Raw genomic sequence first — 72,089 nt, forward strand, 5'->3', positions numbered from 1 at the left:
GGGTGGTGAAGAGTGAGGGGAGAGAGAATGAGGGGGAGGTGAGAGACAGAGGGATGTAGCCCGTTTTAACGGGCTTTACGGCTTGTATATAAATATATGACATTTATCTAAACTTGAATGGGAGGAGCAGCAACGCATTGAATGGATGGAAGAAGGACTGTAGCTCTGTTTGTTCAGGTCTAGTCTAGGGAATGCTTTAATTATTTAGGAAAAATGGTGAAATTTATGTTGGAGATATTTTGGCTCAATTTTGCTAGGCTCCAGGTCAAAGGATATACTTGTCAAAGATCAGCCTGGCCTGCATTTGGGAGCTGTTGATGCATATGCTGCACAGGTAGTGCACGAGGGAGTCAGGTAGTGTGTGGGCTGGTTTTGAAAAATTCCCCCGGGCTGATATTTTCCTACAATCCGCCCCTGGTACTGCACCACAGCATGCATACTGTTGTATTTTTGTGAGGCACTCCTAGGGAAATGGTTTGGATAGGATCAGGTAATAACATGCATAGATTGTACTTTTAGGCCTATCATGTTATTTTCTATAAAATATATACCCACACAAAAAGCAGGTACAAAAGTCTACAACCTTGCCATCTGTACCCACGGCAAGTTTCAAGGTGAAGGTATGCGAAAAATGTCTCTTTGAAAGCTGCCACAAAGTCTGCAGATAGAAAGGACCTACAGACTGTCCCAAAGGAGGCCGTCCAAAAATTGTCCCTATAATGGAAAATATGTTGCCCCCAAGGGGAGGAGTGATGACTAACTGAGGATTATTTGTTGAGGGTATTCATATCCCTTATAAAAACGACTGTGCCAGTTTGTTTTTGTTTTATGAAGCACAAGCTTATTTTTGGCTCTATCCTGAAAAGCGCAGGAAATATAAGTTTGATGATGCTGTCATGTCACCTACTGTCTGATTCATTCATTCATTAATTCATTCATCCTTCCTGTGCTCACTATGGTGCAGAGGGTGGAAATCAGTCTCTTGTACTACTTTCTGTCACTTGCTGCTTCTGCCTCCATCTGCTTCAGAGCACTGAGATTTACTACTCTGCTCTCACAGTTGTCTGGTAAATGAGCTATTTCCTTGTTAGATGGAAGCAGTTCAATTCATTTTCAGTTATATGTGATCTTCTATGAACCAGACATCTTGTTATATATCTAAAGTTTCACATAGATGCATAAGTCTTCTCTCTGACTACTATTAACCCATGGTCAGTGCACCCCATACAGAGTGATTGGAGCAGTCCTCTAAAGACATTACTGTCCCAGGTACTTTGAAAGCAAAGATGACTTTTGACAAACATTTAATAAGCTTATCAGTCAGAGCTTTGTGTGAACATAAACGCTCACTTTTGTGATTCTCTTTCTACATATACAAACCAAGGGATCCTTTATGCCTCATGTTATTAGAAACAGGCAGATTCTTTGTGCAAACTGCTTTCACACATGGATTTCATTTTCGTTCATTATGACCACACTACCAATCACAGCTGCTGCCAACTTGTATGGAAGAGGTATAATATATATAGCATGGGAATATAGACTTCTTCTATTGCCTTGCTAGTAGATATTCACATGAGATATGGCTGCCCACCTCAAAGAGATGATCAAGGGGTCTATGCTCTAAGTCACATTAAAATCAGCGCAGTTTCAGTGCTATATTATGCATCAAATAATATATTCATAGGTCAGAAAGATTGCACACCACATTTTTTTGTTTTCCTCATTTTTCAAAATTGCATTTAAAATGAAGTCCCCCAAAACACCACTTATCTCACTGGTGGAATAGCTCCAAAAAAGCAACCTGACACTGGACCAGGGTTTTGAGACCAAATTTTCTGCATCAGGGGTTCGGGACAGCTCGGCTCAATGCTGGTTTTATAAAATGAAACAAACCACCTTTTTAAAGGCTGGAGAAGGTACAAAATTGAGCATCCATTCAAAGAATGACAACCAAAGCACAGAGATGCAGGAAAGTCCCAGTCAAAAACAAAACAAAACAATAGGATCCCCACCTTAAAGAATAAAATAAAATTTATAATATTGTATTCCATAGTATATTTTCATTCAAGCGCAAAGGGGTGTTCCTGTCAGTTTAATACAGCTTGCAAATCACCCACTCAGAAAGGTCTACTCTGTCACTGACCACTTTAAATGAATTTGAGATGCAATGTTGTTCTGTGCTTGCATTTTATGGCTACAACTGCAATGCTCTATCACACGAATATGAATGGGCTATTTAGTCGTATTGAAATAAACAAGTGAATAATCACATTGTACTATTATATCACATTCCATGAAGTATTGTCTGTAAAACCTCTGCATTATCATTTTGAAGCTCATGGAAGAATATGTCCATTTTTGGCCCAATAATATATAATTAGGGTTCTGATTTTCAGTTAAAAACAAAAAACTCTGACTGAACACCCCTGATGGGGAAACTGGGTTTTTCAGTTTTAACTGGAAAACCCACAAAAATAGGCCTAACATAGGGGCGCTCTGATGACATAATTTGGCCACTGAAGTCAAGAAGGGGCATCCTGTAGCAGCCGATTGATGAAATTGAACTGGGTCTTAAGAGAGGCCCAGAGGGGCTGAGGTGGATTCCATCTTGTGGTGGCCCAAAGAAAGGCCTGGTGGGGCCGCAGTGAACCACATCCTGCCATGGCCTGAAGAGAGAAGGAGGCCTCTGAGAGTGTGTGTGTGTGTGGGTGAAAGTGAGAACCTGTGAATGTGCATATGTGAGAAAGAGCCTGTGTGCATGTGGCTGTGTGAGAGACTATGTGTGTGTGTGTGTGTGTGTGTGTGTGTGTGTGAGAGAGAGAGAGAGAGAAAGAAAGAGAGCCTGTGAAAGTGTGTGTGAGAGCATAAGTATGTGTTTGAGAGAGGGAATGTGTGAGAAAATGAACATGTATAAATGTGTAGGAGAGAGAATACATAGCCTGCCATCAGACCTGAAGCCACACACAGATAGCCTGCCATCCCCTACCCTCCATACCCCTTCCTCCCACATCTCCAGCCACACACAGCCTGCCAGTCCCTCTAGTCACACATATACATTCACCCCTATATCCTCACTCCTTACCCCCATTTCCCTCAGACACATTCACATCTCTTGCTACCACCACTCTGGCAACACACACACACACACCACACACACACACACACACACACACACACACACACACACACACACACAATGCAAATATTTTAGGATAAATTGAATCCACTTAAAATGTGCCAAAAATTTTAATTCATGCAGTAAAAATTCCAATAAACACCTATTTTTGTACCTGCCAAATACACCTAATTGCCTGAAAAATAACCCCCTAAATTTACAATTCATAAACCCCTAGGATCATTGCATAAATCACATTTGCTGCAATGATAATGTCCTTCTATTATACTTGCTGGTGTAGATGGTAGTCATGTAGTCATTGCCAGAACTACATGTTCCCTAATATTTCAGATCCTGTAAAAGTCTATACAGAATAACTCAGCAGAAACAAAATGCATTCCTAATATGTCCCAATGTCTGCTGCCACTTTGTGTGCCAGATTAATATAACTTTACTTAATATACAAGTTGCTCACTTCTCACCTTACAGCCTTTAAAAAAGTGATTTGTTTCATTTTAGAATACCAGCATTGAGAAGAGCTGTCCCAAACCCCTGATGCAGAGAATTTCCCCTCAAAAACCTGGTCCAGTGTCAGGTTGTTTTTTGAAGATATTTTAGCAATGAGATAAGTAGTGTTTTGGGGACTTTATTTCAAATGCAATTTTGAAAAATGAGAAAAACCAGAAGAGTGGGTGTACAATCTTTTAGACCTTTGATTATATTCCTTGACATGTAATATAGCACTGAAACTCATGCGTAATGGTACGTGGCTGATTTCTGAAGTTCAGTTCTTTTGATAATGATTATAATGCATCTCTGATTTGAGAAGAATTCTTTATGTTGTAAAATGAATAAAGCTTTTAGTGCATCCAGTATTAAAAGGATGTTTTATTGTGTATTGCCAGGGGTGGTAATGTCAGCCTTGATGTCCGGCTCTAATCTCTCCCTTCCCCAGTGCAAAAAAAGGACCATCTATTGCCTGAACAATACCCTTCCCCCCCCCCCTCCCAACAAGTTAATCATAGCCTGCTGTGGGCTGAATGCCCCCCCCCCCCCATCCTCTGCCTGATGACACCACTAGGATCTGTCAAAGGGGCTCTGATGTCCTAATCTGATCCCCCTCCCAGGGTAAAGAAATGACCCTTCACAGCCCAGGTTTATTGCATGTTAACACTTGCATTAGCATTAATGCACGTTAGATTATAGACTCCCAAGAGTTTCATACATATACATAACACATATGTTCCCTTTGGGAATTTAGTAGACTTTTCTTTTCTTTTTTTTACTTTTTCTAACATTTGAATATTCCTTTGGAGGATAAGTGCTCCAAATGTGACTTGTCAAAGTCTGTATGCAGTGGAAGCATGCCATTTTGGTTACTGAAGACACAGTATGGTTTCAAGCATAACAGATCATGTGGGCTATTGTGGAGAGGTCCACAAAAAGAAATAGAGAGAGAAAAAAAAAGAAGATGACAGTATTTACCTGCTTTAAGACTGATTGTAAAGGCAAGAGATTTATCCAGGGTTTCTGTTCAGTAAATTAGCAGCCCAGCAGGGAGGGAAGATAAGATAAAATTCCAGAGCAGAGAGGCTGCTATCATTTAAGAATGTCTTTTGAGTTGAAAATTCCCTTTGATCATAACTCCCTTGGATGCACTGGAGCATGCATGGGATTCTGGGATGGCCCAGCAGTACCTGGGACAGGCAAGTGAGAGACTGCTAGGGGAGACATGGAAAACCTGCAGTGGAGTAGCTCCTGGAAAGGTATTTAAAATTACATGTTTCAGGCAGGAATGGTAATGAGGCACTCTACACATGTCTCCTAATCCGTGCCAGGGTGGTTTTGTGTGTCCAGAAAAGTCACTGACACAGCAGTCCAGATTCAACAGTTTTGCCTTATAAAGCACTGTGATCAATTACAGCCTTTCCAAATAGCATGGGTTTTCCTCATGAGAGAGGCAGTGGAGGGTTAGGGTTACCATTAAGGAGGTAAAGTGACCAGCCCCTAGGATATCTGGAAAGCATTGTTATTTTGAAAAGCAATGTGAATTTAATACAGGTGGCTGCAGTGGCATAGCCTGAGTTGATTTTTTGGGTGGGTACAAGGTTAACATGGTGGGCTGTAGGCATGCAGGTCTGAGATCCACTAGCTGTATTCTTATTGATAAATAATACCTTATACTGCACCCTACACTGGCTTTCTAAGAAGTCTGCAATAGCCATTATGCATTAGAAACATAGAAATGACGGCAGACAAAGACCAATCGGCCCATCCAGTCTGCCCAGAAAGCTTTCACATTTATTTTCCCATTATCTGTTTCATCAACCACCAACTTCAGGGCTCTTGTTGGTAACTGTTTGATTCAAATTTCTTGCCATCCCCTGTCATTGATGCAAAGAGTAATGTTGGCGTTGCATCAAAGGTGAGCATAAGGCTTAATGGTTAAGGGTTGTAACTAACCACCGCATCAAGCAAGTTACCCCGATGCTTGTTTACCCAGATTGCACACATCGATGCCTTGTTGGATGATGTCTGAATGTAAATCCTGTTTTCCTCACTTCCCCTAGAGATGTGATTCGGCCGAACCTTTTGGTTCGGCCTTTGTTATTGGCCCACCGTGGGAAATTTAGTTTCCTGTGGTTTGGGCCGATTGGTTTCGGCACTGGCGCTCTCTCCTTCTTCAGCCGCCAGCAGGTTAGGTTCTGCCAGTGGCCCACGGCCTCTCCTGCTGTCACCATCCCACCGCCTCCCCAGGTGTGCCATGCAGCTTTGTCTCTCCTCTTTGCCATCGCGGAGATAGGATCCCGCGGCGTCCTTGCAGCTCTGGTGCTCCTCTTCGCCATCGCAGGGATGGGATCCCTCGACAGCATTGTTGCAACAGGCCTCTTTCTTTGGGTATGCTTGGGTCCAAATTGGGTGGGCAATTGCCCACCCAGGCCCACTTGTGGCTACACCACTGGGCACCTTTGTCATCCTATGGGGAAGCTGGACAGTGATACCATTGGAGAGGATGAACAGTTTTAAATCTGGGACTCTTTGCTATGATGTGAAAGGTGTGTGGATCCCTCCAGAAAGAAAAAATAGAGATCCTCATGAACACAATTCAGATGCAAAGAAGTGTTGAAGTTGCTGCTGGAGAAGCTGCTGCTTGCCAGGAGGAGTTTTCAGCCACAGAGAGATCACAGTTTTCACAGTGGAAAAAGATAAACAGTGGAGTGCTTCAGGGATCTGTACTTGGACTGGTGCCTTTTAATATATTTGTAAATGTTCTGGAAAGGTGTATGATGAGTGAGGTGATCAAATTTGCGGACGACACAAAATTATGCAGAGTAGTTAAATCTCAAGTGGATTGTGATAAATTGCAGGAGGACCTTGTAAGACTCGAAAACTTGGCTTCCAAATGGCAGATGAAGTTTAACGTCAACAAGTGCAAGGCGAAGCATATAGGGGAAAATAACCCTTGCTGTAGTTACACAATGTTAGGTTCTATCTTAGGAGTTACCAACCAGGAAAGAGATCTAGGCATCATTGAAATCATCGGCTCAGCGTGCTGTGACGATCAAAAAGACAAACAAAATGTTAGGAATTATTAGGAAGGGAATGGTTAATAAAAAGATGGATGTCATAATGCCTCTGTATTGCTCCATGGTGAGACCACAGCTTGAATACTGTTTGCAATTCTGGTTGCGCATCTCAAAAAAGATATATTTGCACTGGAGAAAGTCCAGTGAAGGGCCACCAAAATGATAAATGGCATGGAATGGCTGCCCTATGAGGAAAGGCTATGGACGTTAGGGCTGTTCAGTTTGGAGAAGTGATGACTGAGGAGGGATATGATAGAAGTCTACAAAATCATGAAATGATTTGAACAGGTTAATGTAAATTGGCTATTTACTCTCTTACAGATCGATACAGTAAAGTGTGGCCGCGGTTACCCTGCTCCTAACTCACCTTCTACTCACTTTCCGGCCGCGTTAGCCCTTCCTGCGATACACTATCCCCTTTAACTCATCCCTACCGCCTCTTAAAATCCCCGGGTAACCCCTTCCGCACGCGGCATGTATATTAAATGTAAACGAGCGAATTAGCTATTCCCTCCCATACAGTAACGTGCGCCCCGACTATTGCTTTTTTACCCTGCCGTTTTGCCACGTGTTTACCCTGCTAACTTACCGCCTACCCTTACCCCAGCATTAGAGGCAGGGGTAAGGGTAGACGGCAAACTTTCCCCCAGCCTCCGCTCACCTGCCCTGGCGCGTCCGGTCTCCGGTGCAGCCCCAGTCCTGTTCCCTCCTTCCAAAGAAAAAAAACCCCCGAAAAAAAAGTAGCAAGAGAGCGAGGGGAGAGACGGGCAATCCTAGGCTCGGGCCTGCTAGTCCCTTGTTCTCTCCTCCCGAAGCAGGGCGCGAAAAGCAGCCTTGCTCCGGGAGGAGGGGGCAGTTTAAAGCGACGAAGCGACTTACTTTTGCAGCCCCCCTCCGGACATCAGCGACGATGACCGGGCAATCCTAGGCTCGGGCCTGCTAGTCTCTTCTCCTCTCCTCCCGAAGCAGGGCGCGAAAAGCAGCCTTGCTCCGGGAGGAGGGGGGGGGGGGCAGTTTAAAGCGACGAAGCGACTTACTTTTGCAGCCCCCCCCCTCCGGACATTGGCGACGACCGCGGCTCCTGCCTCCAGCTGTCAGACAGACGCATCGCACGTGGGAAAGCGGCCCCTATGCGTGCAATTGGCTGCTCAAGACGTGACGTCACATGACGTGACGTCACATGCCGTGACGCCAAATGTCGTGATGTCACCTCTTGAGAAGCCAATTGCACGCATAGGGGCCGCTTTCCCATGTGCGATGCATCTGTCTGACAGCTGGAGGCTGGAGCCGCGGTCGTCGCCGATGTCCGGAGGGGGGGGGCTGCAAAAGTAAGTTGCTTCGTCGCTTTAAACTGCCCCCCCCTCCTCCCGGAGCAAGGCTGCTTTTCGCGCCCTGTTTCGGGAGGAGAGGAGAAGAGACTAGCAGGCCCGAGCCTAGGATTGCCCGGTCATCGTCGCTGATGTCCGGAGGGGGGCTGCAAAAGTAAGTCGCTTCGTCGCTTTAAACTGCCCCCTCCTCCCGGAGCAAGGCTGCTTTTCGCGCCCTGCTTCGGGAGGAGAGGACAAGGGACTAGCAGGCCCGAGCCTAGGATTGCCCGTCTCTCCCCTCGCTCTCTTGCTACTTTTTCGGTTTGTTTTTTTTTGCTTCGGGAGGAGGGGATAGGACTGGGGCTGCACCGGAGACCGGACGCGGCCAGGGCAGGTGAGCAGGGGCTGGGGGAAAGTTTGCCGAGCATCGGAGAACATAACTGTCCACTTCCTGGTACCTGACATTTCAAATGTCATTTGAAATGACATTTGAAATGACATTTCAAATGACATTTCAAATGACATTCTTAATGTCATTTGAAATGACATTTGAAATGACAGATACCAGCGTGGCCGTGAAGCATTAGGCCCGCGCACCCAGGATACTGTATAGGCGCTCTATACAGTAAAATGGGTTGCGTGGGCCTAACCTTCGCCTAACGCTTTGCAGACGCGGCATGCATTTGCATGCAAATTGAAGAGAGTATCGAGTGGTAGGTGAAGAGAACTGTGCGTGCGGGGAACGAGGGTGCACCTGGCACTGCCGCACTCTTTCTAACGCGGCATAACTGTATCGACCTGTTAGATAATAGAAGGGCTAGGGGGCACTCCATGAAGTTAGTAAGTAGCTCATTTAAAAAAATTGAAGAAAATTCTTTTTTACTCAGCACATAGTTAAGCTTTGGAATTCATTGCCAGAGGATGTGGTTACGGCAGTTAGTGTAATTGGGTTTAAAAAAAGGTCTGGATAAGTTCCTAGAGGAAAAATCCATAAACTGCTAATAATTAATAAGCAATAGTAGCTTGAGATCTATTTAATGTTTGGGACTTGCCAGATATTTGTGACTTGGATTGGCCATTGTTGGAAATAGGATGCTGGGCTTGATGGACACTTGATCTGACCCAGTATGGCATTTCTTATGTTCATTATGGGTCACTGATATGTTTTGGTGAGAGCCTGAAGAGAATGTTTTAAAAATTTGGCATAAGGTAAAGTGAAAATTAAGGTTAAAGCATTGAAGAGTGTTAATTTTAAAAGTAAGAACATAAGAAAATGCCATACTGGGTCAGACCAAGGGTCCATCAAGCCCAGCATCCTGTTTCCAACAGTGGCCAATCCAGGCCATAAGAACCTGGCAATTACCCAAACACTAAGTCTATTCCATGTTACCATTGCTAATGGCAGTGGCTATTCTCTAAGGGGTAGATTTTCAGACCGCGCAAATAGGCGTACTTTTGCTGGCGCATCAGGCGCAAGCAAAAGTATGCGGGATTTTAGTAGATACGCGCGTAGCCGCGCGTATCCGCTAAAATCCTGGATCGGCGCGCGCAAGGCTATCGATTCTGTATAGCCGTCGCGCGCCGAGCCGCGCAGCCTACCCCCGTTCCCTCCGAGGCCGCTCCGAAATCGGAGCGGCCTCGGAGGGAATCCTCTAACGCCCTCCCCTCACCTTCCCCTCCCTTCCTCTACCTAACCCACCCACTCGGCCCTGTCTAAACCCCCTTCTTACCTTTGTCGGGGGATTTACGCCTCCCTCTGGGAGGCGTAAATCCCCGCACGCCAGCGGGCCGCTAGCGCCCCGGGACGCGACCTGGGGGCAGGTCCGGAGGGCGCGGCCACGCCCCCGGACCGCCCCGGGCCGTAACCACGCCCCCGGGCCCGCCCCAAAACGCTGCCGACACGCCCCCTAAATGCCGCGCGGCTCGGGCCCGCCCCCCGACACGCCCCCCTCGCCAAACCCCGGGACTTACGCGAGTCCCGGGGTCTGCGCGCGCCGGTAGGCCTATTGAACATAGGCGCACCGGCGCGCAGGGCCCTGCTCGCCTAAATCCGCTCGGATTTGGGCGGATTTAGGTGAGCAGGGCTCTTAAAATCCGCCCCTAAGTGAACTTAATAGCAGGTAATGGACTTCTCCTCCAAGAACTTATCCAATCCTTTTTTAAACACAGCTATACTAACTGCACTAACCAAACAAACTGTTGGGAAGATGGATTTTTAGACCAGCATAGCCAAGCAAAAGAGGAAACTGTATATAGATGTGAATAATATCTACAAGCTATAAGAACTGGCAATGACAATTGATCTAATAATTTCTTGTCTGAAAGAGATTAACCAGTTTGCTGATCTGTATTACCAGGATCAAGTGAATGAGTGAGGGGGTACCAGACTGTGTATTGAGTCCAGGTAAAGTGAAGACATTTGGGACTCAGATACAATAACATTTCTCCTCAGAATCACTGCACAAACTGAGACATTGATACCCAGTGCTCTGAATTTAAGTCTTTATTCATTGTGTAAGCAGAGTAGCAGCTCTGGTGCTGAGAGACTGTTGCGAACCTGCCTGTCTTGCAGCTTCTCCACCTTCTATTCTCGCGGCCTGGAGCTGCCGTCACACTCCCCGCACAGCAGGATCCGCGCTACTGCAGTCCTCTGCTGTCCCTGCTTTCTGTTTGCGGCTGGAGCCACGCTGTGTCTTTCGGTGGGGCCCGGAGGCCGCTGGCACTTCTCCTCACGGCTGAGAACCGTGCTTCTGCTCCTCGAGTGGCCCGCTGGCCGCTGACATCGCCGCTGCCTTCCCTGGTGCCAGGGAGCCATCAGGGTGTGTCTGTATGCAGCAGGATGCCGCTGACTAGCATCTCCATGTGGCCTGGAGGCCACCAACCTTACCTTGAATGAAAGGCCTTCAGCCTCGGCCTTTCCTGCGGCAGGAAGCCGCCTTTGGTGCATCCTTCATGGCAGGGAAGCTGCCGTCCATCCTGGGGTCTGCCCTGAGGCATTTCTTCTGCCTTGGCTTCACCTCCGTGTCTTCCTGTGCAGCATGGGTGCTGTCCATGATTCTGCGCTCTCCTGCTTCCTCCTAAAGGGCAAAGCCACGCCTCTCTGCCCTTTTTAAATGGCCAGTGCAGGTGTGGTTCTTCCTGACTCCTCCCAGGGTGTTTCCTGCTTCAGCCTACAAAAGGCACCTCAGTTCATTCCTTCCTCGCCTTCGCAAGGAGCAACTTCCTTCCTGGAGCTGGTCTCCTATCTCTGTTTCCAGCTCCTGCCTGGCATCTTTTTCCAGGGATCCCATTCCTTGTTCCTGACTTCTTTGAGGCTCTTCGTTCCTTGTCTCTTGTCTTCATGATGTCTCCTGTATCCTGATGTTCTGTTCCAGCCCTGCTGTCTTCTGTATCTTGATGTTCTGTTCCAGTCCAGAGGTTCCTGAGGTTCCGTCTTTCCGTCCCTCATGGTCCGTGATCAGCTCAGCTGGGCTGGTAGGACATGTAGTGGCCCAGTGGTCCGCGATCACCCCGGTTGGGGTGCATAGGGCACTGGTGGGATTCCTCCATCTCACTGACTGAAGATCCTCATCATCTTCATCCTCATCCCATCTGAGTTTCGTCTCAGATCTTCAACCCATCTGAGTTTTGTCTCAGATCTTCATCCTCAACCCATCTGAGTTTCGTCTCGGATCTTCACCCTCACATCTTGAACTCTAATGTAATTGAGTCGATGTCAGCTTGCTGATTCGCCTCCATCGTGGTCTGCGACCACTCCGGCTAGGGTGTGTTGGGTGCGTGGTATTGCAGCCTTCCTTCCAAGTTAACCTCTGCTTTGAGTCTTCGTCATTCATCGTCTGAGTTCTTGTCCTCATTCGCCTTGTCCTCTATCTGACCTGCTGCTTCCCGCCGCTCCCTAACAGCAGTCCAAAAGGGCTTGGAACGGTCAGAGGACTATTCAGAGACCACCATTGCATTGGTGGTCTCAAGGAAGCTCACAGGTTTAGTCGAGGCTCAGGGTAAGGACGTTTCACCGCAAGGGCACACAATTTGTCCCGTGCTGGAGAGAGCCCCCTGGTGCTTTCGTCCATCACAGCGCAACAGAGACCTATGGTAGTGTCCATGATATTGGAGCTGGATTTGAAGCAATAAGAGAGTGATTTGTTTTCTTCCAAGATCCTCACTGATCCATTTGTGCTGATCTCTCTGTATCAAGTAGATAGGGCTTGCTGCAATTTTTTTTTATTTTCTCCCTAAAAGAAGCAAATTCAATTAGACTGGGAAGACACACATTGAGAAAGCACTTGCTGAAGATTGTGGTGATAGTGTAGACAGTTACACTCTGTTATTTTATTTAAAGCATAGGGAAGAATTTTCTTTCTTCAGGAGAGGAACAGTATCTGTGCCCAAGGCTACTGTCAAAAATGCAACTGATGATGGTTGTGTTGTTGCAGATGCTGGCGCATTAAAAGTGGCAATAGCAGATGCCCTGGTTAAGCACAAGTCCATTGTAAAGGGCAGAGCCCAGCTTGGAGACCAAGCATTTGCCGATGCTCTGCTCATCATTCCTGACCCTCAGGAGACATTAGTAAAAGTCCAGACAGAATATGCAGAATCAAATCATCTGATTGGTGTGGATTTGAACACTGGTGAACCAATGATGGCAGAAAAAGCTGAAATCTGGGATAACTATAGTATTAAAAAACAGCTCAGTCACTCTTGTACGGTGATTGCTAGCAATATTCCCCTGGTGGATGAGATCACAAGAGCTGAGATGTCTTCTCTCAAAGGATGAGCAGAATTTGCTGAATTGTGGTAAAAAGAGACCATCATTAATAGGAGTTTCCGAGTAACTTCCCAATATAACCAATATGCCACTAACTCCAGCTCAACTTAATTTACAAAGCATAAAAAAGAACTTTATACTTGCTGTTGCAGTAAATCCAGCCACTGAAATGTAAAACCTTTAGACCTATTGATATGGAATAAATTTAAAATGCTACAATCTGTTATTTATTTGAGGAAACAAGAGGCAGTAGAGACGCAAGTTGCCCTCAGTAGCACCTCAGCAGCACCAACTATCTGCTAGCCAATGGCATCCAAGTCATTGGAAGGAGAGGACCACTCTTCTGTCTGTATCAGATAAGTGGATGCAATCGCTGGGACACAAAAACAAAAAGCATAGAGAAAGAGGAAAAAGACAGACATTACAGAGAAAGCAAACTTAAAAGTAAACCTCAGAAAGAAAGAAGGATAGAGATAAAGGAGTACTTTCTTTTCATCAAGTGAACCTTGATAATACTGATTTCTTGTGGAGGCAAATGAGAAGGAAAATTTACAAGTTTCAAATCCTTGGGTTTATCTGATAGTTCATGAATGCTTGCACATACTGCAGTGAACTGTAAAAGGCGATTTTTGAGTGGATACTATAGATATTAGATACTTTTCTGAGTGAGTTTATTGACTGTTTTTGTTGAGGAGGAGTGGAGATCCTGAGATTTCATATATAACCTATACAATACCTAGATACTTATGGGCCGGATTTTAAGAGGTACGGGTGGGCATACATTTGTGCGTGCAACCCAGCACGCACAAATGTACGCCCGATTTTATAACATGTGCACGCAGCCGCACACATGTTATAAAATCAGGGGTCAGCGTGAGCAAGGGGGTGCACACTTATGCACCTTGCGCGCGCTGAGCCCTAGGGGAGCCCCGATGGCTTTCCCTGTTCCCCGTTCCCTTCCCTTCCCCTACCTAATCCACCCCCAGCCCTATCTAAAACCCCCGTCTCCTTTGTTTAATAAGTTGCGCCTGCCTCCGTGCAGGCGTAGGTTGTGCGCGCCTGCCAAGTGCCGGCGCATGATCCCCCGCCACGGCCGCTGTGCCGGAGGCCTCAGTCCCGCCCCGCCCCTTTCACAAAGTCCTGGGACATACGCGCGTCCCGGGGCTTGCGCGCATCGCCAGGCCTATGCAAAATAGGCTCAGCGCGCGAAACCCTTTGAAAATCTAGCCCTATATGAGCAGTATTGACAAAATTGTTACTGATAACTTATTTGTGTTCTTTCCTTCTATTTAACTTCATTTATTTTTATTTAATCATTTTAATCCATCAAACTGCAAATCTTGGCAGAGTACAATATACACAAACAATAGAATAATCCATATACAGACAGTGATACACATCACTTCTTTTATTTTAAACAATAATCTTGTTATTCACCAGCAGAAGGTATCCAACTATTTATTACTCCGTGTTTCCTCTCTCAACCTCTGGGAGCTTCATTGGTTGAATAGGTTTCCCAAACTCAAAAAATTACCTGGTCAGGAAGAGGGTAACATATACAAATCCTCTGGTTGCAATCGACTCCAGCACCACCCACATACCCCAACAACAGTCAGAACACTTTAACCATCATAGCGAGGAGAGTCATCATTACACCGGTTGCTGCTTGGGGGTGCTACAATACCTTTATTGAGTTTTCCCATGTCAGCAGTAAACCTGATAAATTAAAAGAATCCTATTTCTTATAATTAGAGTTTGCTACAATTTTTTAAATATTATGTCAAGAAAGGCTGATTTTCAAAGTACAGAAGGTGGGATTATAGATAACATTTTTGACTAGGTAAGGCACTAACTGAAGCTGAGACTCAAGATAATCATTAATTAATGAGATATATATATCTAGTATATTCTAATTGCAATGAAGTGGCAAGTAGGGTGTCAGAAAACCTTAGGCTATTAAATATTTTTAACACTGATCATGTGAAAAGAATAAGCAGCAATGATACTATTTTTTAAAAATATCAAAGTGTCCCATTGTAGGGGCTACACCATTCCCAGGACCAATCTCAATGTCCCAGACCTCTCACTCATCTCTCCAGTCATACACAGTTAGCCACTGGGGTACCGGGGATCCACTGGTGAGGAGAACAAGCCTCTGGGGCCCTACTTGTATAGATGGGAATCCACTCCATGACAGATTCTTAATTCTTTCAGTTTCTATAGTTCTTTGTCATTTTGAAGAGGAGCAATAGGACACATGGGTTGGTGTTCAAATAATACATTTACTGTAACTTAAAAAAAAAAATAGGATACAAGCAAAAATAGCAAAAATCATAAGACTACAAAGCAGAATGAACCCCCCCTCCCCCAAGTGCCACAAATTCTTTCTTCATCTTTGATCTCTGAGTTACTGTCCCTTCCCAATGATGGGTAAAATCTCTTCTCCAAAATAGGTAGGGAGGGTGGTGGTGGGAAAAACTCCCTCCTATTCATAATAAAGAAAAATCTTCCCAAAAGCCAATCCTCAGCCTTGGGCAACCACAGCCCCCACTGTTAACTGGACACAAGGCAAATGCATTCCCAGTCCCCTCAGGCAGGTGTGTTTGCTCTCCTGAGCTGGAAGTAGGTCAAGAAAACAACCAACACTTAAAAGACAAAAAAAATCCTATCTTCATCTCTTCTCAAACTGGACAGTCTCTCTTCTAGGTCTGTGAGGGCAACTGGTAATCAGGGCAAAGTCCTTCCTCTTTTTAGTACAGGCTGTGGGGCTTGAAGTAGGAGAACTAACAAAAACACTCCTCCTTTTCCAAAAAGAAACCTACATTCAACCACACCTTTGGTACTCCAACCAGTTTATACAATATATGGAGATCTTGACCAATTCCAGTACCCTGGGTGGAAAAAAATCTCATGGATGGTCTTAGAAAATGCAAAACCCTCTCCCCGTAGCTGGTAAAGGGCAGAACTATTGTCAAAGAAGTGAAGCAACCTTTACGTCCACAGTGATCCAGATATCTTAAGCAAATAGGAAAGTGACTGTTAAGATTTAATGTGCCCAGTTGCCGAATAATGTTAGAAAATTGCCAGATATAATATACTTTGAATGGGGCAGCACTTACTAATACATACTAGGAAAACAAGATGTGCTTAGTATTTGACAATAAACTGGGATGAATGTCCAAAGTCAAGCATTAGACGTCACAGCCAAGTACATATTATGGTGGGTGATTTCCAAGATATTTCTACAGGCACAACAATGCTTTATCCATCCATATGACCTATTTTATAATTGTACATAAACCATATGAGAGGTTACAAAACTTTATTATCAAAACGTTTTCATCAAATCACATAAAAAGTGTGTCACAAAACTCACTCACTCATTCACACATTCACACTATTAAAAGTGAAGCAACAGTGAAGTTATCAAACAGAATTTTCAAGATACAACTTTTCCAAAATGCAGATTTTTCAAAATGCAAAAAACATATGTATCCACATCCTGTGGCTTATAACAACTTAAAACTCTATAAATGTTTCAACCAGGTAACACAATTATTTCACTACCCTCTATACTTTAACCCTGGATTACCATGCTAATCTTTAGATCAATATCATCAATACATATGTGCATCTATGCTTAAAAATGCATTAAGATTTAAATTATCTTCATCTGATGCTCATCACTGTATGCTTCTTCCTTACTGCAAATTTAGAGACAGTGCTTCATCTTTCACCACGGTTATGCACATCAGAAGAAGATAATTTAAATCTTAATGCATTTTTAAGCATAGATGCACATATGTATTGATGATATTGATCTAAAGATTAGCATGGTAATCCAGGGATAAAGTATAGAGGGTAGTGAAATAATTGTGTTACCTGGTTGAAACATTTATAGAGTTTTAAGTTGTTATAAGCCACAGGATGTGGATACATATGTTTTTTGCATTTTGAAAAATCTGCATTTTGGAAAAGTTGTATCTTGAAAATTCTGTTTGACAACTTCACTGTTGCTTCACTTTTAATAGTGTGAATGTGTGAATGAGTGAGTTTTGTGACACACTTTTTATGTGATTTGATGAAAACGTTTTGATAATAAAGTTTTGTAATCTCTCATATGATTTATGTATAGTTTACATCAGTGTTGAGAGGGTGGTAAAATGCACCCATTGTGTCTATTTTATAATTGCCCATCCCATATGAGGGTAAACTTACATGAGTATGACACACCCAGAGTAGGTGGAGGTACTGCCAAGGCCAAGCTTGGGAAAGGGCTTGCATTTACCTGCGTACTTTTCCATTTTCAAAAATATGCAGGTAAAATTACCCCCCACCGCCAAATTTCTGCACACATTTTAGCTTGTATAATTAATTGTGTGCAGGTAGTTTTGATCTTGAATTTCAAAGTGACCCCCCACGTGCCTAATTTTTGCTCTGAGAATTGGCATAGTTTGTGTGTACGTTTCATCAAATTTGTTCAGGCTGTTATAAAATTACCTCTTAGGAGGGTCATTTTAAAAGCCAATTCTACGGGTAAAACAATGCCTTCCCCAGAGAAATGGCCTTTGGAAAAAAATGTCCGCCTTACATGTGGGCAAACTTATGCACGTAGGGCCTGTTTGTGCACATGTTTACCCCAGTGAGCAGAGACATTCCCAGAGCAGGATTGGGGAAGGGTCTCACCTCTTGCTCATCCTCCAAATGGATTTCCAAATGACAGGGAAAGAAGTACAAAAAGCAAAGTCCTACTGAATTACTAAAGGAGACACGAGGGGCCTGCACGTGCTGAAATACAGCTCAGACTATCTTCCTTAATTTAATTATATTGTACAGACATCTCAATAAACCTTACAAGAATCCTGTTTATAATCATTTTTTCTAGGAACTACAAAAGGAGCAAGGGAACATCTGCAAATGTTAAAGGGAAATAAATTGTACTGACTTCAGAGAAAAGGATTTTTTACTCCGAGAGAGAGGAAATTATGGAACATTTATTCAACTGAGACTGTAACTGTTACAATACAGAACACAAACTGAAAAGGGAAAAATGTGGAGCCAGGGATCTAACTTGATAACCATTTTTGGGTGTGAATTATATATATATATTTTTGTTGTGCTGCAGAATTAGAAACATATGTACAGTGTTTTCCCTTTCATCTGGTTTACAATCTAGAAATTGCATCTCGGTAATCATAAGAACGTTGGACTTGCTTCTTTTCAACCTAATCAAATATACAGTATAATTAATTAATACTACTAGCTGCTTTGCTTCCCTGCTTCCAAAGATAGGGGTAGATTTTAGAAACTTGCACGCGCGCGCACATGGACATGTGATTTTATAACATGTGCCCGCGCAGGTGCGCGCATGTTATAAAATTGGGGGTCAGCGCGCGCAAGGGGGTGCACATCTGTGCAACCTGCGTGCCCCGACGCCTGCGGCCTTCTGCCGTTCCCTCCCAAATCTCTCCAATTTAGAAGCGGCCTGGGAGGGAACTTCCCTGCCCCCTATACTAACCTTCCTACCCCTTCCCCTAACCTTCCCGCCCCCTAGCCCTATCCTAACCCCCCAAAATCCTTATCTCACCTTTTGCGCGTGCCGGCACCCTGCCAGCACCCTGCCGGCATGCTATCCCCCAGGACAGCGGCAAACTGCCGCTGTGCCAGGTGCCTCTAGCCATGCCATGCCCCACCCCCATCCCCCGGATCATCCCTTCCCTTTCCCGAGACTCCAGGACTTACACCCATCCTAGGGATTTACGTGCATGGCCGGGCCTTTGAAAACTGGCCCTGCGCGCATAAGCCTGGGATTTACGCGCCTAAGGTATTGAAAATCTACCACATAGTTTTTAACTTTGGCTGCAAAGGGAATACCGAAATTGTCACACTCCTAGCAAGCAATGGAAGAAATATCCATGTAGAACATATTATATTGTTTCTGTTATTATCAATGATTTTTGGAAGGCAGTTCAAGAAAAATCAGTTAGCTTTAAATACTAATCTTACTATAAATAAGTTAACTGAACATTAACCCCATTTTTGCAGTACCCTGCATAAACCCAGTCTAGCAAAAATCTGTGATACACATCTAACTCCCTTTCCAGGCACTCCCTTCTACAGGGGGCACCACTTGATATCAGGCAGCGTTGTCAATATCACTCTAAATGTTCCTCTGAAGGAAGGACAGGGTTTACTTTCAGGGCTCAAAAATGTTAGACTTGTCTTCTGAAATATAGTGAAGAGGCTCCACACAACTAGTGTTCCAAAACAAAATATATACTGCAAAGCTTCAATATAAATAATCTGGCACATAGCATATTTTCTCCTTGTTGTATCCATGATTCTCAATAAGGTCAAATATGGAGGTTCTGATCCTTTTCTGCTACCCTCTTGTCTTCCCTGCCAGAAATCTGGGTCTGTTTTGGATGGATACCATTTTCCGTAGCATTGTTCTTCCTCAGAGGAGCATTGGATGGATAGTTCCCCTTCTCCTCTTCATAACTTGGCACCAGTCTGGCACCTTCGGGGGAATTAACTGAGCTAATTGACAATCTATCCTTTGTCTCCTCCAGATCACACCACAAGAAATAACCTCAATTATTTTGGGCTGTCAGGTATACCACTATAGGGGATGTCTTGTGTAGTCATCTGTTTCCCCTACTGCTTGGAATACAGGCAACAGATATCTTCCTTCTTTCCAGCTCCAAGCACCAACTTTTACTCAGCACAACTCTCCAGAATCTTCTCTTGGATCACTAATAATCCCTGTTTTGTACCATTGAGGCCACACCCATGCACATGGAGGCTCTAACAAAATGGATCCATCTCCTCACTTCTCATCCAACCTGTTGAAGAGAATAGTCCCTGGTAAGGGTCAACCTTATATAACATTTAGTCTAGTTTAGCTAGCAAATCTTAAAAAACGTATTTGGGGTTCATTACCTCCCTTGGAATATTTTTTACAGACTCTTCTTCTAATTTTGAATGCTTAAAAATTTAAAGGTGAATTTTCAAAAGTTGCATGCATAAAAAATAGCACTTACATGTATAAAATAGCATATATATGCAAGTAAATGATATTTTAAAACCTCAACACACATAAATTTGCATGTATAAAAAAGGAACGGGCCAGGGTGTTCTGGGGAGAAGCCAACATTTACACTAGTAAGTTGCTATTTTATAAGAGATAGCACTTGTGGACTTATCTGCCTATCTGAATTAGATGGATAAGTAACATTTTATGACTTATCTGTCTTAATAGTGCTTTTTTTTTCAGACATATCCAGTAGGGATGTGAATCGTTTTTTGACGATTTAAAATATCGTCCGATATATTTTAAATCGGCTCCCTGGTTGGGACCAGGAAGCCCCTGGTCCCAACCAGGGACCCCAACAAGGGGGTCCTGCCCCCTGGGGGCAGGTGCTTCCTGGTCCCAACCAGGGAGCCGTTCTCCATTGCCCCAGGACAAAGGTCCACCCCCGAGCATAACAACCAGGGACGGATTGACCTAATGGGGGATTGGGCATCCCCCGGTGGGCCAGTCATGCTAGTCACGTGGTCTGCCGAGCGCGGCCGTGACGGAACCACGCTCGGCAGACCACGTGGTATCTCCTGGGCCGGCCTAGGCAGCGAATCCCCGGGCTGGTCTTCATCGGGAATCCACCGTTGGTAACAACATTGTACAAATCTCATCATTTTATACCTTTCATCACTCCAAATCACATAAAATCTTCACTGATGTCTACTGTACTGTTTGTATCTCTGACTCTGCATGTAAAACTGCCCCCCAAAACCTTACCCTGAGTTCAGAATGGCCCCTTCTTACAGTGGTATAAAAAGTTGCCTAATATATCTGCTTCCCCGGAGGCTCTCTCTCCCTCTCTCTCTCCCTCTCTCAAATGGGCTTTGCGATGTTTATCGCAAATCCTGTTTTGAGTATAATGCCAGGCAAAAAGGTGTAGTTAAATCCCACAATAGCATGCATTATGCGTTACAAGCAACATTAAGCACCCCTCATTTTCATAAACTCCTCCCATTCAACTAAATGTTTAAAATTTGCAAACACATCTCACAATGCGTTATTTATCACATGCGTTATGGCGTTATCACGGGCGAAAGGGTCCTAACATGATTTGATGAATGAGTCCCTAAGTAAGATAGCTGGATATTAGAGATGTGAATCGTGTCCTCGATCGTCTTAACGATCGATTTTGGCTGGGAGGGGGAGGGAATCGTATCGTCACCGTTTGGGTTTTTAAAATATCGTTAAAATCGTTAAAATCGTGAACCGGCACACTAAAACACCCTAAAACCCACCCCGACCCTTTAAAATAAATCCCCCACCCTCCCGAACCCCCCCAAAATGCCTTAAATTACCTGGGAGTCCAGCGGGGGTCCGGAACGACCTCCTGCAATCGAATCGTGTTGTCTTCAGCCGGCGCCATTTTGCGCCACCATTTTGCGGCTCTGACTGTCAGAGCTTGCCTTAAATAAGGATAGCCAAGTGATGTCATCCGGGTGGGCCTGACAGTCCTAGCGCACCTTGGCCCCTTTAATTCCTGAGAAGGAGGGCGTGCGCGCACTAAGGAAATCCTGGAAGTACAGCGGCCTCAGTGACGGTGCGATGGCCGCGGGACAAGCCGCATGCAGTTGGCAGGGCCACGGCGGAAAGGTGAGCAGGGCTGGCCATGGAGCCCATGGCCAACCACTGCAACAGTACCCCCTCCTCAAAGGTCCCTCCGGGGGGGGGGGGGCAGACCAAAGGCTTGAGGCACCTCAAATGGGGACTCGTGCGGGTATGATGTTCGACCTTGTTTAGAACATTGTAGAGTAACTCTCTCAGAGTGATCCTGGGAAACAGTTGAAGGTCTGAAGAATATTGAAGATGCTATGGAAGAGCCTCTCTCCTGATTTTCAGGATGTAGCCGGGTCCGTAACTGCTGAATCTGTCTTTATAAGCCAGGAGAGACACAAACTATTTCATAGTTCGCTTGTGTTCCCTTTCTAGGGTTTCACATTCGATCGTCCTGTGTGACAGTTGCTCTCTTTGCAGTGTAAAGATGGTCTTTAGCAGATTCTTGTGGAGGAAGTTGGAATTGGTCTGAGACTCTTGGGACCTCTTACTAGGACTCGGAAGGTTCAGCAGGGCAGTGGCCATGATTAGAGAGTGGGGAGGTTCACTCGGTTCCAGACAGGACTCTGAACACTGTGGTCCCCACTGGATCAGGTCAGCCGAAGCCCAGTCGAACTGGGGCTGATGCTTTCGTAGCCATGTTAGGCCCAAAATGACTCTGAGTGCTCTTGTTCGATCTTCAGAGTAAGAGGTTGGGTGGTCCGAGATATTACTCCGGGGAGGATGTCCCCGTGGACTGAAGAGAGAGCCAGTGGCGGAGTTAACAGGCATGTAGGGATTTGGTACTGGTCCACGAGGTCTTGTTGGATAAAGTTTGCTCCTGCGCCGAAGTCCACTAAGACCTGGGTATAAAAACAAATGGAAGACATCACCACTGAAGCAGGCAACATAAACAATGGTGATCGTGAAGTCGTGGTGAGACTTAGAGGAATTGTCTTAGGAACTTCTTAGTGTGAGGTCATGCTCTTCCTAGGGCACTGTGGTAACTGATGGTGATGAGCTCTCTCCTCATCTGGAAGACAAGTACAGCCCAGCTGCATAGGTTCTTCACCGGAAGTCCCATACAGTAGGGAATGATCTCTGAGACGATTCTTCTGATTAGCACGGTTTTCCCGTGAATGTTCTTGGAGACGTCTATTGATCCTCCCTGTTAGGTTGATAAGGCCTTCGAGAGAAGGAGGAAGCTCTCATGCCGCCAGTTCATCTTTTATTCTGGGGGCTAAGCCCTCTAAGAATATTGTGTGCAGACTATGCCCTTACCAGTTTAATTCCATAGCTAGAATCCAGAACTCAATCGCGTAGTCAGAAAGGGAACGGGAGCCCTGACATAGCTGTAGCAGATCTGATCCCATAGTCGGAAGTCTGCCTTGTTCCTCCTTTTGTTTAAAGGTGGCTTTGAATTGCGGAAGGTTGGTCAGCATGGGATCAGAGTGCTCCCACATGGGAGAAGCCCACGCCAGTACCTTGCCATTCAAATGAGACAAAATAAAGTTAGTCTTCACCAGATCAGTCGGGAACAGCACCGCCTGAAGCGTAAAATGCATGTGGCATTAATTCAGGAAACCCCGACATCGTTTGGGATCCCCTGAGTAGTGTGGTGGAGCGGGCATGGAAATGATCGCCAGTCCAATGTCGGGGTTCGGTGCAGATACTGGTGTAGGTGATACCGAAGAAGGTAGAGGAACATTTAACCAACTTAGGAAGTCTTGTCGGACTGCTAGGTGATTCACATCCACTACCACTTGGTCTAGCGTTGATTGAAGCTTCTGGATGATCCCGGGATAGGAATCCAATCAGGCGTGCAGACGTTCCAGGGAGGAGGACAGGGTCTCGAGGCATTGTTGCTGCTCTTGCACCCTGGAGACCAGGCCAGGAATGACCTGCAGAGCGGAGGGCTCTGCCGGGTCCATGGCCTTTGCAACCTGTTACGCTTGGGGGTAAACCCTTGTCCTGGGGCAGTGGAGAACGGTTCCCTGGTAGGGACCAGGAAGCACCTGCCCTCAGGGGGTGGAGCACTAGAAGAGACAGAGACTTGGATGAGCTTCACCACTGGAAGCCCGCGGTCCCCCCAGATGGAGCTCGTAGGGACCCAGGCCGCTTGGACTTAGGTGGGCCTCGCAGGGTCTCCTGGAGAGGTGGTAGACAGGAAGATCAAGGAATAGGTTGAGGCCAGTACCAGAGAGACAGTCTGAGGGTACTACCTGGGAGACAAACAGAGGGACGAGGGAACAGCAGGACACTCGAACAGCAGGACGCTGGAACAGCAGGACGCTGGAACAGAAGGACGCTGGAGCAGCAGGACGCTGGAACAGAAGGACGCTGGAACAGGAAGATGCTGGTACAGCTGGGTGCTGGAGCAGCAGGACGCTGGAGCAAAATTCACAGAAACCTAAGGCAAAGGAGAAACCTGTTGCAATGGCAAGCTCTGACTGTCAAAGCTTGCCTTAAATAAGGATAGACAAGTGACATTATCTGGGCGGGCCTGACAGCCCTAGCACACCGTGGCCTCTTTAATTTCTGAGAAGGAGAGTGCACGCGCGCTAGGGAAATCCCGGAAGTATAGCGGCCTCAGTGATGGTGCATTGGCTGCCGGACAAGCCCGGGGGGGGGGGGGGGGGCAGTGGTGGCACCTCCAGCGTACCTTGAGGCCGCACACAGCCGGTAGGGCCACGGCGGAAAGGTGAGCAGGGCCGGCCATGGAGCCCGTGGCCGATTGTCGCAACAAATGTACTCTCAAACTAGCTTTTTTTTTTTAAATTTTAGTTTTATTGAATTTTCACCATACATTAAGATACAATATTCCCAGAATTTAGAAAAAAAAATTGAAATCTACAACATATTGTATGAAAAAACCTTCTGTAGATATTGAACATTCATTATAGGCAATTTTGGGATACCAAAGTGTAAATGAAGCGGTCATTTAAAGAAATAATAATATCCAAATTCAAATAAACAGTGTAGTTACCCCAAGCCTATTTCATTTATACCAACCCACGGTGGGATACATTTAGGAATGAGAATCTAAATAAGATCATAATTGATCAGGATCATTGAAAACATACTTTGAATCTTGATAAGCAATCATACATCTACATGGAAAACAGAGTACGAATTTAGCCCCTCTAGTATGACCTCCCCTCTCATTGCAATAAACTTTTTCTTTTTAATTTGAGTATTTCTAGCAATGTCTGGAAATACTCGATCCTGCTGGCCATAGAAATTTAAATTCTGATGCTGGAAATACATTCTTAGTATAGAGTCTCTCAGATACAAAGGTAAACTGAACTAATAAAATAGCTCTAGTTTCAATGAGCATCTCATGATTTCTCCAATATATCTGATAAATCTGCAAAAGGATCTAATGGTTTCTCTTGTTGTTTGATATTTTCTTCTCTGGTTTGAGGCAAATAGTATATTCTAGGGATGTGAATCGTTTTTTGACGATTTAAAAAAATCGTCCGATATTTTTTAAATCGTCAAAAATCGTTAGAGTGCGCAATACAATAGAAATTTTCCCGATTTATCATGAAAAATCGTTACTCCCATTAGTGTCCACTAATGGGAGTTATTTGGGGGGAGGGTGGGAAAACCAGCACACCAAAACAACCCCTAAACCCACCCCGACCCTATAAAACGAATCCCATACCTTCCCCCACCCTCCCGAACCCCTCAAAACATTTTACGAGTACCTGGTGGTCCAGTGGGGGCACGAGGACCGATCTCCCGCTCTCGGGCCATCGGCGCCATTTTGGCTGCCACTCAAAAATGGCACTGATGGCCCGATAAAAAAAAAACCCCACCCGACCCTTTAAAAATGACCCCTTAGCTTCCGCCACCCTCCCGATCCCCCCAAAACATTTTAAAATTTCCTGGTGGTCCCGGGAGCGATCTCCCGTTCTCGGGCCATCGGCTGCTACTCATAAAGATGGCGCCGATGGCCCTTTGCCCTTACCATGTGTCAGGGTATCCGTGCCATTGGCCGGCCCCTATCACATGGTAGGAGCACTGGCTGGCCGCCGCCATCTTTAAAGATGGCCGCCACCATCAGATTTTTTTCTCCCTCCAGCCGAACCCGATCGTTAAGCTGATCGGGCACACAATTCACATCCCTAGTATATTCTGGATATTGTAGGTAATGCCCGATTGGGAAATTTTAAAATGTCCAAAAGGTAACTCTTAAATAGACCATTAGCAGAAATCATTTTTGCCTTCAGAAAATTTAAGATCTTTAAATTTGCCCTTCTCAATTAGTTTTCAAAAACTTGCATTGTATCCATATGAAACTTTTCTGATCTTATCAGGTTATTTGGAACCAACTCCATAACGTCTATTTTTCACTCCATAGCTTTTAAAGAAGTTTCCATTTTTATTACCATGTTATCCAAATTCTGAGTCTTAGTAATACTATCTTGCCTCCTAGAAGTTAACACATTAATGGATTTATCCATCATTGCCAGCATATTCCATATTTCCTCCAAAGTTATTTTCTGAGGTCTTATCAAGGGGGGATTACATATAATTCTTATTTTAAGATCCTCCTTTCCTACCTCTTCCAGGCCTTCTCCAACAACGTCTCGACGCTGTGCCTCTGCCATTTGGCCCCTGGAACCCAGGACTTCCGGGTTCTCCAAAGAGCCTGGTGTTTCCCCGGCTCTTCTCTGGGCACCAAAATTCAGCAAGGCCAATGTCTTTTCCAGCAGTATAGGTGGTAAATCCGTTCTTTCCAGAACTTCAGATGGTGGTTCGGGTGTCGTCGGGGCGCCGGGGCTGAGGGATGTTTCTGTTGCCAAGGGTTCAGAACTCCATGGTGTATTCTGAGATGGAGTGGGACCCCTGGAGGAGGTGGAGGAGATGGTGGCCAGTGACTGCTTGTCGTCCTGGATCATCAAAGGTGCATTGGAACGTGGAAATGAATTGAGGGAGCTGCTGGAGTATGGAGTCAGAATGCTCCCAAAGCGGGGAGGCCCATGCCAGGGCTTTCCCTTCCAAACGAGATAAGATAAAAGTGATCTTTATCTCTTCATCTGGGAATAAGGAAGGCTGTAATGCAAACTGCATGTAACATTGGTTGATAAAACCCTGACAGAGACGAGAATCCCCATTGAAATGGGGAGGAGCTGGGAGGGCCAGCAGTACCCATGAGGGCGAAGAGGCAGAATAAGTGAGAGTCCCTGGGTTGGCCATGGCGGACTCTTTGAGTTGTGATCGTAGTCTGGTCAAGATGGTGAGACAGACAGTGAAATGCTAAGAGAAATTAGGGAAGCTAACCAAATTGGTAGTGCAGTAAATGGGAGACTTCAATTACCCTTCACTAAAAAGACGTCATGTAAATATGATTTTGCTTAATGTGCTATTTACTTACAGAGCCATCATAACACCTGCAGGCATACCAGCGTTTTTTGCTTTGAGGTCTTGCCACTTCAGGTCACGTTTAATCATTGGCTCTAGTCCTTTATTCTACTACTTATATTTTTTAGGTTTTTGAATTTTTTCATAAAATTCTGTGTCGGGGTTAAATCTTCCTTGAAGTGACTCTAAATGTCAGAATTACAAATCAGTCCGACGCGCGTTTCGCATCGCTGCATCAGGGACTGAAACACACTCTGCTTCAGTTTTTTATGGATTTCCCCGTTACTCAGATTACTTGCTTGGCTATTATTTTTCTGCAAAGGACAAACAACTACTTGTTTGTAGTATACTTGGATTTTCAGAAGGCGTTTGACAAAGTTCCTCATGAGAGGCTTCTAGGAAAAGTAAAAAGTCATGGGATAGGTGGCAATGTCCTTTCGTGGATTACAAACTGGCTAAAAGACAGGAAACAGAGAGTAGGATTAAATGGACAATTTTCTCAGTGGAAGGGAGTGGGCAGTGGAGTGCCTCAGGGATCTGTATTGGGACCCTTACTTTTCAATATATTTATAAATGATCTGGAAAGAAATACGATGAGTGAGATAATCAAATTTGCAGAGGATACAAAATTGTTCAGAGTAGCTAAATCACAAGCAGATTGTGATAAATTGCAGGAAGACCTTGTGAGACTGGAAAATTGGGCATCAAAATGGCAGATGAGATTTAATGTGGATAAGTGCAAGGTGATGCATATAGGGAAAAATAACCCATGCTATACTTGCACAATGTTAGGTTCCATATTAGGTGCTACAACCCAAGAAAGAGATCTAGGCGTCATAGTGGATAACACATTGAAATTGTCGGTTCAGTGTGCTGCGGCAGTCAAAAAAGCAAACAGAATTTTGGGAATTATTAGAAAGGGAATGGTGAATAAAACGGAAAATGTCATAATGCCTCTGTATCGCTCCATGGTGAGACTACACCTTGAATACTGTGTACAATTCTGGTCGCCGCATCTCAAAAAAGATATAATTGCGATGGAGAAGGTACAGAGAAGGGCTACCAAAATGATAAGGGGACTGGAACAGCTCCCCTATGAGGAAAGACTAAAGAGGTTAGGACTTTTCAGCTTGGAAAAGAGATGGCTGAGGGAGGATATGATAGAGGTGTTTAAAATCATGAGAGGTCGAGAACGGGTAGATGTGAATCGGTTATTTACTCTTTCGGATAATAGAAAGACTAGGGGGCACTCCATGTAGTTAGCATGTGGCACATTTAAAACTAATCGGAGAAAGTTCTTTTTTACTCAGTGCACAATTAAACTCTGGAATTTGTTGCCAGAGGATGTGGTTAGTGCAGTTAGTATAGCTGTGTTTAAAAAAGGATTGGATAAGTTCTTGGAGGAGAGGTCCATTGCCTGCTATTAATTAAGTTGACTTAGAAAATAGCCACTGCTATTACTAGCAACGGTAACATGGAAAAGACTTCGTTTTTGGGTACTTGCCAGGTTCTTATGGCCTGGATTGGCCACTGTTGGAAAGAGGATGCTGGGCTTGATGGACCCTTGGTCTGACCCAGTATGGCATGTTCTTATGTTCTTATGTTCTCTCTACTGAGGTGGCCAATACTTCGAGGAATTGCTGCTGCTCCCGGACACATGTAGCCAGGCCTGGAATAGCCTGTAAGGCGGAGGACTTCGTCAAGTCCATGGCCTTTGCAACCTGTTGCACTGGAGGTGGACACTTGGCCTGGCGCAGGATTGGTACAGCCCTCTGAGGGTTCCCAGAGGGCGCCTGCCACCCGGAGGCAGAGCACACAAGAAGACAGAGGCTAGCTGGAGCTTCACCAATAACAGTCCGGGGGCGCCGTGGGTTGAGCCCTTGGATTCCCGGACTGCCTGGGCTTAGGTGGGCCTCTGAGGGTCTCCCGGAGAGGTAGCAGAGAGGTGTGCCCACCAAGAGCAAAGGTGCATGGCCAGTGGAGAACAGATAAGCTAGACCGGAACAGAGAGTACCGGAGACCACTGGAACGGAACAGGAACTGAATGTCTTCCGGTCAGGATAGGCAGCGCCTAGTGGTCTAGCTAGTAGAAGGCCGCGGGTAGCATCAGAACAGGCAGGCCTGGTGGTCACAGGAGAAGCAAGGAGAGTATCCATTTGGAGCGCAAGGGTCAAAGCCAGGGTGTCTGTCCGAGGGTGGTCAGTCAAAGCATGGTCAGAAGCAAGCAGAGGTCAGTTCCAGGTATCAGTCTGAGTGTGGTTAGTAGCATGCAGAGGTCAGTTCCAGGCAGTGGAACTGCCTGGAACTGTAGAGTCTCAGTAGAGGCAGTCTCAGTAGAGGCAAGCCGAGGTCAGTACCGTGTATCAGTCCGAGAAGGTACAACCTGGGTAGCGGAATGTAGAACAGGAAACAGGAACAGACGCTGGAACACAGGAAGGACCACGGGAACACAGGAACGCAGGAGCACTGGAAGACACAAGAATGCAGGAACACTGGAATAAGCACTGGAACAAGGAACACAGGAACACTGGAACAAGCATAGGAACAAGGAACGCAGGAACACAGGACGGCAACTAGCTTCACACAAGTGTGACGACCCGTTTGCCAAGACGAGGAACTGAGGGAAGGCCCTCGCCTTATATAGGACGCTTACATGATGTCATCAGTAGGCATCTGGCCCGAGGTTCCTGCCCTGGGCCCTTTAAATGAAGGAGCGCCAGCCGCGCGCTCGCCTAGGGGCAAGGCCGAGGACACCGAGGACGCGGAGCCCCTGTGAGAGACCTGTGACGACAGAGGCATTTGGGGTAGGCGCTGGGGACTCCAAGAGCTGGCTGCTGCTGCTAGGGAGGACAGAGCGGAGCCCATGGAGGGGAGCCCGAGGTGAGCAGGCCAGGTCGCAGCACCAGCGTGGCCGGGACGCGCAACATATAGCAGAATTAGTAAAGGTACAGAGAAGGGTGATCAAAATGATAAAGGGGAATGGAACAATTTCCCTAAGAAGAAAGGCTAAAGAGATTAGGACACTTCTGCTTGGAGAAGAGACAGCTGAGGGGAGATATGATAGATGTCTATAAAATAATGAGTGGAATAGAAAGAGTAATCATTAATCAGTTCTTTACTGTTTTGAAAAGTACAAAGACCAGGGGACACACAATGAAGTTACTGGGTAATATATTTAAAACAGGGTGGAGGAGAGGGAAGAACCTTGTGGGACCTCATGGGGGAGTGGGAAATGTTTTGATTCGCTGTTGTTTAGTCGCAATTTGTAGGATCTATTTGATAAGAATGGATTCAAACCATTTTATGGTTTTGTCACCTAGTCCAATTTTGGTTAGTTGGGTTAGTAGAGAATTGTAGTTGATGGTGTCGAAGGCAGCAGAGATGTCCAGCAATATTAAGAGGTAGGAGTGCCCGGCTTCGAGACCTCTCAGGGTGGTGTCTGTGAGGGATAGTAGTAGCGTTTCACTGCTGAGTGATTTCCTGAATCCATGTTGGGTGGGGTACAGGATTTTGTGAGTTTCCAGGTGTTCCGACAGTTGGTGAATGACAATTCTTTCCATGATCTTTGATATGAAGGATTGGTTGGAGACGGGTCTTTAGTTGGCTGGGTTGAAGGGATTTAGCTGTGGTTTTTTTAGATTGGGTTTTATTATGATGCATTTGAGGGCTTCAGGAAAGAGGCCTTGTTCAAGGGATGTATTTATTATGTTGGCTATAGGTTTGGCAATGGCTTTGGGGATTAGCTTGAGGGTTTTGACTGGGATGGGATCTAGGGGGTGGGCCACTGGGTTGATTTTTTGTATAACCTTCTTGACTTCTGTGGAGGCAATGAGGTCAAAGGTGGTCTATGTGGGAGATGTTGTGTTGTGGGGATTTAGCCTTTTTGGATTTGCTGGGGGATTGGTTGGTATTAACTTTGAAACTTTGTCTGTAAAGAATTAGGCAAGTTCTTCACAGGTCTTTGCGGAGTCTTTCTTTGACAGTGGGTTGAGGCTTGGTTGGGTCAGGTTGGAGGCAAAGTTGAAGAGGATTCTAGGGTTATATTGGTGAATTTTCTTTCAGTAGAATTCTCGTTTGGCTTTGTCTGTGTCTGTTCTGTATATGTGGAGCAGTGTTTTGTATCTGTCGAGGTTGGCGAGGTAGGATATCTTCTCCATCTTTTCTCTGCTTGTCTGAGGAGTCTTTTAGTGTTTTTTAGTTCTGACTTATACCAAGGTGTTTTATGGGGGTTGTCTGTGTTGATTACTTTGGAGATAATTGGGCATTTGGATTTGGCAATTTCGGCATTGATGGAGAGCCAAGAGTTGATGGCAGTGTTTGCATCGTTGAGGTCGAGGGTGGTCAAGGAGTTGGGGAGGGTTTCCATCAATTCTTCGTTGGGGCATGGTTTGTGGAATTCAGTGTATTTTTTGGATTGATCAGTTTCAGAGTGGAAGGTATTCAGTCATAGTGTGGTCTGGATTAATTTGTGATCCAACTGAGGTGTCCCCCACTGAGCACAAATGCAGATCCATGCATCCTGGGACAATGCCCATTCTCCTGTATCCAGCTGATGACGTTTTAAGAAGTCAGCTTGAATGTTGTCTACTCCTGCCACGTGAAAGGCCGCAGTCTCCTGGAGGTGGCTCTCCACCCACATGAAAAGGAATTGAGCTTCCCGAGCTATGGCCTGGCTCTTGGTGCCTTCCTGGCAATTGGCATATACCTCCATTGTCGCATTGTCCAAGAAGATCCTGCCATTTGTCCCTGGACCAAGGGGAGAAGATGTGCAAGAGCTCTGCGCACCACTCTTGTCTCCAGGTGATTTATAGACCAGGTTCATTCCATTGATGAACATAGGCCTTGAGCTGAATGATCCAGTCACACTGCTTTCCAGCCCATAAGGCTGGCATCCATTGTCACTACCACCCAATCCGGAACTTCGAGGGGCATGCCCTTCTGCAGATTGGCCTTTGTTAGCCACCATGCTAAGCTGGTTCTAGCTTCCTTTAGCAGGGGCAATGGCATGTGGAACTGTTCTGACACTGGGTTCCAGCAGGACAGCAAGGCGCTTTGCAGGGGACGCATATGAGTGAAGGCCCAAGGGACCAGCTCCAGGGTCGATGTCATGGACACCAGGACTTGCAAGGAGTCCCAGACCTTTGAAACTGGAAGGCGAAGCAGTCGTCAAACTTGGTCCTGCAACTTGAATATCTGGTCCTGGGTTAGGGCCACCGAGCCTTTCAGGGTATTGAAGTGCGCCCCAGCAACAGGGACGGAGTCAGGTGACTCTTTGCCACATTGATCATCCAATCTAAGGTCTCCAGGACCTGCATCACCTGGTGAATTGAATGTGAACACTCCTCCTCTGTCTTGGTATGGATAAGCCAGTCGTCCAGGCATGGATGCACCAGAATTCTGTCCCTCCACAAGAATGCTGCTACAACAATCATGACCTTCATGAAGGTGTGAGGAGTCGTGGTCAAACCGAACGGGAGAGCCCGGAACTGGAAATGGTTTCCAAGCACCTTGAACCTGAGGAATCTTTGATGATCCTCTGGAATGGAAATATGTAAGTACGCCTCCATGATTTAAAATTCCCATGTATCTCCATTCGCAAGCCCATATGCTTGTGTATGGGGGCACATGCGCTCTTTTTAAAATTAGCCTGTGCGATGGTAAATTTAAAACAAGCTCAAATGCACCCACATAGCCATTACATTTAATTTGCTCTCCTCCACCCTGTTTTAAATATATTACCCAGTAACTTCATTGTGTGTCCCCTGGTCTTTGTACTTTTCAAAACAGTAAAGAACTGATTAATGATTACTCTTTCTATTCCACTCATTATTTTATAGACATCTATCATATCTCCCCTCAGCTGTCTCTTCTCCAAGCAGAAGTGTCCTAATCTCTTTAGCCTTTCTTCTTAGGGAAATTGTTCCATTCCCCTTTATCATTTTGATCACCCTTCTCTGTACCTTTGCACCCCCTCTGCAAACTCCTCTCCAGCCTGAACCTCCACTACTTCGTCTACGCAGATGATGTCCAGATACTACTTCCCATCAAAGAAAACCTGCAACACACCCTACTGAGATGGGAATCCTACTCAACCCAGATAAAAAACCTCCTTTCACAGCTATCCCTCACACTCAATCACACAAAAACTGAAATACTACACATAACAAACAAACACCCCACAAAGAACAACCAAGACCCCCCCCCCATCCTTTCACCCAATGCATTACTGAAGTAAAAGATCTAGGTATCACACTGAACTCCGAGCTCAACCTAAAAAAACATATCAACGCAACAATAAAAGAGGGCTACTTCAAGCTACAAGTCCTTAAGAAACTCAAGCCCCTCCTCTTCAATAAAGACTACAGGACTGTTCTCCAATCCCTCTTATAGTCCAAACTGGACTACTGCAACTCCATCCTCCTCGGGCTCCCTTCATCCACCTTCAAACCCTTATAACTCCTCCAAAACGCAGCAGCCAGATCCCTAACAAACAGCAGTCGTTCCTCCCACATCACACCCATCCTCAAAGACCTTCATGGTTCCCAATAACCCACAGAATCCAATACAAAGCCCTAACCCTACAACACAAATCCATCCACAATAAAAACAAGGAATGGCTAAAAGACGTCCTCCACCACCATGAGACCCAAAGAAACCTCAGATCCAAGAACACAGGATTGCTAAACATACCCTCAGCAAAACAAGCACACCTCACCACAACCAGAGAATGCGCCATTTCAATAGCTGGCCCTTCCTTATGGAACACACTCCCTGCTCGACTCAGATTGGAGACCTCTACCCAGTCCTTCAAAAAAAATTCTAAAACCTGGTTATTCCAAAAAGCCTACCAGCCCACAGAACCCCTCCCCATCCCACCCTCATAATAAAATGAAAATGTCTCATTCCTACCTAGCCTTATTGCATGCCCTCGTATCGCATTAAACCCACCATGTTCCAACATACTCATTTTCACAAAGTAATATCTCCTGAGATGCCTACATCCTAATGTAAATATTACTTGTTTTGTAAACTGTTTTGTTGAGCTATTGAGTTAATTCCTTACAATGTTCCACCCTGTTAAAATGTAATTACTTTAATTGTTAAACTGCCTCCGTTACAATGTAATAATAATAAGACACTTTAGTCTTACTGGGGTAGATTTTATAAATTTACGCACGCGCATACTTTTCTTCGTGCACCAGGCGCGAACAAAAATCCGGGGTCGGCGCGCGCAAGGGGGTGCACATTTGTGCAACCTGCGCGCGCCGAGCTTGGCATGCGCTGCCTGTTCCCTCCGAGGCCGCTCCGAAATCGGAGCGGCCTCGGAGGGAACTTTCCTTCCGCCTCCCCTCACCTTCCCCTCCCTTCCCCTACATAACCCACCTCCCCGGTCCAATCTAAACCCCCCTCCTACCTTTGTTGGCAGATTTACGCCTGCTGAAAGCAGGCGTAAATCTGCGCGCGCCAGCGGGCTGCTGGGACGCCATCACCCGACCCGGGGGCTGGTCCGGAGGCCTCGACCACGCCCCCGGGCCGGCGCCATGCCCCCGGACCCGCCCCGCCCCGCCCCTGACCCCGGACATGCCCCAGACACGCCCCTCCCGCCCCTTTTACGAAGCCCCGGGACTTACATGCGTCCCGGAGCTATGTGCGCACCTGCGGCCTATGCAAAATAGGCACGCTGGCACGCGAGTGCCCTGCGCGCATAAATCCGGCTGGATTTACGCGCATAGGGCTTTTAAAATCCAGCCCACTATTTCTAAACGTTAAAATGTAAACTGATGTGATATACCCCAATGAATGTCAGTATAGAAAAGCAAATAAATAAATAAAAAAATCTCATGCCAACAGCAGTCAACACAAAGACCACGAGATTCTTCAGTCGCAGGCGTGAAAGAGGCTCGGTAGGGCTGGATGCTCTGGTATGCCCATGGCCGATGGGAGTTCCCCTCTACGTGTTTCCACCGTGGCCGCTCATAGGTCGTGTTCTAAGGTGCATAGAGATATATCCCAGGTTGATGGTTCTTGTGATGCTGGAGTGGCCACGTCGTCCATGCTTAGCAGATCTGATGCATCTGTCGGTGGATGGACCCCTTCCGCTAGCTCATTTGCCGGATCTTCTGTACCAATGGTCCCATCTTTTTGGATTGGGAGAATTGCTTCTGTCTCGCGGCTTGGCTTTTGAGAGGAGCTGCTTGCGCATGAGGGGCTATTCGAAGCAGGTGATTTCTACCCTTCTCCAGTCCAGAAGGCCTGCCACTTCCATGGCCTACATCAGGGTCTGGAAGGTGTTTGAGTCCTGGTGTGATCAATAAGGCTGGGATCCCCTTGTCATGTCTGTGCCGCAGATTTTGGCCTTTTTGCAGCAGGGCCTCATGTTAAACTCCCTTCGGGTTCAAGTGTCGGCCCTAGGCTGTCTCAGGTGTAAAGTACAGGGGGAGAATTAGGCTTTTCACCCTGACGTCCTCCGTTTTTTGAAAGAGGTGAAGCATTTGAAGCCTCCTTTTCGTAAACTTTGTCCGGAATGGAGTCTCAATTTGGTCTTATGGGTTCTGTGTGAGGACCCCTATGAACCCTTGAATCGGGCTTCTCTGAAAGCTCTGATGCTACTAATTCCTTATGACATTCGGATCATCTCTTTCTGGCCTTTGGTGGATCCAAGAAGGATGAAAAATTGTTTAAGGCTACTTTAGCCCATTGGTTGAAAGAAGCTATCTCCACAGCTTACTTTATCAAGGCTCGTCTGGTACCTTCAGGCCCGAAGGCGCATTCTATGAGAGCTCAGGCAACTTCGTGGGTGGAGTGCCAGATGGTTTCTCCCCAAGAGATTTATAGGGCTGCAGTGTGGTCCTCCCTTCATATTTTCACCAAGCATTATCGTTTGGATGTTCAGGTGCCTGAGACTTCTACTTTCGGCGAAAGTGTGCTGAGAGCGGGTCTTTTGGGTTCCCGCCTGGTGTGGGGGTGCTTTGGTACATCCCACTGGTCTGGACTGATCTCGGTATGTTCAGGAAAGGAAAATTGGTTCTTACCTGCTAATTTTCATTCCTGTACTACCTCAGATCAGTCTAGAGGCCCGCCCTGGTAGTCATACCGAAAGACTGATTTTCTGGGGTCTGACTTGCATTCAGAAGCACTGACTTTTAAGTAACCAAGTTCGTTAAGACAATGTTTTGTATAATTTCTGAACGGTTTTTGAGGACCTTAGTGGTCTAGTTCCATTTCGGGGTATCCAGGCTGGGGTTTTGTTTGTCCTGTAAGTTAAATTTCCTTGTTCTAAACTTGGGTACAGTTTAATACTGAGGGGCTGCAGGTGACACTCTCAATTATAGGGCATAGACTCAAAGTTTGCTCTCTGCTGCCATCTGCTGGTAGGGATGCATAACCCACTGGTCTGGACTGATCTGTGCTATTACAGGAACAAAAATTAGCAGGTAAGAATCAATTTTCCTGTGACTGGAAATCAAAAGTTCCCAGGTATGCAAAATAGGTTTTCTTTGCCTTATAATATTTATTATTGGGTGTTATTTGATGTATTTGTGTCTTTGAAATATGTTATTGGAGTTTGAAAATGTTTTTAAATGTGTATATGAGTTTTTAATTATTGTATGTTATTCTATTCATCCGCTGTTTTGAAATATTTATTCTTTTTATTGATATGATTTTACAATTATGATTGATATTTTATATTTCTTAATTTTTTTGTTTGATGTTTATGACATGACAATATTTCCATTGTTGCACTACATACAGAAGTTGGCTTGTTGTTGTTTCCAATCTATTTTTGTCTGCATGTTTCTATTTATACTATTTTATGGTCATTTTATTCTGTATTTGGTGAGGCTCTGTATGTGTGACTGAAGTGAGGTTTTCTGCTATCTAGCACATAGTTTGTGTAGGGATCTGTAGCAGTCTTGCTTGCTCTGTTTTCCTAATAGGAGGTGGAGGAGGGAGTGAGATACATTTTTCTCTTCTCCTTTTTTATAATTTTGTTTTTACGTGAGGAAAAACATATCAGTTTCAATCATTTATACATATCTCTTGAACATTTTAACAAAAAATGAATGTCAATTAAAATATTCACGAGTTGTGTGAAAGGAATCTGGCGGATCAGGATACCAACTGGCTTGTGTCAAAGACCAGCGCTAACTTTCCCCCATTTAAATCTTGGCACTCCACTTCCAAAAGGTTGCCTACTCTTGTACTATGTAATCCAGTTATAAATGATCTAATGATCTAATGGAGGCGCACTGTGGCTGGAAATAGTTCTAGGAAATGTCATGGCTCTAGCTAGACATTTTTTTAGCATGATTATTATTTAGTGAATAGAGTTGGCAGACATACTCATGAGTATGAAATATTCTTGCATAACAAAAGCAATATTAACCTTTTTCTCAGTACTGTTGGCAATTCATATTAAAAAAAAAACTTACTTAACTTCTAATAAGGCAGATTAGATAGGCCATATGGTCTCTCTCTGCCATGTTTCTATAGGTTCAGAATTCAATGTATATTCAATTATTTTTTCATTGGCTTTTTTCTTATGAAAAAAGACAGTTATTTTTTGGAAATGCAGGCACATGCCTATTAACATGCCTTGCGAGCCTTCAGTTACTGACAGCTGTCACTGTGGGCTCTCCCAACTTGCTACGTTGGGATGCCGGCCTCTGGCACACAGTCTTTCAGTGTCTGAAGGAGAAGGAAGAGGGTGTGCTAATGTAGCAAGCCCAGCTGGGCGTGCCCTGAGGTTTGACAGTGGAGGGATCTGAGCAATTCTCTGTACCTGGCAGACATCAGCTTTCTAAAATTACTTTCTGCAGTTTAGGTTTTCCATTTAAGGGAGAAACACTCGGTGAAAATGTTTAAATATATGGCATGTCCCTAAGCTGCAATTAAATAAGATGCATGGCATTTTTTGACACGAAGTGCCTCTTGAAGGGATTTGAAACTGCTTATTTTTTTCTTTGGCTCCATTACCTAACTATAAAATCTTTGAAGGGTAGATTGCTAGATGAGTGCGGATTGAATCACAGACTGGAATGCATTTTTCCATTCCTACCATAGCTCACCAACAACAATTCAATGTTACAGTGAATTTAAGGACTGCTTAGTATTAAGATAAAAACATCAGTGTCTGAGAAATAATACCCACTGCTAACACCAGATGCAGCAACATCAAACAGACCTGTGATCAAAAGATTGCAATGTTGAAGAAATGTCTTTGCTTGATAAACCACAAGGCATTGCTTGGTGTTGACATTCCTCACAAACTACTTCAAGGAAAACTAGATAATTCTTGTCTGCAAACATGTAGCTTCTGTTATCTGCCTTTTTCAGTTCTTGGGTATCTTTAGTTTCCTGTCTCCTGGCAGCTTCTTCTGCACCCAGGATTGACAAAAGGTTTTTCGACTGTCACAGATGAAATAAATCATTTTGAAAATAGAGCCCATTTACTCTGTTATAATACTACAATATGTGAACTTTGTTATTTATACTGTGTTTTCTTTATCTTTAAATATGTATCTCTCATACAAGCTCTAGCACAATCAATGCATAAAGACTGCAGGGAACATTAATGACCATTTCAATAGAAGTAAACTCCAATCTCCCACTAAAAGATCAACTAAAGGTGAGAATCATGATAAAAATAATTTAACTAAGGTGAGAGAAATGCAAATGAAAAAAAATGTTCTGTTCCACTATATGATCCATGTTTTGTATATTCAGTTCAGCAACAAAAAGAGATCTGGTCAGAGGATTAGAGAGGGAATTGAATAAGGAGGTGCCACTCACAGTCCAAAGAAAGCACACATGACATCATTGCTGACTTCTCTCACCTCTTCTCCTTGTGTTGAAAGAAGTATTTTGAGGGTTGTAATTATTGTACATCTAAAGGTTATATTCTTTGTAGGTTATGATATATTTTACTGGACCAATAGCAGAAAAATGCAAAGGGTGTTGTGGTGCATGATTTTTCAAGATCACAGTTTCCTTTTTCATATGTAACTAGTAGGTCTAATAAAAAGTATTGTGACCTATGAATAATCCAGTTTTCTCCTTGACCAAAATTAATATTAGAAATCTGGATTGTCCAAAGCCTGATTTATTCAGTCAGCCAGGTAGCTCAAGAGTAGTAACAGGCTACCGAAAGGACAGAAATCCAAGGCACATTCTATGTCTCTTGTCCAAATTTTTGTCTTTGCATCCTTGGAGTACTAATTTTTTTTCTGTAGGAATAGCACAGGGATGGCCAACTATAGTCCACAAGAGCCACAAACTGGCCAGGTTTTCAGGATATCCACAACGAATATGCATAAGATATATTTGCATACAATGGAGACAGTGCATGCAAATGTATCTCATGCATACATTGTAGATATCCTGAAAACCTGGTCTGTTTGTGGCTCTTGAGGACTGGGGTTGGCCACCCCTGGAATAGTATATGAAGAGACTTTACCAGAAAACATCTAGCATATTCTCAGAGACCCTACCATCGTACAAGCAGAGATTGTAAGGTTCAAGACTTCAACTGGGGGAAGGCAAATAGTTGGCAAATGTTGTCAGGGTATCCATTCTGACTAACCTAGGGGTGGATTTATCAAAATGTGGTAAGTACAGCATGTGATATGTTTTATACTAATATAGCATTTATCACAATTTGCACTAATTACCTGTATGAAGAGCTAAGTTAGCGCAAATTGCAATACCATTTTCAGATTCTGTGATAAGTGCCAGACCTGTTGTATTTCCTTCATTCAACCACCAGGGGACCATTATTAATGGTCCTAGACATGTGAGAGAAAGAGAGAGAGAGAGAGAGAGAGAGGCCATAATGTCATGGCCCATAGGTAGGTATTTGTATCCTTATGGTAGGCACACCTAGTAACTCGAGGTGGGGTTTAGGTAAGCGTGTAGGGGGTTAGGGGCCACTTTGACATTCTACGTGACACCTACGAACAGAACAATGGTCTCTTGTGAAGATTTGCTGGCCTTCGGAATGAGGAAACTCACTCCAAGATGAGATTTGGGCAAAGTTCTCTCAACCTAGCTTGAGGGACTCTCTACCTGGGTAACATCAAGCTAGGTTGAGAGAACATTGCCCAAATCTCATCTTGGAGTGAGTTTCCTCACTCCGAAGGCCTGCAAATCTTCACAAGAGACCACTGTTCTGTTCGTAGGTGTCACGTAGAATGTCAAAGTGGCCCCTAACCCCCTACACTCTTACCTAAACCCTACCTCGAGTTACTAGATGGGCCTACCATAGGGATACAAATACCTACCTATGGGCCATGACATTATGGCCAGTCTCTCTCTCTCTCTCTCTCTCTCTCTCTCTCTCTCTCCTCTCTCCTCTCTCTCTCTCTCTCTCTCTCTCTCTCTCTCTCTCTCTCTCTCCCTCCCTCTCCCTCTCCCTCTCCCTCTCCCTCTCCCTCTCCTCCTTCCTCTGGACCCATCAATTCACCTGAAATAGGACTTAGAGACATGGCAATGAAACCTTACCGCACGGTCACAGCAGCTATCGCACAGCCTAACGCAATCCAAAGAGGTGTAGTTAAAATCGACGTTACAGCTGTGCAATAGCTCTTCATACACAAGCTAACCCAGCCCACTCTCTAACTCCTCCTATTTTCTGAATTTGCATCACACATGCGTTAAGGGCCTATCGCATGCGTTAACGGGGCTTTTTGCATGTGAAAACACCTTATCGCATTTTGATAAATGACGCCCCTAGTCTACAAAATGGTTTTATCAGTATGTTTTTATATTCTGCTTTTCACAGCACTTCAAAGTGGATTACATCCAGGTACTGTAGGTATTTCCCTATCCCCAGAGGGCTTACAATCTAAGTTTATATCGAGTAAGAAAAGGGAAGTGATAATCCCCTTGTACAGGTCCTTGGTGAGGCCTCACCTGGAGTACTGTGTTCAGTTCTGGAGACCGTATCTACAAAGAGACAAGGACAAGTTGGAGGCGGTACAGAGAAGGGCGACCAGGAAGGTGGAGGGTCTTCATCGGTTGACATACGAGGAGAGATTGAAGAATCTAAATATGTACACCCTGGAGGAAAGGAGGAGCAGGGGTGATATGATTCAAACTTTCAGATACTTGAAAAACTTTAACGATCCAAAGACAATGACAAACCTTTTCCAACAGAAAAAAATCAGCAGAACCAGAGGTCACGAGCTGAGGCTCCAAGGAGGAAGACTAAGAACCAATGTCAGGAAGAATTTCTTCACGGAGAGAGTGGTGGATGCCTGGAATGCCCTTCCGGAGGAAGTGGTGAAGTCCAAAACTGTGAAGCACTTCAAAGGGGCATGGGATAAATATTGTGGATCCATCAGGTCCAGAGGACGCATATAAAGAGCAGGTAGTAAAATACTGCACGGAGCGGCAGTAGCCACAGAGGCATTCACGGAGCGGGATGCCAGTGGCCAGTGGTAGGTGTCCACCTTCATGGAGCGGAAGGATGTAGGGCTGTCATCTCCCAATTAAATAAAAAACAAAAACAAAAAACAAAACAGGGATGGGATCCATCAGGTCTAGAGGACACATATAAAGAGCAGGTAGTAAAATACTGCACGGAGCGGCAGTAGCCACAGAGGCATTCACGGAGCGGGATGCCAGTGGCCAGTGGTAGGTGTCCATATAAAGAGCAGGTAGTAAAATACTGCACAGAGCGGCAGTAGCCACAGAGGCATTCACGGAGCGGGATGCCAGTGGCCAGTGGTAGGTGTCCACCTTCACGGAGCGGAAGGATGGAGGGCTGTCATCTCCCAATTAAATAAATAATAAAAAAACCCAGGGATGGGATCCATCAGTTCTAGAGGACGCATATAAAGAGCAGGTAGTAAAACACTGCATGGAGCGGCAGTAGCCACAGAGGCATTAACGGAGCGGGATGCCAGTGGCCGGTGGTAGGTGTCCACCTTCACAGAGTAGAAGGATGAAGGGCATCCATCTCCCAATTAAAAAAAGAAAAGAAAAAAAGAAAAAAAAACAGGGATGGGTTCATGGGCTTATAGGTATTACCAATTATTAGGCTTTTCAATATTTGATGATAGTTAATGTGACTTTCAAGGCATTCTTCACTTTCGGTGCATGTCCGGCATGACTCCTTGCTTCAATGACAGGGGAAAAGAAAAACTGATACTTCACACATTTCCAGCATTGCCCTCTGCTTCATGGCAGAGAGCTATGCTGCCGCTTACCCAACTAATCAAACTTAATATTTCACTTGGAAGCAGCTCCAGCACTGCTCTCTACATTAATGGTGGGGGTGAAAAGGGAATTAGAACATAAGGTTACTAAGAGCCAAGAGAAACAGTTAAGTATGAGAACAAATGTGTGAAGCTTGCTGGGCAGACCGGTTGGTCTTCTTCTGCTGTCATTTCTATGTTTCTATGTATATCTGAGGCAATGGGGGGTAAAGTGACTTACCCAAGGTCTTAAGGAGTAACAGTGAGACTTGAACACTGGTCTCCTGGTTTTTAAGCCCACTACTCTAACCACTAGGCTACTCCTCCACTCCTTTTATTAGGTAAAATAATCCTGTTCATCCACATTAAAGATGTGCAGAGGGAAAAGTTTCATTTTAGTTTGTTTATTCATTTCATAGTTCATAATCATTCATTTGGTTCATTTAAAAATTAAATTAAATTCATTTAATCATTGTATTCATTTCTTTCCCATTAAAGTCAATGGGGAAAACTATGCAACCTATTTTGGGCTTCTAGATTGGGGTTTTCTAATAATTTGTAAGGAATCTAGTGGGTAGACATTATCAGAAGGATGAAGGCACTCCAACGTCTCAAGACTGTGTCAACATGGTACCAAAAGCAGCATGAACAGCCCAAGGACCCGCGGTGGAGTAAAATGCTACCAGCATTGGCAGAAATTATCTAGGGCACCATCAGAGGAGCAAAACAGCTGCAAGAGTTTTAAAAATACCACAAGGTTCCAAAATATGGGACAAAAGGCAACAATAACAGTAGCATGAACAAAAGAGGCAAGAAATGTGAAAGAAGGGTGTTTTGAAAGAAAACTGGAGACAGCTGAGTAGAGGCAGAACTATCCAAAGGTGCTAAAAGTGACTTGGAACAGAGGCAGCTGCATCAGTAGCAATGGAAATTAAAATAAAAAATGGTAGATGCAGAGCAATACAGCAAGAAGTGTGGCAACAAGGCCCCAAGAGATACAGTGAGGGCTGAGGCTGGAAGAAGAATGGCATAAAAAACCCCAAGGCACAAAGAGGGACAAAGAGGTGCCAGGAGAGGCATGAAAGGCCCAAGGGTCCATAAGTGGTGCAACAAGTGTGACAAGCGTCAGATTTTCACGGCAAGACCAAGAGTCAGTAAGTACCATTTGAAAAGAACCTCAAAGACAGCTGGAGCAGAGGCAGAACCACCCAAAGATACCAAGAGTAGCTTGGAGCAACACCAGCAAAATCAGTGGTGCTGGAGATTAAAATCTCAAACAGTAGGGGCAGAGCAATGCAACAAGACGAATGGCAAAGCTTAGCAAGCAGAGTTAGCTTGCTAGATAGTGGCATATACTGTCTACTGGCTGGCTAGCCTATGTAGTATACAACAGTTTTACAATACAGCACTATATCCAGCCACTGTCAGTGTGTGCAAAAAATGTATCACCCATACTATATATGTTTGCTTATTCTCTGTGCACACATACAAACTGTGAGATAGACAAGATACAGAAAAGGATCAAGGTGATAGTCACTGTAATGTGTCTCTGAAGTTAATATTTGCAGATTAGAAGATATGACAGCACCATTCAAAGAAAGACATAAAGACAGAGTGGCAATAAAATCCCCCATTTCATATAATGTGGGGCATTACAAACTGTTCAGAGGTATCAAAGCCCCTAATGCTTAGTGTCTGAGTGAAGTGCAAGGGTCAAAGCCAGAGTATCAGTCTAGGGGAAGTCTGCCAAAGCAGGGGTCAATGCCAGAGTCAGTGCGAGTGTAGTCAAGGCAAGCGGAGGTCGGTTCCAGGCGTCAGACAAGAGAATGGTCAGGCAGGCAGTGGTCAGTGCCAGAGGTCAGTCCGAAGAGGTACTACCTGAGAAGGATACAGGAACACACGGAGCCACTGGGAACAGAGAGACACTGGAACAGGAAGACGCTGGAACAAGAAGACGCTGGAACACAAGGATGCAAACTAGTATACCAACGGTGTCGACCTGATTGCCAAGGCAGGGATCAGGAGTCTGAGCCCTGCCTTATATACAGGGCTCTGGTGATGTCATCTGAACGCGCCTCCCTCGGGTTTCCCGCGCTTGTCCCTTTAAAGGAATGGACGTCGGCCACGCGCACGCCTAGGGGTGGGACCGAGATGGCTGAAGACGCAGAGCCCTGATGGGAGCTCTGCTGCGAGGCCTGCAGGAATGAGGACACTGAGGAAGGCCATGGTGAGCGACGGGGACGCCGGGGGTTAACGGCAGCAGCCAGGCCAGCGCTTGTGGAGAGCAGCATGAGGTGAGCAGGCCCGGTCACGGCACCCACGCGGCCGGGACACGCAACAAAGAATGGTGTCCAAAATGATAAAGGGGAAGGAAAGGCTTTCTTATGAGGAAAGGCTAAAGAGATTAGGGCTGTTCAGCTTGGAGAAGAGACAGCTGAGGGAGGATATAACAGAGATCTACAAAATCATGAAAGGACTTGAACAGGTAAATGTAAAAAGGTTATTTATAACATTAGAACATAAGAAATTGCCATACTGGGTCAGACCAAGGGTTTCCAACAGTGGCCATTCCAGGCTACAAGTACCTGGCAAGTACCAAAACACTAAGTAGGTCCCATGAAACTGATGCCAGTAATAGCAGTGGCTATTTTCTAGGACAACTTGATTAATAGAAGTTAATGGACTTCTCCTCCAAGAACTTATCCAAATCTTTTTTAAACCGAGCTACACTATTTACTCTCTCAGACAATAAAAGGACTAGGGGGCACTCCATGAAGTTAGAAAGTAGCTCATTTAAAACAAATTGTAGAAAACTTGTTTTCACTCAACACATAATTAAGCTTTGCAATTCATTGTGAGAGGATGTGGTTATGGCATTTAATTTAATTGGGTTTAAAAAAGGTTTGGATAAGTTTCTAGAGGAGAAGTCCATAAACTGCTATTAATCAATAAGGAATAGTAGCTTGGGATCTATTTAATGTTTGGGAACTTGCCAAGTACTTGTGACTTGGATTGGCCACTGTTAGAAACAGGATGCTGGATTTGATGGACCCTTGGTCTGACCCAATATGGCATGTCTAAAAAAACCCTAACTGCCAACATTCAAACAGCAGGAATCCTACCCATGAAAATGTAACACGGCAAATATTACTCTAGGACCTAAAACAGCAATAAGGAAAACAGAGCAAGTCAGGCTGCTATAGATTGCTATTCAGAAATTACACAGTAGCAGAGTACCTTACCTCATTCACACATGAAAAGCACAGACAGACCCTCACTAAATACAGAATAAAGAGACCATAAAGTACAAAAAGAATCATGCAGACAAAAACTGAACTGGATAAGCAACAAGCCACTCTGTATGCAGTGTAACAATGGAAAAACAGAAACATCGCCATTCTTCATAAAACAATCATAATAGTGAAACCACATTAATAAAATAATAAATATTTTAAAATAGCTGACAAATAGAATTATAGTCTACAGTTAGTCATAAACATGTTTAAAGATGTACTGTGATAGGACCCTCGGCATGAGAGACTGCAAACGAACGAACCAATAATCACATGCCAAAGCAGTTATCTTAGAGGACAGATAGGAACCTTCTCTACAGCTGGCCCAGCCATCTGGAACAAGATGCCCACAGAACTCAGATTAGAACCATGCCCGTCTACCTTCCGCAAAAAACTTAAGACATGGCTCTTCATCCAGGCCTTCACTTAACCAACAGTTCCAGCAATTCCTCACTAATTCAGACACTGACTCCTACCTAAACTCTATGACAAGTGTAGCCTATACACTTACGCCTCTTCTCATCATATTATTGTATTATATATCTAATTTGTTCAGTTATGCCTTCTATCGCTCCGGCTATTCTAGCCCTCCAGGTTAATACCCCTTGTTATATGTAACTTTCATTTCATTTCTTGTTATATGGTTGACTTTGTTATTCCCCTCATGTTATTTGTAAACCGATCTGATATGAATTTCTTTCATGAAGGTCGGTATATAAAAATGTTAAATAAATAAAATAAATAAATAACTTGTTTGGTAACAATATAAGCTCTATGACTAAGCCTCTTTCGATTCTATTACTTACAATTATTTGCTAGTAAATCCCAGTTTAAGGGTGGATGGTGCTGAAGCACATCAAAATTGTGTCCTTCAAACCTCCTCTGAAGTTTAGAGGCGGTAAATTGTTTATGTGTTTTAAGAGTTAGGAAGTTGGGGCGGGGGGGGGGAGGGTTTTGGGAGGGGTGGGGGTATACTTTGGACTCTGATTTGGGTCCTTCTGGGTGCATTGAAAAAGAAGGGGTGAGACACATTCGTTATAGTGACCTTTCTCTGGATCTTTCAAAAAACTCTTTGGAGACGCCCTTCAATGTCTATGAGCCTAGGCTGGGGGGCTCATAGACATTTAATACATGAAACTCTGTCCAGTAACATGAATCGATGTGTATATATTTTGATCTGATATGCAAATAGCAAGTTTGAATGTTAATGGATTAGGAAACCCCATCAAATGAGCAAAAGTGCTCCAGGCCCTCAGGAGAGCTAAGGTAGACATTGCTTGCTTGTACGAGTCTCACCTGAACAATGTAGAAAGTAAAACCTGTATTGTGATTGGGTGGGGCAAGTATATTTTTTCCCCACAAAAGGGAAGAAAGCTGAGGTGGCAATACTATTTCATAAGAATGTTAACTTCCAACTCACAGCGGAGATAACAGACCCTGAAGACAGATACTCCATAATTACGGGAAAAGTAAGTGGGAAAGAACTTACACTTTGCAATTTATATGGGCCCAACTCATAGCAGGGGATTTCAACACAATATTCGATCCGTATCTGGATAAGTCTTCAGTACCTACTCAAAGATCAATAAGTACACGCCCTACATGTATGGCCAAATTTTGTAAAAGTCTACAACTCCTAGATGTATGGCATATCCTACACCCGGAGGAACGGGATTACACCCACATTTCTAAGGCCCATAATACCCTCTCTCGCATTGATTACATATTAGGAGCCCAAAATGTTTTTCTATTTATCAGAGATTCCAGCATAGGACATACCAGTGTCTCAGACCACACACTCATATGGGTGGATAAAAACATAGGAGAGTAGGAACCACAAACGCGTTGTGGAGATTTCCATTTTACATGAAAAATGACCTAGAATTCCAAAAGTTTCTCCAATCTAAATGGCTTCTTTTCAGAGAATTCAATGCACAACACCTGGAGAACCCAAGCCTCTTCTGGGAAACAAGCAAGGCTGTTCTGAGAGGGGAAATAATCTCTTATTTACGACAAAGAAATAAAAAGCTAAATGCCAAGATATTACAATTGGAGAATGAATTGGTAAAGGCCAAGCACATAATGATTCAAAGGCCCTCCTCAGAACATTCAAACCATTATCATGTGATCCTTAGTTCACTACAAGCCTACTTAAGGCAAAGGGCTCTGAAAAATGCAGAAGGTATGCAGAACATACCTTCTTGAAGTATGGAAATAAAACTGGTAAACTACTAGCAAATTTAATAAGAACCCGCCGCAGTAAAACTTTTATAGAAAAATTAAAAATACCCAGGTCACCTGGACAGTTCGAGGGGCTGATATTGGAGAGATATTTCACTCATTCTATGCAAAATTATATACTAATGACAGACAGGGGGGGTCAAAATGAAGAGGATGAATTTTTAAAAAATCTTCAGCTCCCACAACTTACGACCCAACAATTAGGTACCTTGAACTTGCCCATATATCCTACGGAGCTATCAATCACTATTAAAGCCTGTAAAGTGGGTAAATCCTCAGGACCCAATGGTTTCTTCTATGATTATTTTAAAATTTTAGAAGATCAGTTTTTAGAACCTATGAGCCACTTTTTTTAAGATGGCCTAGCCCAAGGGTTTTTTCCGTGAGATTTCAATAAAGCATATATAACAGTCCAACCTAAGCCAGGTAAGGACTTATCTCAGCCTGCCTCCTATAGACCAATATCCTTGTTAAACTGCAATCTCAAACTCTTAGCCAATGTGTTAGCAACTCGTATCAGTGCTATCCTCCCTTCTCTAATATTGGGAAACTAAGTGGGGTTCATGAAAGGCAGATCTGCAAGCCTGCACATTACAAAACTGATGATGGTAATGGCTTATTGTCAATCCTATCTGTTAACATCACTTGCCATGAGTTTTGACTCCAAAAAAGCCTTTGATTGTGTCTCATGGCCTTATTTATTTTCAGTCCTTGGCCGCTATGGTTTATGGGGGATGAGTCAAATATATTTCCCTCCTTTATACTGTTACAGTGATACGTGGAACCAAGACTGGTGACCGCTTACCTTGGCTAGTAGAGACACTGGAGAAGGAATCTCGAGGACTGGCGTCATGTAGAGGCGTCCACCAGCAGTCCAGGTAGGGCAGGTAGCAACCGACAGGAACCAAGGCAAGTAATCCAGAGGCAGGCAACAGGCAGAGTAATCCAGAAACAGTCCGGGTCAGGGCAGGCAGCAGACAACAGGAACCAAGGCAACTTATCCACAGGCAGGCAGAGTAATCCAATAACAGTCCAGGTCAGGGCAGGCAGCAAACAACAGGAACCAAGGCAAATTATCCAGAGGCAGGCAGCAGGCAGAGTAATCCAATAACAGTCCAGGTCAGGGCAGGCAGCAAACAACAGGAACCAAGGCAACTTATCCAGAGGCAGGCAGCAGGCAGAGTAATCCAAAGACAGTCCAGGTCAGGGCAGGCAGCAGACAACAGGAACCAAGGCAACTTATCCAGAGGCAGGCAGCAGGCAGAGTAATCCAATAACAGTCCGGGTCAAGCAGGCAGCAAGCAGCAGGAAAACAGCAGACAACTCCCCAAAACTACTCGTGGCCGAAGCAGCGCGGAAGTGAAGAAGCTTTAGGGCAAGCTTTCCCACACTGCAGAGCACTTCTGCCAGCGGCTGATGTCAAAAGGGGGGTGTGGCCAAGCCCCGATTTGCGCAGTGCCGCGCCATGAGGGAAGCCAGCGTCAGTGAGGAACGCCGGCGCCATCGGGAGTGTTCCTGCAGGTAACATATATAAACCCATCATCACATCTTCTGGTCAATGGTACTACTACTGATGCCTTTATTCCACAATGAGGAGTAAGGCAAGGGTGCCCTCTCTCCCCACTATTGTATATTTTGTCCATCGATCCTCTTTTGAGGACCATAGCAGAAGATAGTGAAATCAGAGGTCTAGAAGTGGGCAATACTTCTTTTAAATTAGCGGCATTTGTCGACATACTAATTTTCTTAACCAAACCCCAAATTTCTTTACCAAAGGTACTTGACCACCAAGCTTAGTTTGGAATCTTTTCAGGGCTCAAGATCAATAGAGATAAATCAGAGGACATGGTAGTGTATGGAAATCTTTAACAAACTTGGGGGTCACATTTTATGCTCCATTGGACGGACACCAACCTGTTACAAATGCTTCCTCTTTGGTTCAACAAGGAAGATCTTCAGGAAATTAATAAAGCTCTCAGACAATACATATGGCAGGGAAGGAAAGCCAGTCTAGCATTAAGTCAGTTGTATGAGCCCCTGTCCAATGGAGGTCTGGCATGTCCAGATTTCCAGAAATACAATCTAGTCTGTATGGTACGACATCTGAAAGACTGGTTCTCTGGTTCATCATATTACTCCCTAGTTACCCATTTACAGACATGGCTACAGGGTTATGTTCTAGCAGCCCTAGTACAAATTCCCCTCTCCTTTATCCCAGGGAAATATAGAAATTTTTAAATTTTAGTCTTAGGGCGGTGAGCTTGGGCACACCTATGTAAATCCTTTGGAATAGGTTTATATCTAACCCCTCTGATGACCATATGTGGTACCCTCAGTTTCTACCTGGAACTGAAAATGTAATCTTTTGACACTGGGCAGCAAAGGGTCTGGTGAATGTTGGACAGTTATTTACTACTATGTCTAGCCTAATGTACAGTTTACAGGATCTACAGAACAAATATGATTTACCTAATTCTGATTTTTATGCCTATTTACAACTTTGGCACTATGTAATATCCCTAGGCTTGCAAAGTTTTCCCCCTGCAAACACTAGACAATTGGAAGTCATATTTTCGAATCCCCGCTTGGGCAAGGTCTCATGCTCAAAATTTGCTAAATTACTAAATGAACATACTTCCAGTGAGGTCTGCTTGGTGGTATTGGAGAGATGGGCCATATATCATTCTTTAGAGATATCTGAAGCCGATACAAAGTACTATATGTGAAATATTTCCAGAATATCTGAGAATTCAAATTTAAGGGAACTGCTTTTTAAATTTGTTTGGCAACTTTATTATTCTAAAACGAAAGCTTTCCAGATGAAGATTTGTCAGTCCGCACTCTGCATAAAATGTGAGCTCTCTGAAGGGGACTATCTCCACTGTTTTTGGTCATGCCCAAAGATTCATGCATTCTGGTCACAAATACGATCTTTATGTTCAGCATTATATGCTCACGACATACCAGAGGACCCAAGAATGTGGCTGTTTGGGAGATATTCTGGTGAGCAGACGAGGTTCAAAAAAGCCCAAAAACTATTCCTAGATAAATCTGAATTAATGGCAAAACAGACTATTTTGTCAGTTTGGCTTACTGCAGAGGCTCCTGTGTTTGAACACTGGAACAATAAGAAGCTTCGATTAGCCACCTTTGATTTCATGACAGCTAGGAAGTCCGCTGGGCTTAAATGGGAGGAAACCAAAAATACCTGGGACCCATTCATACAGCATCAGACCAAGGAGATTCGAGAGAGATTCACGGCCTTGAGCCCATAAATATAAGACTAAATTGTCTTACTTTGTTCTACAATAGCTACGCCTTGCGAGCAGAAATATGGAACTGACATTGCACTCTGGAAGGAAGGGATGGGGGAGGGGGGGGAGATGGGGATAGCTGGGGGATAAGTTGGGATAAGGCAGGAATTATCCAAATACAAACACAGCTTGAGTACATGTACTGACAATGTGCTTTTCTCATTACATATATACACTGCATTGTATATTGTTGTTATAGGGAAGAATGACCCTGGCACTTATTGCAAGATGTACGTGACAAGTTAACTTGTTATAGTTCCTTTGTTCACTGTACCGATTGCTTATAATTTGTACCATTCATGTGTACATAAGCTTTAATAAAAAGATATTTAAAAAATAAAATGAAAACACCCAATAATTACAACTAATAAGGATTTAAAAAAATTACCCACTCTCCATGCCTGGGAAGATTAGAATTCCAGTCACCCTGAGATTGTTCTGAATTATTGGGGGGGGGAGGAGGATGGTACACACAAAATGTGTCCACTCTCTCTCATACACACACACACACACACACACACACACACACACACACACACGTTCATTCTCACACACACACACGCACACACTCACACACGCACACACACTCACGTTCATTCTCACACACACACACGCACACACTCACGTTCATTCTCACATACCCACTCACTCTTCTCCCCTTCTGGAGAGCTGACCAGACTCCTCCTCCTTCCTCCCAGGATTTAGGCCAGTGCTCCTTCTATCTGTGGTGACTGCACTTTCTTTATCCCACACAGGCCCATGTGTTTTGTGCCCATACAGAAGAACAAAGAGTCACAATCGTTGCAGTCTTGCCACTGCTGTGCCATCCAAACTTTGGTGCTCTAGGCAACCGCTTAGTGCTTTCACTGACCATGCACTCTCCCCCACTCACCTCTACCCTTTTCTTTTTACTCCCCTTGCGTGCCTCACTCATACCCTCTTTCCTTTCCTTATCTTTTCCTAACATCTCCTCTTCTCTTTTCTTCCCATTCACATCCCCTTCCCTCTCCTGTATCCTTTCACTCAAACCATTCCCTTCCCTCCCTTCTCATTTATTCACCCCTTCTCTTTCCTCCCCTCTCTCTCTCTCTGACTCCCTCCCATCCCATTGAGTGAACCCTTATTCCCTCCCCTGCACTCCATTCTCATTCACTGACCCACTCCAGTCCCATCCTTTCTCCACACAAACATACATTCTCATTATTTCTCACTACTTCCCTTCTCTTCCCTCACACCCTACTCACCCACTGGGTCTTCTACCCTATGAATTTGTCACTTGCACTGCCATGGGGGTTCTCTTCCTGCCCTTGGGAGGGTGGGAACCCTATGAGTGGGTCATCACTTAGCGGTGGTGCTGTCACTGTAGCTGGTATCTTCTGCTTGCTGGCAGGAATGACCTACCCAAGAAATAAAAGTTGGACAGGCTAGGACCTGGGTGGCCTATACAGTATTGCCTTCACTAGAGCTACTGACAAAAATCTCCAGATTGGATAAAAAATAACTAAAACCATGTTGTTGTGCAGTGGCATCAGAATAGCTGGTGAGCCTAAGATTGATAGGGAAAGAGGGGTAGCTAACACTCACTTACACTCTTACGCTCTCAAAAACTGACACACACATACCTGTATTCTCTCAGTCACACACACTTTCTGAGAAATGCAAAAACACTGACACATACTCTCATGTTCTCAGACACAGATAAACACACTTTGTCAGACATTCTGACACACACACACACATACATACTTCTACTGCTGCTCATGTGCTCACTGGGGCAGTAATTTTCAAAGGAGATATTCATGTAAATATATCATACTATCATAGCAATTCTCAAAAGCCCATTTATTTATTTATTTAACACTTTTCTATACAAGAAAGAACATTTCGTACATAAATTCATAAACAGCGATGCCATCCCATGGATTAATGTGGTACTGCATATGTACAAGCGCTCTTAATTGCTTCGCTCAGCAAATAAACATTTACCAGAAATTCCTTCGCCAACATTGGCATACCTGGACATAACTAGAGGAAGGGTTTCTCAGTGGCAGACCATGGATTTGGAGTGCCCTACCCAAGCAACTCCTAGAGATTACCTGTTCAAAAAATGTTTAAAAAGGCACTGAAGACATTTCTATTCATGCAGGCATCATTAAACCAACAATCATAATGGTCTTTTTCTACTTGATGTGCTGCCCACAGTATGAAATGGTTAAACAATTGCTCACTCAGGATGTAGTCGTTCACATGTTTTCAAGTCTATGCTGTCATCCTGTTATGTTTTCATTTGGCATATATTTGTCTGTATTTTTTTTTTTTTTTAAGATTATGTATGTACAAGATTGTGCTCCACCTTGAACATTTTTTGTTGTGTGCAGAATAGATTTTTAAAATTTTTTAAATCAATCAATCAATAAATAAGGCCTGGAGGGCACTCTGTAATTGGAGGCTAAAGGTGCAGCAGGCACCCAAAGTCCAAGTTCTCCACTACCTGTTGGGACTGCTCATCCAGATCTATCATTTCCTGATGCACCTTGTCACAACTTTGGAAGCTGCCTGTCTCTTGCCCTGGGACAGTGGTACGGAACACCACCCCATTTTCTCTACGGTGTTTTGCCATGGAAGACGGATGACAGGGGGCTCTGGCAAGCCATACATTTGAGATTAGACTGGTGTACAGTCAATCAAGCTGCTTTCCATTTTAAGAGAAGGGGTGGCTTTTCTAAAATGGAAGGAATTAAGGGAGAAGAGAATCTGAATTATATGAGACTGAATACCAGATGTACAAAAAGGATATAGATTTTTTTGCAGTGCAACACATTGCAGCTTTGTGGTTTGGAGATCCTGTATGCGGGGACATAAAAAAAATTACTAAAGTCTTTTTTTGGTTTTCAAATGGCTGCATACAATTATGCATAATACTTTGGCGTCTGATTTCCTTCCCCTGTGGTTTAGATTTTAGTTGGTGACTGGTGGCCAAATATGGGATTTTTAAATTAATATCTACTTTTGTAAAGGAAGTTATTTGGCCACTATTTGGCATGTTTTTAAACAGATGAATAATTATTTGGCACACCAAGAAAAAAAATATTCAGAGCATGTAGAAGGTAGAGCCACCATAAATTCTCCATTAACGCCTTCTGCTTCATCTCTGTCCTAGCCTATAAAAGGCCATAAACCCACAACTTTACATATGTTTTATTTGATTACTGGTGGCTTGTACTTGAAATGGATTTACTCTTGCTCAGAGAAGGAGTTAAGTCAGGGCATTCTCCCTTTAGGCTACATATTTCCCATTATTTTCTATGGGAGGAAAAATGGTAGTCTCTTTTCAAGGAACAGCATAGGAGAATAATGTGTTGTGACATTTTCTTATTGCAATATGAACTTGACTAGAATACAAAAAAAATGTCAAGAAAGGAACCTATAGACATTGTTTTAGAGCTCTTTATTGTTGGTTCTAAAGACACAGTACTACAGTCACCACAGCACTTTGCAACACTTGTCTTTTTAAAAGCAGATTTGGCAGTCCCCGCCCTATGGGTCAAACATCTCATCATGTTTACTACCCCCCGCATGTCACTCCTGATCACTTCGACTTCATGATGGCATTCATTCTCCCACCTATAGGCCCTATCTGTGCCTACACTGTATATGCACCAGAATCCTGCACTCTTACAATAGTAAACCTGTAGAAAAAGGCACAGGGAACCACAATTACTGTTACACAGAATTAAAGCCATGTATTTCGAATATGAGATTAAAAGCAAAATAATTGTTTGCAACCTTTTCTGGGATAGATAGCAACTTCTTAGTTGTGTTTCCTGGATGTTTGGTATCCTCCTGCTTGAATATCAGCAGGATATAATGGAACTGAAAGGGAAAATAAGGCAAATTAACACCTTTGTTCCACATTATTTTATCATAAAACAGCACAGCATCCGTAAAGAGCCAAGCTAGACAGTGCTACACAACATATACGTCTCCAGATCTTAAAGAACCATCAATTAAAATCTGGTGGATATCCCAGTGTATGCATCCACTGGTGTCAAATCTGAACTGCAGGAGTCATCATACTTATATAATCTATGAATGGTTCATAAAATACATTACAGAATAGAAAGAAAGAATATAAGAAAGGCAGAAATAGTACAAAATATGAAGAAATTGTTACACAAGGCAAGTAGAATCCATGGCATAGAAAAGAAATACAAGATGCCTTTCGAATGAATGAAATAGTAACATATCCAAAAAGGGCTGAAAAGTATGACACAGTAGACACATTTATTTATTTTATTTATTTAGAGTTTTTATATACCAGCAATCATGAGAACATATCTTGCTGGTTTACATCGAACAGGAGTGCATTATATACAAAAAACTAGAACTGAGGTGATCGAAGGTACAGTTACATTTAACAAGGGTAGCCGAACTTGGAGAAGGAAGAAGAGAGGACAGAAGAGAAGAGGTTAAACAATATATAATTTAAATATAGTATACAAAATAAATGTTATAAACAAGAGGAATGGTGTTTTTAGGAGTCATTGGAATGTGTCATTGGGTTGTGTCCGGAAAAGCTTGCTTGAATAACCAAGTCTTAAGTTTTTTCCTAAAAGTTAGGAGGCAGGGCTCCTGTCTGAGGTTTGTAGGTATGGAATTCCACAGAAGAGGGCCAGCATAGAGATATAAAGGACAGAGATAGAGATATAAAGGACAGCATAGAGATATAAAGGACAGAAACTCAATCAAACACCTGGAATATTGAAAAGCTTGAACTGCGGCAAATACAAGCATATAAACACAACACAACACCTTCCTCATCATCATGCCTGACAGAGACCACATCAAAACCCACTTTCAGCCAAGCACTCTGAAACAGACATGGGGTTTATATTCCCGGGGTGATCATACTGATCATACCCCTGTTGTGAGAAACGGATGCAAAGAAATTAATGCAGAGGTCCATAGTGAAAAGAATTTAGCCAGAAGTTATCCAGCTAAATGAATATTTGGGCGCTTATCAGCTAAATTCTAGCTGACTAATAAATTAGCTGACTGGAATTTAGCTGGTAAGGGGGTCATTCATCAAATCACGTTAGGTCCTTATTGCGGGCATTAGGGCCTTAACACCCGCGATGATGCCATAACGCATGCGATAAATAACACATCGTGAGATGCGTATGCACATTTTAAACATTTAGTGAAGTGGGAGGAGTTTATGAAAATGAGGGGGCACTTAAAATTGTGTGTGCTAGCATAACACATGCTATCGCAGGATTTAACACTAGAAATAACTACACCTTTTTTTCCTGGCATTATGCCTGAAACGGGATTTGCAATAAATATCACGAGAGAGAGCAAAAGAGAGCACCTAGGGAGGCACACATATTAGTCAAGAGGGGCCATTCTGAACTTGGGGTGAGGTTTTGGTGGTGGGCTAGGTTTTAAGGGGCAGGTTTACATGCACAGTCAGAGGTATGAACAAAACAGTAGACATCAATGAACATTTTAAGTGATTTAGATTGATGAAAGGTACGAAAAGATGAGATTTGTACAATATACTCTCAACCCCTCCTTGATGCACTTTCTACCTAGCAGCTATGATGTTAGGTCATGAGTACAATGTACAAATCTCATCTTTGTGTACCTTTCATCACTCCAAATCACATAAAATCTTCACGGATGTCTATTTGCTGTTCATAACTCTGACTGTGCATGTAAAACTGCCCCCTAAAACCTAACCCACCACCATAATCTCACCCTGTTACTAGTTGCCCCTCTTACAGTGGTATAAATAGTTTACTTATATGAGAGCCTTATAAAAAGTCTCTGTCTCTTTCTACCCCTCCCCCAAAAGGCCTCTCTGAGCACTTCTCAGTGCTCAGAGAGGCCTTTTGGGGTGCTAGCTATGCAGTATCAGGAAATTACCCTAATCATGCTATTTTTCAAAATTGTATAGCAAAATGATGAATCTAGGCCTAATTTGGAACATTCCAAGAGTGTAATTGGGAGAAGTTGAGTTAGCCAGCTATGTTATCAGGCTAACGCTGATATTCAAAGATAGCTGGCTAAGTCTGGTTGGGCCAGAGAGCTGTCCTATAGTTAGTCAGCTATATTCAATAGTACAGCTACACTATTGAATATAGCTCCAACGTTAGCTGGATAAGTTTACCCAGCTAACTTTGCTATCCAGATAGAGCCTGAATATAGACCTTTGGCGTTAGTTGACTGGTTTTTATTTAAAGCTGAATATCAAGTGCAATGTGTATTTTGTATTTTGCTTTCTGTTTATTTTTGTTTTAAATTATGGATGCTCACAGAGATACCCATCTACATTTTTGGATAGTTTCTGGTAATAAATTTTTACAATAAGAATAAAATACAGGACCCTTCATTACTGCTCTCCTAATGCTGAATCCTCATTGGAGATTTCTTGCCAGTACTGGGGTAGTTGGACTGGTACATTGTGCCCTGGTTTATATGCTAGAGGGAGAATGGTCTGTTGGATGTATCAGATCAGCACTATTTCAATTATTTCTCTCTGATCCCTCTGACAAACACAGAAAACACTATTTAGCTCATGATTTACCAGATATTATAGCTTGACCTAAATGCATCCTTCAGGATTATGCTCACCCTTGCTGTGTGCAATAGGCACATAATTGCTAACAACAAAAACTGGACTCAATTTTAAGGAATCAGATTCTTTTCTCTTAACATGGTAGGAAAGATAATCTTACAGAACATGTCACCATTGTTCCAGTAGGTGGTCAGAAAAATCAGTTGCAAAAATTAAGGCCCGCGTGCATCTCTTCTTGTTGAAATCAACAGGCTCATAGTGAGTCAGGCAATGGCCATCAACCAGTGACACCCTAGAACCAAATGATCCATACTATAGTCTGGTCTCTAATCTATTCTGAGCAAGATCATAGAGAATATGATAATAGTCAGGACTGGTGGAAGCAGTAGGCAGACTAAGTATTTGCTTAGAGCATCACAGGTTTTGGAGCAGCCGCCTAGTGAATATATTGGTCTTGCTCAAAAAATGGAAGTAACACTCCAGAGTAGATTCTTCCTGATGGCAACACCATGGCAAATGGTCCACCTTCTTCCCACTCACAGGGGTCAGAAGAGGAAGCATGCCATAGTCCTGTGCAGACGGGAAGAAGGAGATCCAATCTCACTGGAAGGAGCAGGAAAAATGGGCCCCATGGGGCTGGTAGAAAGTAGTAGGATTTGGAGGCCTGGCAGTTCAGCATCTGGGACCTTCTAGTTGAAGAGAAGAGCCAGAGCAGCAGCAGGGCTCTCCCAACCAAAGGGAATAGGAGAAGCAGCAGCTGGGCCTAGGTAGTGGAATAGATGAGCAGTATCCACGCCATAAAAGTGAGTGAAAGGAGGTGTTTGATGCTGCACAGTTCAATGTTGGAGGATATTGCTGCCTGCACATTCTGGAGAGAGAGAGTGAGAGGTAAAGAGAGAGAGAGAGAGTGTGTGTGTGTGTGTGTGTGTGAAAACATGTGTGTGTTAGAATACAGGTGTGAATGCCTATGTGTATGTGAGACCATGTGTGATATAGCATACATATGTGAGAGAGCACATGTATAAGAGTCATCATGCGTAAAAGTGAGAGATAGGGAGCATGTGGGGGAGAAAGAGAGGACATGTGTATGTGAGATAGGTGAGATACAAAGCATGTGTATGAGAGGGCATGAGAGAGCATGTGTGTGTGTATGAGAGAACATGTGGGAGAGAGAATTTGTGTATGAGAGAGAGTATGTGGAGGAAAGAGAAAGCATGTGAGTGTGTGTGTGTGTGAGAGAGCATGAAAGTGTGTGTTTCTGTGACAGCATGTGCATGAGAGTTGTGAGAGTGTGTATGTGAGAGAAAATTGGGAGAGAGAGCATGAGGAGTGTGTTTGTATATCTGAAAGCATATAAAAGAGAGAGAGAGTATGTGTGAGTTAGTGAGTATGTGTCTGTGTATGTGATTGTGTGAGAGAGAACAGAGAAAGTCTATGCACCGCCCACTGACCCCCCCCCCCCCCCCCCATAAACATGACAATCTCAGGATGACTGGAAATCATAAATTCCCAAGTATGAAGAATGGTGGATTTCTATTATCCTTATTTTTTTAAAATTATCTTTTTATTATAATTTTCAACCAACCAACAATACCATACATCAACTATTGGTAACAAATATTTTCTGATAATAATATTAACATAACTTTTCTCATACCCCCATTCCTATTCCCTACCCCTATCCATCCCCCCCCAAAAAAAATGGGTGATTGCTCTGTCCTTCAATACCATATCCTTTTCCTGCTGATAGTTAATGTTTCACGTCATTAGAGAGAGACATATATCCCAAAAGAAAAACTGTCACTCTATCTTATTTCTTATTTCTGCAGGTAAAGAGGAAAAAAAAGGCGAAGGAGACTACATCTCATGAAATCGCTGTAAGGTTTTGGGATGCAACGGATCCACCGACATATTCCAAAAGTGACAGATCTAGTATGGATGCCTTCCACAATGTAAAGATTGGACCATATTTTTCAAGCCAACTACCCAGATGACATGTTTTTGCAATCATACAGCTTTTTTTTTTTTTATCAGTAATAGTTTTTGAGCTGTCCTTAAATTAGATTTTTGCATGTGCCCCAGTATGCAGAAAGATGGCATCAACATTGTAGGTATATGTAGCATGATGCTCAAAAAATTTTGAATTGTATTCCAAAATGATTTCACAGCAGAACATTCCCAGAGGCAATGCAGAGGTGTGGCATCAACAGTAGAACATTTCATACATGTACTAGCTGATAGTATATCCTCTCTAAAAGCTTTAAGAAGCCAATAAATTATACGATTCACAATTCTATATTGCATTTCTTGCAACACTATACTATTAGTGTAATATATAAAGGATCTTGGGCATGAGAAACACCTTGACTAGACTAAGGCAACTCTACCCATAAGTGAAACTGGAAATGCATCCAAGATTGTAATTTTCACATTATCTCTGCTATTATTGGAGGAATATATGTCTAATATATACCATTGCTTGGGATCTTTATGTTTTAAGATACCCAGGTAGTGAAGTGAGTTTTTTACCCATGTTAAAGGAAATAATCACCAGCTAGTCTGTAGACAGTCTCCAATATCTAACACCTCTGATTTCCCAAGGTTCAGCTTTAAGCCTGAAAATTTACCATAAACCTTTATTATATCTAAAATTACTGGCAGTGAGTGTCGGGCATCTGCCAAAGTAATCAATATATCACCTGCAAATAATACAATTTTTTATTCTATATTTCCAAATTTTATCTCCTTAATACTTGCTTCCCCTTTCAATTTTCTAATGAAGGGTTCTAGATTTAATATAGATAAATGTGGGGATAGTGGGCAAACCTGCCTGATAGCTCTGGACAGATTGAAGGCAGGGGGATTTATACCATTGACATTAATGCAAACTGTACAGAAGGGCTGGCTTATGTGTTGCTCTGGGAGTGGACCCTTGGTCTGGTGCAGGATTGGTATGGCCCTCCAGTCGGACCCAGAGAGTGCCTGAAACCAGGAGGTGGAACACAGGAAGAGACAGAAGCTAGCTGGAGCTTCACCAACAGCAACCCGGGGATCCCTCAGGTTGAGTCCTTGGTTACACAGGCCGCCTGGTCTTAGGTGGGCCTCGCAGAGTCTCCTAGAGAGAACAAGGGAGTGCCCACCATGAACAAGGGTGCGCGGTCGGTGTTCAGACAAGGAAGTCTAGAGGTCGCAGGAGGCCAAAACAGTGTCCGAGTGCATAGCGAGAATCAAGGCCAGAGTCTTGGAGTAGAGTGGTCAGCCAGGCAGGGTCGGTATCAGAGGTCAGATCAGACATGGTCAAGTCAAGCAGGAGGTCGGGTTCCAGGTGGCAAATGAGAGTAGACAGTGTTCCAGGCAGAGGTCAAGTCAGGCAGCAATCAAGGAGTAGTCGGAGTTCCAGGCAGAGATTAGGGCAGGCAGCAATCAAGAATAGTCGGAGTTCCAGGCAGAGGTCAGGGCAGGCAGTGAGCAAAGCATAGTCAGAGTTCCAGGCAGAGGTCAGGTCAGGCAGCGATCAAGGAGTAGTCAAGAACAAGCAGAGGTCAGTACCGTGAGATTAGTCCGAAGGGTACTACCAGGGATGGAGAGATGAAGGAGCAGGAGACGCTGGGACTGGAGACACAGGAGATGCTGGAACTGGATACACAGGAAACACTCAAACAAAGAACTGGAACAGGAGACAAGGAAACGCAGGAAGGCAAACTTGCTATCCCAAAGTGATCGACCCGATTGCCAAGGCAAGGTCCTGGGAGACAGGGCCTCGCTTATATACTAGGCAGGGATGATGTAATCACTGAGCAACCTGGCTGGGTTTCCCATGCTTGGCCCTTTAAATTGAAGGAGGTCAGCTGCGCGTGTGCCTAGGGGTATGGTGAATACATTTCAATCCCTTTAACCAGACTTCATGCTTTCACTTCTTCCAAGGTTCCCTCACTGAAAGACCAAGGAAAAGAAAATGCTGGATAAAAGACAGCCAGCGATGCACCAGCATATTTAGTAATGGCAAGAGAACCACAGAAAATTGTAGGCTTATGTTCTAAATGTCCTGTTTATTCAAGTTCCTACAAGTAAATCCCTCTTTGAATGATGCCAGAGAGCACATGGACAAAGTTATGTTTTCCATTATTTCTGAGGACAATTATTATGTAACTTGCATTGGCCAACTAAAGTCTTTTGAATGGGTGTGGTGTCAATTTCCAACCACATTTTTTGCTGGAAGTTGAATGTTGATGCTGACTAAGTTAAAAACAGTTTATTTAAAGCTTTACCCAAACCTTGTTTCTTTATTTTCAATGGGAAACAGGTTTGTAATGCAGTTATTTTTTCATAGGACTTAATAAAGGATCTCACCTTGACAGGAATGATACTTGACTTGATTTTCTGTGGGAACAAAGCTCAATGCAGCAAATCAGTAATTTAAAAATGCACAAGGATGCTAGAGGTTACATGATGTTAGCAACCTTTATGATATCTAATTTATCTATGAGCAGTTTACTATATGTTGGATGAGACTGTCAAACCCAGCAAGTCTTGACCAGCAACTTAGATTATCTGTGAGAAACACTTCACAATGACCTGCAGTCTGAGTGATTTTTTGGGGGGGAGGTGGATGGGGTGAACTATTTCATCAGGCTCATTATGCCTTTATTTGTTTTAGATGCTCCCAGTTGCAAGCCTAGAGAAACCAGAAGTGTATAGCCTGAGGGGTTGCACCATATAAACTCCTTTGCAGCTCTTGCTGCTTGCTGGTACAATAGATTTTCAGGATTTTGCAATTGCCTAATACCTGCTTAATTGTGCCATTGTTTCTGATTCCTTGCTGCCTGGACACTTGTCTGTTTCTGTTCCTTCCGAAATTGCTTCTCTTTCTTTTGTAGCTCCCTTCTTGTGTCCTTAAAGGAGAGCTTGCAGGGGTTCATTCTCGAGAAAGAGGGTGGGGGCTGATAAACTTCTAGTCCCTTGGGATTAAATATTGTACTGGCATATCATGTTTCAGTCTTAGAACTGGTGTTTAAATAAACTCTTTACTTAAAACTTTAACTGCTTCAGCTGTAACAATCTAACTGTGGTGTACCACCTCAGGTCATAATCTGAGGCTACTGCAAGGATAATTCTCTTGAATCTCAAGTCCTGCCTGTGTTTCCCATTGTTATTCACTTTAACACTCTAAGACACATAAACTTAGAAACATAAAACTATGATGGCAGAAGAAGACCATATGGCCTATCTAGTCTGCCCACACCAACTGCTCAACTCTATAATCTCTGCCATTCCTTCAGAGATCCCTGTGCTTATTCCATGCTTTCTTGAATGCAGATACTATCATTGTCTCCACCACCTCCATTGGGAGGCTGTTCCATGCATCCAGCTCTCTGTACATTAAGAAATATTTCCTTAGATTGCACCCTTGTCCCTTGACCCCTCATTTCAGAACCTCCTTTCCATTGAAAGAGGTCTGACCTCTATGCATTGATACTTTGGAGGTATTTAAATATCTCCCTATCCTGCCTTTCCTCTAGGATATACATGTTTAGATCTTTAATTTTGTCCCCATATGCTTTACAACAAAGACCAATGACTATTTTAAAAGCCACCTTCTAGACCAACTCCATCCTGTTTATATCCTTTTGAGGGAGTGGTTTTCAGAATGCCACACAGCATGCCACATAAGTTCTCACCAGAGAGACTTCCTCTTTTTTTCTGCTGACTTCCTCTCCTTATGTACCCAAGAATCTTTCTGGCTTTTGCTGTCACCTTATCTACCTGTTTGGCCACCTTGAGATCATCATATATGATCACTCCCAGATCTTGCATAGAAAAATATTGCCCCCTATACTGGATGTTTGCAGCCCTGATGCATGATTCTGCTTCTTTTAGCATTAAATCTTAACTGCCAGACTCTAAATCATTCCTCAAGCTTTGTTCGATTCCTCGTCATGCTTTCCATACCTTCCTGAATGTCTATTCTGTTGCAGATTTTGGTATCATCTGCAAGAAGACAAACTTTCCAGATAGATCTTCTGCATTGTTGCTTACAGAAATGTTAAAAAGAACATGTCCATGGACTGATCCTTGCAGTATACCAAGCTAACACTTCTCTCCTCAGAGTGACTCCTTCACCTCTACCCTTTGTTTCCTCTCACACCACCAGTTTCAAACCCAGTCAGTCCCTTTAGGCCCCATACAAAGGAAATTCAGTTTATTTCTAAGTCACTTTTGTGGAATTTTGTCAAAGGCCTTTTACCTCTACCCTTTGTTTCCAAGTACTCTCCCAACTCTCTAGTCACCCAGTCAAAGAAGTCAATCAAATTAGTCAGAGAAAACTTACCTCTGGTAAAGAAAAAAACCTATGCTACCTAGGATGTTATAATCCATAGGATTCCAGAAACTTAGGATGTGAGCCCTCTGGGGACAGGGAAATACCCACAGTACCAGAATGTAATCCGGTTTGAAATGCCTGAAAAAAGCCAAATATAAATCAAATAAACACATAAATAAATAAACTGCACTATCCTTTCTTTTAGCAGCGAGTCCATTAACTTGCTCACCACAGAGATCAGACTAACTAGCTAGCCTGTAGTTCTCAGCATCTTCATTACTTACTGTTTTGTTTTAATATTACAATTTTTTCTATTGAATTTTAATCAATTTACAAAACAAAACATTCTTGGCATAAGATTCAAATGAATATATTCAATGTAAAAAGAATCAAACAGGAAAGCAAGAAAAAGAAAAAAATAATATTACCTAAGAAGTAAGAACTAGCTGTATACAGACCACAATCTGGGGGAGAAATAGAAAGAAATAATCTTTAGGAAAAACTTTCTAACCATCTAAATGAATAAAGACTCATAAACGCCACTTAGCATTTAGGAACCCTATCTTGGATAAAAATTTCTATTTGCTCAGAATTATCCAAAAGCAATATTCGTCTGAATTGAGTAGCTTTAGATATATCAGGAAAAACTGCAATCTTTTTACTAAGAAAAACAGTCTCATCTAACCTAAAAAACATTTTCAGCATAGCATTTTTATCATATTCAAAAGCATAGGTTATAAGCAATGTAGCAATCTCTTCCTGAGAACTAGTCAATAACCCACTTTCTTTGTTCCCGACAAGTAAAGAGCAGGTAGTAAAATACTGCACGGAGCGGCAGTAGCCACAGAGGCATTCACGGAGCGGGATGCCAGTGGCCAGTGGTAGGTGTCCATATAAAGAGCAGGTAGTAAAATACTGCACGGAGCGGCAGTAGCCACAGAGGCATTCACGGAGCGGGATGCCAGGGCCAGTGGTAGGTGTCCACCTTCACGGAGCGGAAGGATGGAGGGCTGTCATCTCCCAATTAAATAAATAAGAAAAAAAAAAACAGGGATGGGATCCATCAGTTCTAGAGGACGCATATAAAGAGCAGGTAGTAAAACACTGCATGGAGCGGCAGTAGCCACAGAGGCATTCACGGAGCGGGATGCCAGTGGCCAGTGGTAGGTGTCCACCTTCACAGAGTAGAAGGATGAAGGGCATCCATCTCCCAATTAAAAAAAAAAAAAGAAAAAAAAGAAAAAAACAGGGATGGGTTCATGGGCTATAGGTATAACCAATTATTAGGCTTTTCAATATTTGATGATAGTTAATGTGACTTTCAAGGCATGCTTCACTTTCGGTGCATGTCCGGCATGACTCCCTGCTTCAATGACAGGGGAAAAGAAAAACTGATACTTCACACATTTCTAGCATTGCCCTCTGCTTCGTGGCAGAGAGCTATGCTGCCGCTTACCCAACTAATCAAACTTAATATTTCACTTGGAAGCAGCTCCATCACTGCTCTCTACATTAATAGTGGGGGTGAAAAGGGAATTAGAACATAAGGTTACTAAGAGCCAAGAGAAACAGTTAAGTATGAGAAAAATAAGTGTAAGGCTTGCTGGGCAGACTGGATGGACCGGTTGGTCTTCTTCTGCCGTCATTTCTATGTATGTTTCATGATTGGATGTAGAATTAGAAATACAGAAGTCTCTACATTCCTTCTAGTAGGCAGATAAACTACCTTAACTAAAGATGGAATTAGCTCAGCAGAAACATGTAAACTCTTGATATAAAATCTCTGCAACATATCTTTAACTGTAACAGAGGAACCTTTTGGAAAATTCAACACTTAAATTCAACATAAGGAGAATTATTCTCAACATTCTCAAATTGTCTCAGCATATCTCATTGTCCCTAATTAATGCTAACAATGAATTCTATAGAGTTGAAATCTATAATCTCTGGTTTCTCTTCAAATCTAACAAATCTTTTGGCCTTTTAGAGTTGAAATCTGAGAGTCCATATTAACTAATTTCCTATTATGTTCCTGAATCAATAAGGAATGAGAGTCCTGATAAGGCATGTTCCAAATTTTTAATTGCCAAAGAGTTCCCAAAGTTACTGGAAGTTGTGTCAAAGAATAGGATGGAGGAATCATTGATGTTTCACTCACGACTGAAGAATAAATCTCTTCAGGTATCACTTGTGTGACAGCTCTGAATTGAGCTGTTATAGTGTGCAGCTCACGGGAAGGCCCTGTGAGTCATTTCACTTATTCCCAATGCTGCTTCAATCTGCACATGGCAGGATCATCGCTCCAGCCTTCCAGGGCCATGCTGCACGGCTCGCACATTGATGTGGCATCCAGGCCCCACCATTCTCCTGCTCCTTCCAGATCTCACTCTGAGCGCTTGCCTATGTTTAAAGGACCCAGTGCGGGAAACCTGAACCTTGCACCTTCCAATGACATCACTTGCTCCTACTATTTAAGGCAGCCTCAGACTATCAGCGGTGACTCAGCAATGAGTCTTCTGCCTCACAGTGTGTGTTGCCTAGTATTCCTGGCTCCTGTATCCTGCATTCCTGATTCTTCATCCAGCCTTGTCTCATCCAGTCTTGCCTTATTAGCCTTGTCTTTTCCAGCCTCGCCTCGTCCAACCTTTCCTCGTCCAGCCTTCCTTGCCCAGCCCATATCATCCAGTGTCTTCTGTGTGTCTTTGTCCACCCTTGGCCTGATTCTCCAGATGTTGACCTCTTGTTGAAACTGACCACAATTGCCTGCTGCCTGGACCTGACCTCTTACCTGGACCTGACCATTCTTGTCAGTCACCTGCCATGACCTTGGCTTGACTCCAACTCCATTAGTCTGTATGCCCTGACTCCGGCATAACTTTCAATTCTAGTTCTCTTCACCACTATAGGGACCTGCCTAAGACCTGCTGGGGTCCAGAACACAAGGGCTCAACCTACGGGGGTGACTGATATAGGTAAAGCGCCAATCTGTCCCATTACAGAGCACATTCATCAGCTGCCAGCATAGGCCTTGTAGGTTCACCTACGAGGCTGTGTCAACTATACCCACATCATCCTTCAGAGATTGCTGAGGTTATGAGCTCAGTGGACTTGCCTCAGTCCTCTGCTATTGCCAAGCTAGCACACCAGTTTCAGCTGCAGCAGCAGGACCAGCTAAATACCATGGCCGAGCACCTCCAAGGTATGGCTGCTCAGTCTGCTCCAGATTCCGCTCTGGCACCCATGATATGGCCTACTACCCTTCACCTGCCTCCACCACCAAAGTAAGATGTGAAATGTAGGGTCTTCCTAAATCTTTGTCAGATGCAATTTGAACTCCAGGCACCTTTGTTCCCCACTGATTGCATCAAGTTAACTTACATTCTATCTTTGCTGGATGGTTCTGCTCGGCCTGGGCCTTACCTTTCTAGGAAAAAGATAATCCACTCTTGGGTGATTAGAAACATTTCTTTCAAGAATTCTGACAGAGTTTTGATGAGCCTGGCCACTTGGCTTCTAAGGCCCCCAAATGCCTGCAGATCAGACAAGGTTCTCGGTCTATGGGTGAGAATGCAGTGCTAATCCAAGCCTTGGCTTCTGAACTTCAGTGGGACAGTGACAGTCTGATTGTGATTTTCAGGCAAGAACTTTTAGAGTGTATAAAGGATGAGTTGGATGCCAGGGATCTGCCTGAGACTTTGAAGGACCTAATCATCCTAGCCATTAATCTTGACCTAAGGTTCCAGGAAAGGGCTGGGAAAGGGGCTCAGTTTGCCACCCTGTCTGCCTTGCCCCAAATTTCCAGCAACCAGTGACCTCCTACTCACCTCCTGAGCCTGGATCAGCACCAGTAGAGGCCATTCAAGTTGACCGATTCACGCTATCAACGGAGAAGAAGCAAAGTGACCGTATTTTCAACTTGTGCCAATATTTTGCAGCATCTAGCACTTTGCAAGTCACTGTCCAATTAAGCCAGAAAACTCAAGGACCTACAACTGGTGGGAAAGGCCACCCTAGGTCATCCCTGCACCACTCCATGACTGCTAACACCTATACATCTCTCTCAATGAGACATTCTTGTAGATGTTCTGCCTTCTTGGATACCGGTGCAGGTAGCAGTTTTATCCATGATGCTTTGGTACATCACTACCAGATACCAACTATCCCTTTGGATAATCTGCTGTCAATTTCATCTGTGTTCAGAGAATCCTTGCTGGGGCATGTTATAAGGGCCACTATACCCCTTACTATACAAACAAGAATTCTGCACAAAGAACAAATCAGTCTTTACATCTTGCCTAAGGCAGTCAATGCAGTCATCTTGGGTCTACCATGGTTTATACTTCATCATGGTGGAAGTAAGGCAAAACGATTACCGTCATGGTTAAAAGGTGAGGTGAAAGAGGCTATTTTAGCCAAAAAATCATCCTTCAAAAATTGGAAGAAGGATCCATCTGAAGAAAATAGGATAAAACATAAGCATTGTCAAGTTAAATGTAAAACATTGATAAGACACGCGAAGAGAGAATTTGAATTGAAGTTGGCCATAGAGGCAAAAACTCATAATAAAAACTTTTTAAAATATATCCGAAGCAAGAAAAACTGTGAGGGTGTTGGACCATTAGATGACAGAGGGGTTAAAGGGGCTCTTAGGGAAGATAAGGCCATTGCAGAAATACTAAATGAATTCTTTGCTTCCGTGTTTACTAATGAGGATGCTGGGGAGATACCAGTTTCGGAGATGGTTTTCAGGGTTGATGAGTCAGACGAACTGAACGAAATCACTGTGAACCTGGAAGATGTAGTAGGCCAGATTGACAAACTAAAGAGTAGCAAATCACCTGGACCGGATGGTATGCAACCTAGGGTACTGAAGGAACTAAAAAATGAAATTTCTGATCGATTAGTTAAAATTTGTAACCTATCATTAAAATCATCCATTGTACCTGAAGACTGGAGAGTGGCCAATGTAACCCCAATATTTAAAAAAGGCTCGAGGGGTGATCCGGGTAACTATAGACCAGTGAGCCTGACTTCAGTGCCAGGAAAAATAGTAGAAACAATTCTCAAGATCAAAATCATAGAGCATATAGAAAGACATGGTTTAATGGAACGCAGTCAACATGGATTTACCCAAGGGAAGTCTTGCCTAACAAATCTGCTTCATTTTTTTGGAGGGGTTAATAAACATGTGGATAAAGGTGAATCAGTAGATATAGTGTATTTGGATTTTCAGAAGGCATTTGACAAAGTCCCTCATGAGAGGCTTCTAAGAAAACTAAAAAGTCATGGGATAGGAGGTAATGTCCTTTCGTGGATTACAAATTGGTTAAAAGACAGGAAACAGAGAGTAGGATTAGATGGTCAATTTTCTCAGTGGAAAAGGGTAAACAGTGGAGTGCCTCAGGGATCTGTACTTGGACCGGTGCTTTTCAATATATATATAAATGATATGGAAAGAAATACGATGAGTGAGGTTATCAAATTTGCAGATGATACAAAATTGTTCAGAGTAGTTAAATCACAAGCAGATTGTGATAAATTGCAGGAAGACCTTGCAAGACTGGAAAATTGGGCATCCAAATGGCAGATGAAATTTAATGTGGACAAGTACAAGGTGATGCATTTAGGAAAAAAATAACCCATGCTATAGTTACACAATGTTAGGTTCCATATTAGGAGCTACCACCCAAGAAAGAGATCTAGGCGTCATAGTGGATAACACATTGAAATCGTCAGTTCAGTGTGCTGCGGCAGTCAAAAAAGCAAACAGAATGTTGGGAATTATTAAGAAGGGAATGGTGAATAAAACGGAAAATGTCATAATGCCTCTGTATCGCTCCATGGTGAGACCGCACCTTGAATACTGTGTTCAATTCTGGTCGCCGCATCTCAAAAAAGATATCATTGCGATGGAGAAGGTACAGAGAAGGGCGACCAAAATGATAAAGGGAATGGAACAGCTCTCCTATGAGGAAAGACTGAAGAGGTTAGGATTTTCAGCTTGGAGAAGAGACGGCTGAGGGGGGATATGATAGAGGTGTTTAAAATCATGAGAGGTCGAGAACGGGTAGATGTGAATCGGTTTTTTACTCTTTCGGATAATAGAAAGACTAGGGGGCACTCCATGAAGTTAGCATGTGGCACATTTAAATCTAATCGGAGAAAGTTCTTTTTCACTCAACGCACAATAAAGCTCTGGAATTTGTTGCCAGAGGATGTGGTTAGTGCAGTTAGTTAGTGTTTAAAAAAGGATTGTATAAGTTCTTGGAGGAAAAGTCCATTACCTGCTATTAATTGTTGACTTAGATAATAACCACCGCTATTACTAGCAACGGTAACATGGAATAGACTTAGTTTTTGGGTACTTGCCAGGTTCTTATGGCCTGGATTGGCCACTGTTGGAAACAGGAGGCTGAGCTTGATGGACCCTTGGTCTGACCAAGTATGGCATGTTCTTATGTTCTTATACATTGTTTGCTTATGGGCAATTATGAAGTATGGAGTAATGTATCATATCTTTTAGTTTATAAAATGTGTTTTTATAACTATCTGGTGTGTAGTCTATGATGAATCCTGTTGCCTTGAATACAAAAGTTTACACCAACTAAAATTAATTATCTGAAAGATCTACCATGATATTACTAATTAAGCTCCTCCTAAAATTTCCTTAAGTGTTTTGTTTTGAGAAATGACTAGAAATTAATCTAAATTATTTTCTCATATGTCTTTGCCAAACAATATCAAGTTATTCTGTGTAATCCAACCCTTAATTAGTAGGTTAGTCTATATAGTAAGAATGTAATGTGGGGTGAGTAAGCGTTGGGGTAGGAGGCAGGGAAATGAAGACAGAAAATAAAAATCACAATTCTTGCCAATCTTGCCAATCATTCGGGCCAATACAGTACAGTGCGCTCCAGTGCGTTTGGACGCGCGTTTGGACGTGCGTTTTCGACACGTTAGCTTTACCCCATATACAGTAAGGGGTAATAGGAAGTTGAAAACGCGTGTCCAACCCCCCCCCCCCCCCCCCCCCCGAAACTAATAGCACCCGCAACATGCAAATGCATGTTGATGGCCCTATTAGTTTTCCCGCGCGATTCACTAAGTAAAATGTGCAGCCAAGCCGCACATTTTACTTTCAGAAATTAATGCCTGCCCAAAGGCTGACGTTAATTTCTGCCGGCACTGGGAAAGTGTACAGAAAAAACTGCTTTTCTGTACACCCTCCGACTTAATATCATAGTGATGTAAGTGGGAGGCCCCAAAATTAAAAAAGAAAAAAAAATTAAATTGGCTGGCGGCCCATGGGTCGGAGTACGGACGCACAATTTTGCCGGTGTCTGTTTTCTGAACCCGTAGCTGTCAGCGGGTTTGAGAACCGACGCCAGCAAAATTGAGCGTCGGCTGTCAAACCCGCTGACAGCCACCGCTCTTGTCAAAAAGGAGGCACTAGGGACGCGCTAGTGTCCCTAGTGCCTCTTTTTACAGCGGGCCCTCATTTGCATGTGGGCCGATACTAAATTGCGTGCACAGGAGAGTGGGCACTCGCCGGCTCTCCCGCACTTTTTTCTGTATCGGCCTAATTGTTCAAAGCAACCATTATCCTTCTGAAATACCTCTGTATAAGTTAAGTAGTAATAATAACCCAGAAAACAGAGTAGTAATCTTAAAAAATATCCCCTTTTCAAAAATAAAAAATGAAAAGCAAAGAATTAAAACTATCCCTTTTTCAAAATTAAGTTACAGCACTTGAATCAAAACCCAGAAAAAGCTGGCACACACTTTTATGGCCACCACAATGCTCCAGGCAAGGAAGTAGCCCAGAATCTGCTAGCCTTTCAAAGGCTGCCACAATGTTCCACAGCCTCCCTGCATTTGCTCAAACTGTTCAGGCATCTACCGCTCTCACAGGCATAGTCTTCCCTGTGCTTGTACAAACAGATCAAATGCCTGTTTACTTTACAGAGGTAAACACAATTTTTCACAGTCTCTGTGCTTGCCACAACAATCCAAATGCCTGTTTATCTCAGAGATGTAATCAGTTTTTCACAGTTCCTATACAGTCTAATCCTTTGAGTCCTTATCTTTACACAAACTGAACTTTCCAGCATTCAGAGCCCAGCATTTTCTCCACCCACTCCTCTGTTCTCTTTTCCCCTCTATTCCTAGATCAAAAGAGGAAATTCCCTACATCTCTTCCACTCTTCCTGATCATGTGAGGATGGGATGGGTCCCAGACCACCATCTGCATCTGAGAATTCTACCCCTGTACTAATGTCCTTTCAGAACGTCCCTCCTCACAGCACTCACTCCCCTGGGGGTTTATCCAGCAATGGCCTGCCTGATTCCTGCTCATGACTTCTTCCTTGCCACTCCTGAACCAATAA

The 72,089-nt window shown here is 43.7% G+C and overlaps 1 long non-coding RNA gene across 1 annotated transcript; it reads left to right on the plus strand.

The window, feature by feature from the left end:
- Positions 1-4,797: 4,797 nt before the first annotated feature.
- Positions 4,798-59,538, plus strand: LOC115086041. Its single transcript, XR_003855028.1, has 3 exons — positions 4,798-4,884; positions 38,294-38,387; positions 59,213-59,538. It is a non-coding gene; the product is annotated as an uncharacterized LOC115086041 (long non-coding RNA).
- The last annotated feature ends 12,551 nt before the right edge of the window (positions 59,539-72,089 follow it).

Source organism: Rhinatrema bivittatum, chromosome 2, assembly GCF_901001135.1.
Source record: "Rhinatrema bivittatum chromosome 2, aRhiBiv1.1, whole genome shotgun sequence".
NCBI lineage: Eukaryota > Metazoa > Chordata > Amphibia > Gymnophiona > Rhinatrematidae > Rhinatrema > Rhinatrema bivittatum.